Below are 72,089 nucleotides of genomic sequence, written 5' to 3'. Positions count from 1 at the left end.
CTTAAACCAAACTCAATTCGATTATGATCTAATGGAACCAATATCAAATCCTTATGGAACCGGTCTGGAATTACCCTAAACCGGTCTAATTTAGATTTGATTGATCACGATTAGGTCAAATAGGTTTGAACTAGTCAAGTTAGTTTAGAATCACCCTAAATCACCTTTAACTGATCAAACCTGTTTGATTTCATCAATTAATGAGCGCAAACCAATAGAGAAGGAGATTGGACTATGTCGTAGTGCTACGACGGGCTATATAAAAGGAGTGACGATATGTCTAATACCAATCGTGTAGTTGGGCAAGCTTAACTTCATGGACTAGGCTAAGCCTCACTTATAAGTTGGGTTGGGCCTTACCATTGAACTAGGCCATACTTGGCTCACGAATTGATCATAGACACATGAGTTGAGATCGTGTTTGATCACCTAGACTGAGTTGTACCTAGCCGCATAAGTTAGCTCATGCTTAGCCACATGGTTGGGTCGTACCTTACCATATGAGTTGAGTTATACATGGCCACATGGACTGGATTGTACCTAGCCACATAAGCTGGCCCATGCCTAACCACATGATTGGGTCGTACTTTACCGTATGGGCTAGGTCATATATGGTCATATGGATTAGATCGTACCTAGCAACATGGGTTGGGTCATGCTTGACCACATGGGCTAGTTGTACTTAGTTGCATAAGTTAGGCTGTTCATGACCACATGGTTTGAGTTGATTCGATCTGATCGATTAACTTGACTCAAGTTAGACCCCAATTAGACTCCTCTTATCAAATTATATTTCAATATTTAAAATTATTAAAGAATTACTCAAATACATTAATTAAAACATGATTGGGTCATACTTTACCGTATGGGCTAGGTCATACATGGTCATATGGATTAGATCGTACCTAGCAACATGGGTTGGGTCATGCTTGACCACATGGGCTAGGTTGTACTTAGTTGCATAAGCTAGGCTGTTCATGACCACATGGTTTGAGTTGATTCGATCTGATCGATTAACTTGACTCAAGTTAGACCCCAATTAGACTCCTCTTATCAAATTATATTTCAATATTTAAAATTATTAAAGAATTACTCAAATACATTAATTAAAACATGATTGGGTCATACTTTACCGTATGGGCTAGGTCATACATGGTCATATGGATTAGATCGTACCTAGCAACATGGGTTGGGTCATGCTTGACCACATGGGCTAGGTTGTACTTAGTTGCATAAGCTAGGCTGTTCATGACCACATGGTTTGAGTCGATTCGATCTGATCGATTAACTTGACTCAAGTTAGACCCTAATTAGACTCCTCTTATCAAATTATATTTCAATATTTAAAATTATTAAAGAATTACTCAAATACATTAATTAAAACTTTAAATTCATGATCTAAAATTTAAAACTAATTATATTACAAAAATTCACACATAATTCTTGAAACATAGATATAACTAATTAAATAAATTAGAACTATTATACTAAATAAGAATTTTAATAATTAAATCAATATTAAAATTCACTTAAGCTTAAAAGATCAATACAAATCAAATAATCAATCTAACATCACAAATCAATTATTATTATTTATAAATCATAAAATTTTGAAATTAAAACATCATCATTCATTATAAAATTGTAACAATCTCAACGTCAAGATTTCAAAACACAAATCAAAGCTAATTAAAAAGAAAGGATCTTACCTCTCTTCGATTATCCCTTCCTTGATATCATTTCCCTGGAAAGTTATCTCCTCAATCCTCCTATTGTTAGGCTTAGTAGAGAATGAGGGATGAGTAATCCTTTTATATAGGAGAAGATGAGATCTCCCTGAAAGGTAAGTAATAATTTAATTTTTATTTTTAATTTATTTTACATTTGCTTTCACACACAAAAAAGTAATATAATATTCTTTTTTATAGTTCACACACAAAAATGGAATGTAAACTATTTACTTCCTAAATATCAAATCACTTATTAGGAAATAAATCAATTAATAATTTAATTGATTAGTAGAATTCTTAACTTATCCACGTGATTAAGGAAATTAAATTTAATTATTTCCTTAGCTATTATACACAAATATAGAAGTTAATAATAAAGTAATATATTATTTATAGTAATTAATTTATGTTAAGGGAGAAATTATCGGTGATTACATCTGATCTATTAAAGAAATACCCGATCCTTCCAGCATGATGCCTGGACTTATAGTACGAAGTCCAATCTTTGACACATCTACCAATTCTCCAGCTTAATATCCAATTTCCAACATGATACTTTTCCTAACATAACATTCTATTCTTCTACTTTGACAATTTATCCTTTAATGATTCGAGTTCATAATCAAAATATTTTTTATATTATTTATCTTAAAAATATATTAATCTATAAATTTATCAATTAATTTCATGATCAAAATATGAAATTCAACATCATGGTTCTGGCCTTCTAAACCCTCTTCTCGTACTTCGACCAACTATGGAGATGTTTGTAATTTTCTGTGCAATCTCTTACGTGATCTTCTCCCTCACTGATAGCCTCATCGACAGTGATGGAGTCTTCATTATGGGATTGTCACACTCAAGGGATTCTACATCTTCAATATCATAGACAAAGATAGGAGAGAGGCCTTTAGGAACATGAGCAGGCACCGGTTGCATTTGGACATTGGACCATGTGCATGCCTCCATAGCGATACTCACATTCTTGAGCATAGCATTTCGTGATGTAGGGTTATAGAAATGCTTCTTCCCCGATGCAAGGCCTATCACTCGATGTGAGGATAATTATAAATTTTAAAAAATTTAAAACTTACCCTAAAACTTTCTAATAGAATTTAAATTTTTATAAGGATCCTCGCATCGAGTGGTAGATTCAACAGGAGATCTTTCACACTAGGCCTTGCATCAGGGAAGAAGCATTTCTAGAAACGTGTATCACAAAATGCTATGCTAAAAAATGTGTGCATCACGATTGAGGCATGCATGCGATCCGATGTCCACATGCAGCCGATGCCCGGTCATGTTTTTGAAGGCCTCTCTTCTGTCTTCGTCTATGACATTGAAGATGTAAAATCTCTCGAGTGTGGCAATCCCTTACAAACATCGATGAGGCTATCAGTGAGGGAGAAGACCACGTAGGACGTTGCACATAGAATTACAAACATTTGCAATGGTTGGTCAAGGATGAGAAGAGGGTTTAGAAGGCAATATAGTTATTGGCTATTGCACTTGGTTGTTGTTTTTCCGGGAATTGGGATGACGCTAGAGAGTATCTAATCCCCTTGCACGATATTTGAAAAACCACGTAAACAAAAGCCATAAAAATGTTATACTCAACAACAGATTCAATAGTAGCTCCTTTGCATTTGAATTTGTGTTATGATGAAGCATAGAAAGTAAACCATGGATGTCGTCCTACTTTTGTTGCAGATGCCTACTCATATTTTTGAAGTTCTCACCCCTATCCTCATCGGAACCAATGTAGTTGAAGACGCTAAAACTCCTTGAATGTTGAGATCCTGTAATTCAAGTTTCCATCTTCACTGATGATTTTGTTAGCGATAGAGAAGACAACACCAAAGATGCCAAATGCTCAAGGTGTTTGACGTCTTCAACTATGCTAGCTCCACCGAGGAAAGGAGTGAGACAATCAGGGTTATGAGTAGGTATCGATTGCGGAAGTTGGATAGCGTACATGACTTAGGTTTGTTGGTGACAATCATAAGCATTGCATTCCGTGATGCTACTAGACTCTAGAAGTGCTTACACAAATCCGAATGCAAAGGAGCTACTAGAGAATCTGTCATTGGGCATAGCATTTTTGGCAATTATTTGTATGGTTTTTCTAATCTCTTGTAAGGGGATTGGATACTCCTTGGAGTCAATCTCGGTTATCTCTGTTCGCATGCCAGCAAGTGGAGAAGTCAAGAACTCTACCTCTTTGAAGCTACTCCATAACATCATGGTATTAGCCTTCCAAATCCTCCCACTATCCTTCACTAGTAAGTCAAATCAACTACATCTCTAAATATTATAATTAAAGTTTGAAATTTTAATAGATCTAAAATATTAGAATTTTTAATTTTAAAAATTAGAAATATTATAATTTCTTATCATTGTATTGATTTTTTTTTTCCAAAATAGAATCAATAATCAAATTTTCAATAATAGATTTACTTATGTTTGACAGTAAGTTTGCTTTTTTATATTAGATTTTTATACCAAATTTAGTAGTTGGTTTTTTATTATACCTTAATAGAAAAGTCAAAAAAGATTTCAAACTTTCCTTTTTGACTTACACACACTTAATTTGGTTGTTCCTAAAATAGAAATGTAAGATTTTTTTTATTGAAGTAGTTATATGGAAAATTTGTTAAGGAATTAAACTGTAAAATGGTTTTTGTTAACATCTTTGGAATTTGAGGTTTTCTAATAATGAAATATTTCCAAATTGGTAATTAAAAAATCTTCAAATTCTGAAATTTAAAATATAAAATTAATTAATTAACAAAGTTAGTATAAGAAAATTCCAGCCAAAAAACTCATATTGGATCTGATTTTCTAAAAATTTCAATGAAAAAATCCAACCAAAAATAGTAGAATTTTGATTCTTGCCAAAAAATCATACAAACAATTTTTCAGGATTATTTTTATCAGCAAAATTCAATGGATAGATTATTATTTTATCAATATGAATAATTTAATTTGTTTAATAAAATGTTATGTTAGTGTGGTGCATGAACATCATGGCGAAATATAAAAGATTAAGAGTTAGCAGAATATTAACAAATACAGAACTATAAAATATAGCGTGGATTAACATCAAAAATTATAAAATGATGCATGATTTCATCATAAGATAATCCAATTATATATATTATTTATAATCACCATGAATCAATTAATCAGTCAAATATTATGGTGTGATTAATTTTAAAAGTGAGTTACCTCCTTGGGAGTTTCTTAACTAAAATTCGGTATACAATAGTTTGTCCTAGATTGTTGGAATATAAACTAATATTAGATTGCATTTAATAAAAAAATCTAACAAAATTTGATTTTCAAATATAAAAGAAACTACTGGAAATCACTGTCCTAATGCAAAGTGAGAAAGAAAATTTGGATTATTAAGTTACTAAATCAAAAGAGGGATCCGTTAGTTTTCATAAACTTATTTTTGGTCAATTACAAACCCAAAAGATTAAATATCATGAATAATGTTATAAATGTCAAATCATTCAGAAAAAGGTAATAATGACAAGAGTAATTAAAATTTTGATTTTTCCCCCTCAATGTTAAATTATATTTTTGAAACATAAAATAATACTAGACTATATTTAATTAAGAAATCATATAAAATTATATTTTTAAATATAAGATAAAGAAATATAAATGAAATGCAAAATTGTGTTGGATGACCTTAGGTCAAAGTCTTTCTTTTTTTTACAAGTTGACTTCAAAAAAATACCCAAAGATACAAGAAGGAAATCCCTTCCTAGGAAGAATAGCATGGATGGTTGATAAGATATGACATAGAACAAATAATAATGAAATACTTTTTATAAAAAATGAGTTATAAGAGAGAAAGAGAAAGATTATAATAAAAAAGATTATAAGAAAAAGAACGAAATAACTATAGGCTCAAGCAATGAACTCTCGCGATAAAGGCTCTAGACCTCTACACATCTTGCTTGTGAACATGGAATTACACAATCTGAAAAACAAATATAGCCTCACACTATTATGAGAAAAGAAATTAATTTACCAACTTATTCTCTAATGACCGATTATAATGTTTTGACCCCCTTTTATAGGCCCATGTATAAGAAGAAAATGAAATAATTAATAAGAAAAAAAATCCAAGCATATCTAGACTAATCAAATAAATAATGTTTTATATTCTTTGGAGAAGAAAAGTTTCCAAGTTCGTCTGGCCAAATGATCTTCCTTCTCTTGATACTTTATTATTTTCCTTTTTTATAGCTAGATGATTCTTTCCTTTTTTTTTCTTAAATACTTTTTTTTTTCTTCTTCATAGTCAATCTAGGAAACAACATCATGAATTTTATTTTAAAAAAATAATAATATTTGCTTTTCCTACGTAAGAACTTGTCCCAAAAGTTTGTAAGATTGAAATATAAATCAGCTTTGGTGATACAACATCTTAGATGCACCAAAAACTATGATACCAAACCTGAAATATGACAATTAGAAGTTAATTTTTTATAATAATAAAATGGAAAGAGGAGAAGAAAAAGATTGCAATGATAAAATAATAAAATAAAACAACCAGATATGCTCCTTTTTCTTGCAAAAAATAAGTGACAAAAGCAAGTTATGAGATCAAGACTTTATGATATGTTGTGAAAGTATTTACCAACTCAACTAACTAACACCATCATAATTAAGGAGAAAATCTTAGAATTAAGGTCTTGCATTTTCACATACTTGGATTGTGAAATTATATCATTTAAAAAATAGATATGACTTTTTCTCATACAACTCAATTTAGTAACTCATTTTCTAATGATTCTGTTACATTCTTTTGGCCCTTTGTATAAGCCTTAGGTAGATGGAGAAGAAAATAATAATAAGAAAGAAATTGTCATCATATTAAGGCTATTCAAATAAATTATATTTTGAATTCTTTAAAGAAGAGAAGTTTCTAAATTTTCATTCTCAAATGTAAGGAATTAGCTTGTTTTTACATTATTAAACCTCCTTAAAGCAATGGGTTGAAGGAGCATATTTAATTAGTTGGCCAATGAGCACATTTGTGAACTCTTTTAGAGTGCATGATATATGAAGTATAACTCTAAACTCATTTCGATGGGGATTAGTACTTTTATATTAAAATTTTGAAATAGTACTATGTTATATGAGATGTGACTCTATACATATTCTCAGTCCATGTCCTCGTAGATAAATATATATAAACAATCAAAAAGGGATCTAGGAAATCTTTAAAAATTCTCATAAAAAAGGTCAAGATAATTGTGCACGATCATAAACATGAAACATGTAATAAGATAAACAGTATTATGATTTGTAATAATGAATGTTAGGATCAAAAGAACATGGTTTCTTGGCAAATGTTTCAGACTCTTTATAGGATTCAAATTACTTAAGAGGATTAGAATTATGAATTCAACTAGAAAGAAGAATCTTTAGTAAATTATTATTGCCTATACACACTGATGTATCTATCTTTTAGTTCGGGAGCAAGATGCAAGAAAATACTTTGAGCGATCATGGATTTCTCTCTAGTGAATCTAGAAAAGATGAGAGAAAATGTGTAAGAAATTTTTTTAAGTTTATATGAGAGTGTATACAAGTGGGTTTGTGTTTGAGTCAAGATTAACTCAATGGTACTTGTAATTGATATCATATGGTAAATTTTTTCTTCATGGATGTAGCTAAATATTATTGAACCATATAAATCTTCTTTTAGCTTTCTAGTATATTCTCTAATGCTTGATCTTTGAGATTTCTCTTTTGGCTTTCAAATCTTTTCGACCCCTAAGATTCAAAACCTGATAAGAGTGATGTGTTGGGAAGGTTCGAGGTCATTCAATTGACGAAATTCTTGAGTTAAGCATTCCATGACACTGATCATGAAGTACTTCCTTAATGGAGATTTGAATGCATGGTAACTAGTAGTGAGCTGATCATTCATATTTTTTGAGTTCATGATCATTTTGAACTCTTGCAAGAGGACTAGATATATCCCTTCATGCTTAATTTAGAATAATATTTAGCATAATTAGAAAACAATCTAGTCTTGTATTTATTTGGGCCAAATCAAGAATTCTAAAAGATTTTGATCAAATTGTAAGACTGTCTTGGAAACTTTTCAAATGTATGAAATTAATCCAATGCCCTTACAAGAGATTAGAAAAACCAATATAGACAAAAGCCAAAAATATTATACCAAATGATAGATTCTCTACCAGCTCCTTTGCATTCGGATTTGCTTAAGCACTTTTAGATTCCAGCATCACAGAGTGCAATGCTCATGAATGCTACCAAAAAAACTAAATCATATATATCATCTAACTTCTACCATCGATACCTACTCATAACCTTGAACGTTTCACTCTTGTCCTCGTTGGAGCTAGCATAGTTGAAGACGTAAAACCCCTTGAGCATTTGGCATCTTCTGTGTTGCCTTCTCTATCACAAACATAAACATCAGTGAAGATGGAAACTTGTATTACAGGATCCCAACATGCAAGGGGTTTTATGTCTTCAACTGCACTGGTTCCGACGAGGATAGGAGAGAACTTCAAGGATATGAGTAGGTATCAACTACAAATGTTGGACAATTTACTTACTATGCTCCATCTCGACACAAATTCGAATGCAACTGAGTTACTACTGAATCTGTCATTTTTTGGGTTTTGTTTATATGGTTTTCTGATTATAGTAAATATTATTCTTAATTAAAGAGTTCAAAAAGATCATAAACTCAATCCAAATAAATACAATACTCGATTGTATTTATTTATTGAAAATATATGGATGATGTGCTCAATAGTAGATTCACTAGTAGTTACCTTGCGTTCCATTGTGCAGCTTTGCTCAAGAATGCCACCAATGAAATGACCTTGCTAACATGTCACTCTTGTCATCATCGAGTTTTGAATGTTAAGGGTTGAGAAGATTTCAAAGCCAAAAGAGAAATCCCGAAAATTAATTATTGGATTGCCACACTCAAGGGATTCTACATCTTCAATGTCATAGACGAAGGCAAGATAGAGGCCTTTAGGAACATGAGTAGGCACCGATTGCATGTGGACGTCGGATCGCGTGCATGCCTCCATCACGATGCTCACATTCTTGAGCATAACATTTCATGACGGAGGATTCTAGAAATGCTTCTTCACAAATGCAAGGCCTAGCGTGAAAGATCTCCCATTGAATCTATCACTCGAAGTGAGGACAATTATAAAATTTTAAATTTTATTAAAAAAATTAGAAATGTAAGTTTCAAGTTTTCTAAAATTTAAATTTAAAAATAAAATATTTTGTTATATTTATCAATATCTATTCTTGGAGTAAATTTTCTTTTTTTTGGAAATGATTTCGAGTTTCAACTTATATTTTTTGAATTTGAAAAGAAATTTTGGATTTTTTAATTTTAGAATTAAAAATTAGAATTCTTTAAACATGTTATTTGCTGTTTTATTTTTTAATCTATTTACTATTACAGGGTCGTTTCTTAAAGCAACACTATAAACAGTGTTTTGTATGTTACAAATTTATACAATCATTTTTAAATCAACTTTTGTTTTTCTTTAAAGAAACAATCTTGCATATGTCGTTTCCTATTGTTCTAAATTGAACATCTAATACGTTACTATCCGAACTTGTTGTTTATTATTTTAATCTATATATTTGATTTCATGCATTTTAAATGTTTCCAAGACAGTCTTACAATTTGATCAAAATCTTTTAGAATTTTCGATTCGGTCCAAATAAAAATAGTACTAGATTGTTTTCTTATTATACTAAATATTATTCTTAATTAAGGAGTTCAAAATGATCATGAACTCCAAGACTATGAATTATGTGCTCAGCAGTAGATTCTCTTTTAAAGCCAAAAGAGAATTTTCAAAGATAAACAATTAGAGAATATACAAAACAGATTATATAAGATTTATTTGATTTAGTACTACTTAGCTATATTGATGGAGAAATTCATCACTATGTGACATCAGTTACAAGTACTACTAAGTTACTCTTGACACAAACACAAAACCACTTGTATAAACTCTCATATAAACTTATGAAAATTTCTTACATATCAGAGAAACCCATGACAGCATAAAGTATTTTCTCACGTCTTCCTCCCCCCACCCCCTCTCCCCACTAAAACATAGATACATCAATGTATAGGCAATAATAATTCATAAAGATTCTTCTTTTTACTTGAATTCATAATTCTAATCCTCTAAGTAATTTGAATCCTATAAAAACTCTCAAACACTTGCCAACCTGTTGAACTATGTTCTTTTGACCCTAACATTCATTATTACAAATCACAATATTATTTATCTTATTATGTGGTTTTACATTTATAATCATGCGTAATTATCTCGACTTTTTTAATAATTTTTTTTTAAGATTTCCTTGATCCCTTTATGATTGTTTATATAAAAGACTCTACTAGGAATGTCCATAAAGGCATATCTCATACAACATACTATTATTCCAATATTTCAATATAGAAGTACTAATCCCCATAGAAATGAGTACATTTTAAAAGAGTTCACAAAGGTGGTTTTTGACCAACTAATCAAAAGTGCTCCTTTAAGCTTTCATATAATAGTGTGAATGTTGTGAGGCTATATTTTTGTTTTAGATTATATAATTCTATGTCCAAAAGTGTGGAGCCTTTTATCCTTTAAAGTTCATTTCTTGAACCTACAGCAATTCTAATAGCTATCGTGTTCTTTTTCTTATAATCTTCTCATTATGAACTTTCTCTTTCTCACTTATAATTCATCTTTTATAAAAAAAATATTTCACTAATATTTATCTGTGTCATATCTTATCAACCCTCCATACTAATGTGCATAGGAAGGGATTTTCTAGTTGTATCTTACTTATAAGAAGGTAAGATTTTGCCGTAAGGGTCCAACATGATTCCATGTTCCACAATTATTTCTTTATCTTAGATTTAAAAATATAATTTTGTTTGATTTCTGAAGTAAATATAGTTTTTTTCAGTTTATATTTCAAAAATATTTTTTTTAATTGAGAGGGAAAATTTAAAATGTTCATTACTCTAGTCATTATTATATTTTTCTTAATATTTTGACATTCATAAAACTATTCATTGATATACAATCTTTTGACATTCATGGACCTAAAAAAACTTATTTACGTGGGTCTTTTGTATAAACGAATATGATCCCTCTTTTGATTTAGTCACTTAATAATCAAAATTTGCTTCTTGCCTTGCTTTAGGGTAGCATCCATTTCTATTTTTTTCTCTTATATTTAAAAATTAAATTTTCTTAGATTTCTTGATTAAATCCTATCTAATATTAGTTTACTTTATAATAATCCTAGACAAAATATTGTATATAACAAGGAGGCAACCCTATTTTTAAATTAATCACACCATAATATTTGATTGATTAATTGATTGATGATGATTATCATTAAACAAAACATAAATAATTGGATTAGCTTATGATGAAATTGTGCATCAATTTATAGATTTTTTATGTTAATTCATGCAGCTTTTTATAGCTATTTATTTATTAATATTTTCCTACCCGTTAATCTTTTATAATTTGCTATGATGTTCATGCACCACACTTTAGTAATCTTTTGTACATTTTGCTAAATAAATTAAAATTTTCATACTAATAAACTAATATTGTTTCCATTGAACTTCTACTGATAAAAAAAGCCTTAAAATTTTGTTTGTAGGTTTTTTGGTAATAATTAAAATTCTTATATTCTTGGTAATTTAGGTTTAGAATTTTTTCTAAAATAAAATACAATATGTGTTTTTTGGCCGAATTTTTCTATGCTAAATTGGTTATTTAATTAATTTTAGATTTTAAATTTCAAATTTTGAAGATTTCTGAATAGCTTGGAAATATTCCATTTTTCGATAACTTTAAATTCCAGAATTGTTAAAAAAATTTCTACAATTTAATTCCTTAACATATTTGCCATAAAACTACTTCAACAAAAAAATCAGACTTTTCTATTTTAGGAGCAACCAAATCAAGTGTCTAGAAATACATTTTGAGTTTTCTTTTATGGTATATTAAAACAAATTAATGACTGAATTTTTAAAAAATATATTTTATAAAGGGAAACTTATTCCCAAGCTTTGGTAAATCTTTTCTAGAAAATTGGGTTATTGATATCATTTTGAAAAGGCAAACAACATTAAGAAAATATAAAATGTCTAGTTTTTAAATTCAGAAAACGTTGATCTTTATCAATATTATAATAATTCTAAGATTATAAATTCTATTAAAACTGGAAATTTTAAATTTAAATTTAAATTCGAAAATATAATATTTTTATTTATATAACTATTTTTGAAATTATATAATGTTTTGATTTCTATTTTTTGAAATTTAAATTCGAAAATATAATATTTTGATTTATTGTGCAAGTTCTATGCTAGAGATATCTTTTATTTAACTTGAAAATTATCTCAGGTTTAAGTTCATATTTTCTGAAATTTAGAATTGAAAAATTAGTATTCCTTAAAGAACACTATTCCATGTTTTATTTTTGAATATATTTTCTGTTACAGACTTTTTTTCATAAAATAATGTTATAAGCACTATTATTGTATGTAACTATCACAATTTATATAATAGTTTATCAAATCAATTTTTTATTTTTGTTAAACAATATTGCATTTTGTGTTTCCTATTCAAAATCTTACTAATCCAAACTTAGTGTTTTCCCACAAAGAACCTTGGTTTTGTTTATTTGACATCGAGCATCCTTATTTTCTCAATTGAAAAAAATTACCCACAAGCACTTTTTTTCCCTCCCTTTTAAATTCAATCCAAATGAACTAATATTCATTTGACTGATTTAACATAAGCATAAGGTCCAAAGTAAATAAAAATAATTAATTAAATAATATTAATTTATGTGATGAAACTAAAAAAAAATAATTATATCAATTAAATATTAATTATTAAAATATTAGAAATATATTTTGTTTTACTGGAAAATTTTTTCAGTTTAAGTTCATATTTTCTGAATTCAGAAAGATTTTCAAATTTTCCAAAATTTAGAATTGAAAAATAATTATTATTTAAAAACATTATTCTATGTTTTATTTTTTAATCTATTTTATGTTGCAGATATATTTCTTAAAAAAGTGTTATAAACACTATCATTGTCTATAAACTATTACAAATTTATGTAACAGTTTTTCAAATCAATTGTTGATTTTTGTAAAAAAAATATTTCCTATTGTAAATCTTACTATCCAAACTTTATGTTTGTTGTACATCTGATTTCATGCCTTGTAAGAAGGAATTTTACAGTTTGATTTAAATTATTTTATGATTTATGGTTTGGTCCAGAAACATACAATAATACTAAGAAAAAGAGTAAACTTATTTGCTTTCTGGTTACTGTAACTTCTATTCTGAATTAAGTAAGCTATAAATGAAAAAGCTGTTCCCAATAGCAGATTCACCATTAATTTCCTCATATTCGGAATTTGCATCAGGGAAGAAACAGTTTAAGATTCTGACTTCACGGAAGGCCATAATCAGAAACGCCGCCAACGAAATGAAGCCATGCACGCCGTCCAACTTTCGCTGCCACAGCTTATGACCCCAAACACCTCACTTCTATCATGGTTGAGGCTTGAAGACAGAGAAGCACTTGAAAGTAAGGATCCCACAGTAGTGCATTATGTTGGCACCCATGAATCTATTGGTGAGGGAGAAGACGATGTTAGAGATGGAATCGGGTGAAGGTTAAGGTACTTGTTGGAATCATAGCACTTGTCATGGTTGGTGAATGACGGGGAGATGGCTTGTAAAGCCACACTGTGGAGGTCGAGCTTCACGAACCTCGTGAGACTCCCCTCGCCACCTCAACGATGCTGGTCTTCTAAGCTCTATCCCTGTCATGCACCAACCATGACGACTGATACAACTCCAAAAAATGCCTCACGTCAACCCTTGTCGTCTATGTTCCATCAACTGCATCGTCTTCTCCCTTACCAATAGACTCGTTGGTGGTAACGGTAGGCTCTGCTATGGGATCCTACATTCAAGGGCACGTCTTCAGGAACATGAGCAGGTACCGGTGGCGGAGGTTTGACGATGTGCATGCCTTCATTTCATTGGAGGCTTTCTCAAGCATAGTCCTGCTTCTTCCCCGACGAGGATGCTAATCCGAGGAAACTACAGGCGAATCTATTCATAGGCACAACCTCTCACAAAGAGATGATGATATAAATCTGTTCATTTTGGCCGTAGGCTGCTGTATATAATCTTTGGTATTGTTGATTACTCCTCAGATGGTATGATATTGACAAGCTGTTGTTTGTGATGTTATGGTTGATGTTGTCGTACGATGAGTTTTCCTTCTGAAAACTTCCTCGTCTAGAACTCCTATTTGTCTCTTTCCATCCACTATGTATAATCTCATGGCGCAATACTTGGGAGACATGGCAAGTAATCTTACGGTGTGTATGCGGTGTGAGTTGCAAGCATACATGCTGCACCTGTATCTACCAGTGGGCAATCAAATACCAGCAATTGTTTTTAAGGTGTGATATACTTTTGGGAGGCTCATAATTTTCTGAGCGTAAACATTTTTCTGAGGTGATTCAATAGTAATAACAATTCATATAACTTAATTTTCAAAGTAATAGGATTTATTCATAGTGAATATTTTTAAAAAAAATTCGTACGGAGTCATGAAGAGGGAAGAATTTTGTACACACAATTCTTGTTGATTTATAGACAAACTGATCTACCGAAGAAAAAGGAGATCTACAAATGCTTGAACATACACCACGATGTAAGAGGATAAATCTAACAAAAGTACACATCTAGCGTCGACAAATTCCGACCTCTTCTTACCGTCTCGGACATCGAACAAATTGTTCAGTTAAACCCGATGAAATTGATGAAACAGATGGAGATAAAAACACAACCTGGAAGACAAAACTTGGATAAAAATGGCAGAAACAATTAAAGTTGGGAGAGGATCAGATTTAGTGTTTCTTGTGATATGTCATAAAATCAGATTGCTAAAGATGAGGCCGAGCAATTTTCTAAATTCCAAAAGGAGAGGCTGTTTAGAGTGAAGCAAAAGAAGAGGATTAGTATCTAATAAGGCATATTTTAGGCCCCAATCATGTCACAACCAATGCCGCATCATGCCCCTGCCAAGTCAGCATGAGGAGTATTTTTATGCGTTAAGATACGATCCGTACTAAGGTACCTCTCGGTACATCCCGTCCCCGAAAGCTCGGGACGGCGCTGCATAGCATCGTTCTGTGCATTCCAGGATGGTGGCCACACAAAGGTATCACCTCGCTACTCGGGGAACGACCGCCGCGCCAAACCCACGTATAGTTGATCCTCGCATAGTAGTATAAAAGCCCCTGATTGGCATCTGACCAGGGGAGGCAAAAAAGGGGAAACCAATCACTAAATCGTCGAGGGGCCAAAGTCGGGAACCCCCAATGAGGGTCTTCTATGCAGGAGTGCGGCCACCCCCGAAAGTGCGACTGTCTCAACCGAGAGATGCCCTCCTCGAGGACAACACCAGTGTCCCGACAGAGAGGCACTTTCCCTTAGACAGCATTGGCATCCCGACTCGCAAGGGTGATCAACCTCGACACCTACCCCAACCGATCGTGAACTCCCGACATCGACCAGTGGACCAAGCCATGCTGACGCATCGGCCACGGTACACTCGTTCATCAATATTTTGGTGTTAGAAGGAGGGCCGATGTCACAGAAGCACCCCGCAGGAGTTCCCCCCACGGGAGAGCTACCAGTTGACCGCCCCCCATTTCGGACTTGGTGATCAGCCCCTCCCTGTCCTTAGGGACGGAGGGATTCTGGCTCCGACGTCGGATCGCTACTGGCATCTGTTCGAACATCCAGGGCTTTCTCCCCCCGAATATGCTACAGGACCCTCGGTCATTTCGCCCGAGGAGTTCCTCAGCCTGGCCAAGTAGGTACAAACCTTGGCAGGAATGATGCAAACAATTGTGCCGCTCATCCCGCAGACCATGTAGCTAGCAGCTCCCCCGATCGACCCAACACAACAGAGGCTGAATAGGGAACAAGTCAGGATAGGAGAAGTTAGAGAGCAGACAGTTAACCCAAGAAGCCTCCCCGAGCAAAGCATGCCCGCACCTTTCCAAGTCGTTCCACCCCTCCTCGAGCTCGATACCTTATCATCGGACTTAGTGGATGACTCATTTAGGGTCCAGCTATCCATGGTCAACCGACGCCTAGATGAGTTCGAGCGCGAATTCCAGAAGTCACGTGGCAAGTCGGGTGAAGGCAGCTCCGGTGGATCCCCATTTGCTCAAGAAATCCAAGACAAGCTTGTGCGGCTCAACTTTAGGCTCCTGGCATTGGAAACATACGATGGCGACTCCGACCCCACGAAACATGTTGTCGTGTTCTGGGCTCAAATGGCCCTTTACGGCACCTCCGATGCCTTGATGTGTCGGGTGTTCCCGACTACCTTCAAAGGACCGGCACGGGCATGGTTCAGCCGATTACGCCTGTCCTTGGTCTCTTCCTTTGACTAGCTCGTGAGAGAGTTTGAGCAAAACTTCCTAGCTAACGTGCGACCCAGGCCTTCCATGGCCACCTTGCTCGCGTTATCCCAACGCGAAGACGAGCTACTCTCTAGTGCTTTCATTGAGATGTTTTGCTCGAGACAATACATCCCTAAAGGGGTGTACACATTGCGGTCGAGACAATACAACCCAAAATTTGCCCCGACCAGGACAAAGGAAACAATTACATCCCTCAGTTCGGGGGACCCTCCAAGCTATCGTCGAAAGGGACTTCATCTGGCATCCTGAAGCTCCAGTCCTCAAGAAGATCAGTGAAGGGATCCGGCTCCACCTCCAGGTCAGGATACTTCACCCGAACACGCGCAAGGGCGACGCGGTACTCGAACTCATAGGTCACTTGGCCCGACCTTACCAGACCAAGCTGGAACCCCATGGACTTCTTGTACTCAGAGATAGCCTTCTTCACTCTTTCGAGTGCCAGTCAGTGCTCCTCAGCCAAGGCCTCTTCCGTCACCCGGGATGCGGAACGCACAGCTTTGATGTTTCGTGAAAGAGAGAGTAGCTTGTTGTCCAGAGCCCGAACCCGCCCTCGACACTCCTTCGGTTGATGCTAGGAGTCGACCAGTTCGGCCTTCAGTCACTCGACCTCGGCCTTTGATTCCGCAGCACACTGCTTGGCCGCTGCCACAGCCGTTGGGCCAGGCCCACCTTTCAGCTCCTCGATCTCTTGACGAAGGCTCAAGTTCACCTCGCCCATGCGCTCGATCACCCGACTAATGTCGTAATCGCGGTCGATCAACGCCATAGTGTAATGTTGTCCCTACAAGATGATCGACTTCAGTGCTTGTTCACCTAAAAAAATCTCACCCAAAAGAGGGACTTGGCCGCCCGATCCATCAGCACCATGGAGGGTGAACAGTATAGCTGCTTCGTTAGCGTCGGATACATCACCCCCCGCGAGAACTCTTGAGCCGCCGACCCATCAGACTATATCCTACTCTCAGCTTTGAAAGTGGGTCATGGTGCTCTAAGGAGCCTCGGGCTCCTCCTCCATGAGGACAACCATGCTAAGGGCCTGGAAAGGCTCCCCTTTGGAACGAGCACGGATGCGGCACAAGTCCCTCATCGACTTCGGGCGAGTTGTAGACCTCTCCGAAGGGCCTTCACCAGGAGAGCCGACACGCCCCCTCTCCCGCGCCTGCGCCGAGCCCTCACCCTGGAGGCCTCCACCCGACTCACCCATCCCCAGCATCGCCTTTTCGCGATTCGCCACACTTTTCAGAACCTTCTAGGTGCCGACCTTGGCTTTCTTCTTCGGTCGATCCGCCTCCGGATCACCGGGTGACTTCGACCCACGTGCCAGCATCCCCTTTCTTAAAGGAATCCTGGAATCGGATCCTTTGCGCTCTCGCGTTGGTTGCATCACGACCACAGAACGGGGCATCCCCTTCAGAATCTAGAGGTTCACCATCTTTGCAAAATAAAGGCATGATTAGTGAGGCGTCAGGAAAAGAGAAAAGAAAGAAAGCACCCCGGGCATGAATTTGATCGTACCCCTAGTAGTTGGACTTAGCCCCTCATCAACCAACCACTCCTCGGTCATCCCCTTGATGGCTCGAGAAGAGGACAGAATCTCCCTCAGTCGCTCCATGCGCTCGGCCTCTTCATGCGAAAGAAAAGGAGGAATGTTGTTGATCGCTCGGGGGGGTCCACCTAACATAAAATTCCCACCCTCGACTGCAACTCACAAAGAAGTATCGGGCCTTCCACCCCTTGTTGTTGGAGGGAGCCCCACTAATCCTAAACCCACTTTGGACTGTTAGATAATACCCGCCCCGCCCCTTGCACAGGCGAAAGCAGGCCAAGAAGAGAGTTCGGGTCAATTCGATCCCTGCCCCCCGACATTCCCTGAGGAAAACCACCATATAGCACCAAGAGTTTGATGCCATCTGGGATGAGAAAATCCCCCACCAGCGGAGGCATTCTCGGATGACTAGGTGCAGTGGGAAACGCAATCCCACCTCCAAAGCATCCATGGTCAGCCCGAATCTATTGGGAAACAGGTCATAAGGGTGCTGACCCGGACGCGGAGCATGAAGCTCATAATCCTTCAGGATACTGTAACAATCCTGGATCGGACCTAACAAGTTCTCGGGCATCGTCGAGTCCACATCATGCCATGACCTAATCACCTGCAGGGTCACAAAAGCCTTTGAATCCACCGAGGACGAGCCACCCGACGAAGAACTAATCATTTCTACCCTACAACTACCGGAGCCCGAGCTGTTGATCTCGGAAACTGATCGACTAGAAGAGGGGGGAGAAGAAGATGAAGACGTCCCGACCTCAAAACAACGAGTAGCAAGCCGAGTCGTAAGCAGGGAAAGCAGCAGCAGAGCAATGCCACACCCTTCCACAGTCAGGGGTTTATAAAGAAGAAACTTGCCACCCCCAAGCTGACGTTTGGGCTCCCCGAGGAAAGAGATGATCGCAGCACTTAAAACCCACCATAACTCCCAAATTCTCTAGTCTTGAAGCTACCGCCAGAAGCCGCTCGTGACAGAAAATCTCTCACTAGAAGCAGCTCATGACGGGAAGTTTCCCGCCAGGACCTGCATTGCCCCGCTCGACACGAGCACTCGGACACACGTGTACACTACCACACGTGCCCGAGTTGTCAGTCCCAAATTTGAGCCTGAGTTTAGTCGCTCGACCAACAAGTTCAATCTTTGCCCGAGTCGCACAACTCGGTCCCTCGACCAATGACTCGTCAATCTCAAACCCGAGCCCGAGTTTAGCCGCTCGACCAACAAGTTCAATCTTCACCCGAATCGCGCAGTTCGATCCCCCGATCAGCGACTCGTTAGTCCCAAACCTAAGCAAGAGATCAGTCGCTCGGCCAACAGGTCCAATCTTTGCTTGAGTCGCACAGCTCGGTCCCTCGACTAGTGACTCGTCGATCCCAAACTTGAGCCCGAGATCAGTTGCTCGGCCAATGGGTTTAATCTTTGCCCGACTCACGCAGCTCAGTCCCCCGACCAATGACTCGTCGGTCCCGAACCTGAGCTCGAGCTCAGTCGCTTGGCCAACAGGTTCAATCCCTCCCCAAGACACGAAGCACGACCCGCCAAGTAGTCCCGCGATAAACCAACCCGACTACCCCTCACGAGCAACCAATCCACACACGACACTCCTACGAGCTAGACGCACCCCTCGCCCTCTTACAAGGACCCATGGCACGCCTCGAGGGGGGGAGGGAGAAGTGATAAGGCATATTTTGAGCCCCAGCCACGTCACAACCAACGCCACATCATGCCCCCGCCAACTTATCACGAGGAGTATTTCTACGCGCCAAGATAGGATCTGTACCAAGGCACCTCTCGGTACATCTTGTCCTGGAAAGCTCGAGACTGCGTCGCACGACGTCGTTCAGTGCATTCTAGGACAGCGGCCACACGAAGGTACCATCTCGCCACTCGGGGAACGACCACGGGATCAAACCCGCATACAGTTAATCCTCGCATAGTAGTATAAAAGCCTCTGACTGACATCTGGCCAGAGGAGGCGAAAAAGAGGAAACCAATTACTAACTTAATCATCGAGGGGCCAAAGTCGGGAACCCTCGATGAGGGCCTTCTGTGCAGGAGCGCGACCAGCCCCGGAAGTGTGACCGCCCCGACCGAGAGACGCCCTCCCCAAGGATGACGCTAGTGTCTCGACAAAGAGGTGCTTTCCCTCAGACAATGTCCGCATCCCGACTCGCGAGCGTGATCAACCTCAGCACCTCCCCCAACCGATCGTGAACTTCCGACATTGACCCATGAACCATGCCGTGCTGCACTGGTCACGGTACACTCGTTCATCAACAGTATGCAAACATTTGTTAGTCTCAGGCAGAAGTATCGTGCTTTTTTAGGTTAGTTGAAGTATGCAAAATCTTGCAATTACTTGCATGCCAAAGGAAACAAAGTGATTTCAACTTTAGAAACAACGAAAGAAATGTCGATGTGCAGAAAACAAAATTTACTATCAGCATAAAAATAACATTGGTTACCAAAGAAAAAAACAGCTGCATATTTTATTTGCATGCAAAGAGAATTAAAAAAAATAAAAGAGAAGGTAATCAATAATTAGAAAGCTGTAAGAAAATTGTAAGCAAACTAACCACTCATTCTTATGGCTGAAGGTCAGTATAGAAAAAAAAAATTACAAATTCAAGAAAAGAAGTAGGTCAGTATGAAAAATCTTCACTCAATCTCTTTTCCTTTTCTTGCATCAAATTTCTGCCCAATTATGAAAAATTTTCGATCTCAGACTCTATTTGCACCAGATAAATCATCAGAACCATAACATGCTTCACTGTAAAACTTTTCAATACATATCCACCCACCTCAAGAAATAAACTTCTGATGACTAAAAACCAACGCAGATGTTCCATGTAGATTGACCAAAACCCACAATCTTCATGATTCATGTATGAAAAATAAGAAAAGAAACACTATCGTAAGCTACATGTTTAATATAGGACTGTATAAAGCTGATAATTCATTGCAAATGATTTTTCATAGCCAATGTCCTTTGTTTATCATGCCTTATTCATTTCCAAGCCACAAATTATTATTCCGAAACTTTAGCTCAGAAGACATGTTCGAGCTGATAGTCAGTCGAGCAAACAGAGACCCGCCGCTGAATAGGGGTCCTACAAGAAGGACAATCTTTCATACCCTTCTTCTCATGAAGCTCATTGCATTTTGTGCAAACAACTTGGTGAGCACAGGGAAGGAAGACAACCGACATCTCCTCTGATAGGCACATAACACATTCGCGTTCACGCTGTAGGTCTTCAGATGCCAAGTCCTGAGTATCCATGATCTTGGCCAATACATACGAGTCGTTACTTCTCTTTCCATCTGAAAGGCGGGATGCATAACTTTTATCTGTTCCCCACCTCAGTGTAGCAATATTTGACGAGTGTGTGACTAGTCGTAACTGTGCAATCTGCTGTTCAAGTCTACGGATATCATTTTTACATCTTTGCAAAACATTTTCTGCTTCCAATTTTAATGCATTTTCCTGTGATTTTGCAGAAGTCTCAAGCTGTTCCCGTTCTTTTCTTTCAGCATTGGCTTCTGTGAGTGTATCATCCTTCAGCTTCTCTTCTTGTCTCCACCTAGCCTGCAGGTTTTTCACGAGGCAGAACTAAGGAGAAATTCTTTGATCAAGTATTGCATAAAAAATACACAGCTTCTTAGTCAAACCAACACTAATGGTTAGAGCTAGTAAAAAGATACTGATAATTTAAGGAGAAAAATACTGAATTTTCAAAAAAAATCCAGTGAATTATATACAAACCCCATGAAGAATGAAAAAAATGAAGGTTATTAGATTCCTTTTCAAAATCTAAAAGTTTATTCTCAATATCTATAAACGTTTTAATAGCCTGTTCATGAAGCTGCAAATTACTTACTTTTCAGCGGAACTTTCCAAGAAAATTGACAAATTAATGTAGGTTAAGATCAAATCCAAACTGGAAAACAAAAAGATTATTCACCATATATAAGGCCCAAAAGCTAGGAAACAAGATTTAAAAAGCTTCTTAGGGCAAATTGGATGCTAAAGTGAACAGATTGAGAAGGATGATGTCAACTTTCAAACATATGGGGCATTTACATAAATTATCCAAATGATATTTGTATAATGTGGGCCTAGCCACAGTGACTTTAGCTTCCAACCATCTGCGTTCAGTTGCATAGATCTTTTCCCACCATTGAATTCTATTGAGAATGATGCACTATCCAAATTGAGATCCGTCAAATCTCTTTTCAATCTTTTTCTTAAGTTTTCATTTCTTTTTTTCTTCTCCCTCTCTTCACACATTTAATCCTGATTGTAATAATCTGCAATTCCTGTCAAGATGTAAACCTCTGTGCTTGTATTTCAGCATGCAACTCAATGACGAAATGTAGCTTAAGTGACACCAATTACAAGTCCTAATATTCTCTCAGTTATCACACCTTTCTCACTGCTCATTCCGACCATTGCCATTCCTCTAATTATCCACCCAACTACAGCTACCTGACTTCATGGTTTGGCAGTCTTGCCAACCACCAAATACCTGCACCTCTTTCAACCATGATCCCTCCTGCCATCCATCCCCAACAAAATCATTTGTAAGCTCTAATTGCAAGCAAACATATTAAATAGTTGCACTTTACAATTGCAAGTGCAAGAAAACCAGATGTTTCTGTAGCATATCCAAATACACGTTTCTAATTATAATGCACTTGTGATTGCCACTGAAACAAATTCTGGGAAATCAGACAGCCCTTTGGACAATAGCTAATTGTGGAAGTCGTATGACCAATTTGTACGGCAAGAGAACAGCTTAAACCATCATCAATAAGATGAATAAAGATAATTCATAGCCTCACTGTGATCAACAACACTTTATTTGCAAGTTATTAATCTCATAGCATGTGGTTGTTGACATCTTAATTTGATAACTTCTATTTATGTTGCTTGGCCTGGATATCAGTTCATATTTTATCTTATCCTTTGCAGGTGACAGCCTCTTTTGCAAAAAGAGAAACACTTACAAAATCTTTTACATTTGATGATATGGACTAAAACCTTAAACTATGTGTCTTAAGGGAACTGATTATACAGTACAATTACTGTTCAGGCAACTTTCTCTAATGCATTGCATGCACTTCCCCACTTGAAAATTTGAATGATACACTATCGAAAGAGATTTACCTCTGATTGATCTCTAAGCTTCTTGACTTGTTCAAGTTGCTGCTGCAGCTGAGACAGTTGATGCTTTTCAGTTGCAAGCTCCTCCTGAAACAGGACTTGCTGTTTTTCCCATGACTGGAACATTTTAACAGTCTTCATCTCTCTTCTTGAAACTTCTTGACAATTGGCTGCTGATTCTGCAGCACGTAATTTTGCAGCTTCCATTCCCAACCTTAGCTGAGTGTTCTCAAATTCAAGCCTGTGGGCAGCAGCGTTAGCCCTTTCAACCTGGGCACTTGCCTTTGATATTGCAAGTTCCATCTCAGCAAGCTTTTTCCTGGTATTTTCTTCCAAAGTTTGCCTCTCCTTTTCGAGACGAGCCACTTCTTCTTTTTCCTGTCTCAACGTTTGCAGCTCAGCCTTCTCCTTGCTCAGCCTTCGGGCAGCCTGCATCACTTTTTGCTGAGCCCAGTCAGTCCAGTCTTGCAACTGCGCCTGGAGTTCATGCATTAGGGGAACTAATACAAGCAACTTCTCATCCTTCTTGTCCTCTGGGACCCAATCTCTGCACATAATATCAGAATGGATTGGGCTATTATTGCTATAATTTGCAGCATTAACGTTAGGTTCCTGCTTAAGACTAACACCAGCATTGCTCTCAGAAGGTAGTGACAAAGAAAGTTCAGTATTTGTACTAGATGCTGGTAACTGACTGCTAATTTCTTTTGAGATGCATGATGGACTAGATGAGTGTCCATCACTAAAAGAAAGGTTAAGGTTAGCATCTGCTGTTGATTTGTTGATTCCTGCAGCTTTCCCAATCTTTAATGAGGAGCTCTTCAAACTTATGCTCGCAGAATCCGATACTGGATTGCATTTCCTATTTAAAATTAGGCTACTAAGCCCACTCTGTTTACATGCTCTTGAAGCTGCTTTAGAACCCAAGGACCGATAGCTCTTCTCAAAGTGAACTGACTTTTGTCGGAGGACAAATTCTCTTTTAGAACTACCTACATGGACCTTTCTACTGCCAACAGGCTTCTCTTCCTGTGAAGATCGAGAAACAACAATAGAAGATTCCTGAGCATGATTATATGACGAAATCAAGCTTTCCTTCACAGGTTTAGGTTTTGGGCCCATGCCATCCTCATTTGATGCAGAGAACCTTCCACAAGGTAGGCTCGGGATCCCTACCACTTTTGCAGTGTTGGATTTCTGCATGTTCTCAGGACAAGATATGATGCGATTCAACTTCTCAGGCCCTTGAACATTTGTTTCGGTGTTTATTGAAGGGGAGGTGTTATTAGAGACTGACCCTGATTCCAACTGGGAACCAGTAGAAGTGTCCAAGTATTCATCATATATGACTGTGTTTGACAAATTGCTATCCATCGCACAAGCATGGGAGACATTTGCATCGAACATCAGCAAGTGCCACATTGCATCACCTGTACTAAAGAAAGGACTGACATCCCTAAGCACACTTATCATATCGGCCAACACACTTTTCTCCAACTTCTTCAGATCCTCAGCAACATTCTCCCTACGAGAAGAATCCACCTCTTGCCCACTCCTCAGGAAAACCAATGCATTGTCCACAACATTAGAAACTGTATCCTTATAACCATAACAGAGCCCTGAGCTCAACACAGCATTTGTGGCAATTTCCTCGGTGTACCCATGCGAAGTGATCATCTTAATCGCGGTCCTAAAGACCATATCCAAATTACTCAACAAGATCTCCTCGAGCTGGGACTCAGTGAGGCAACTCCAATCGACATCCTGGAATTCATCCAACTCCAGCCCCTCTTTGTGCCCAAACATATGAGTCCTACACACATCACAGATGCCTGCATGGTTGTGTTCGGGGATGGGAATCTCAGTACTTTTCTCCGTTGGGAACAACTCGTAGTCCGGCAACTCCATATGCAATGCATCAGCGACCGTATTCGGGTCTGCCAGAGGCGGATCAGCTCGGAACTTCCTCTTGTTCCTGCTACTTGCTTCCTGGATCGGAATAGATGAGTTCAGAGGGCTACTGGCACTAGTAAGTACTGTGGCCATCTCGACTATGAATTCCTCCTCGATGAATCCTTGCTTATCACTAATGAATGCAGAGACAAATTACGGAATGAGAAGAGGGGAATCATGTAATTAAAATTATAAGTGGAATAAATGGAGAAATATGGTTCGTGGGGATCAAACCTTATCGATTTGGGGGAAAATGAATACAATCTTATTTTTCCTGCATCAAAGAGATTCAATTTAGTCATAAGGTCAAGAAGGAAAACCTAAAAAAGATAAAACTCTCATCAATTGAACAAAACGGTACCAGACAAAGAAGAAACGAATTAAAGACACCAAATTCCCTAAAAGAGAACAAACGAAGATGAGATCCATAGCATGCATGCAAGAAATTGAAGAGCACTGCAATGGATCAAAGGGTTGCCGTGATTGATCATAGAGGGTAGATCGAAAGGGGTGAAAGTTATTAGGGAGGAGAGCTAATGGGGATCCTGGCTAGAGAATGGGGTTCAGAGAGATCGATCGGCACCCACCCGATTGGAGCTGACGGCGAGTGGATCAATCGCAGGGTTGATCAGAGATCACGCGATGGATTTGGCGGCGGGGAAGGGCGAGTAGGAGCTCTCTCTTTCTGCTGCTGCTGCTGCTGCTTTGTGGTAGAAAGGAGTAACACCTTCCTTTTTTTTATTAATCTTTTTATTATATTATACGCATACATCACGACGAATTTTCCTCTAAATATTAAAATTCTCCACACATTTATTATTGTTAACCTGCATTTATGTAAATCATATTTAATATTAATTTATTTTATCAAATAATTTTTAAAATATAAAATACTTGATTTTTCTATTTTTAATATCATAATGTTTTTTAAGAGATATTGACAAAAAAAAATTAACTTTCTTTTCTCAAGGGTAAGCGATGAAAGTTTTAAAAATTATTAGACAGAATTTTAAGACCTGTCTTTAGTTTATGGGTTTGGTAAATCCAAGCAGGCTTTAAATTTCAAAACCATAATCTAATTTTGTAGCATTACTATACCAATGTTGTAGTAAATTCATCAGAGTACATTCAAATCCCAAACTCTACGGGGTGGATTGTTAGCATAAAATATGTAATATATTATATTAAATACGAAAATAATTTTTTATATCAGGGTTAAAATTAAATAAAATTAGATCTGATTTTACGATGCGTAGTCATCTGAAAAAGAGATCTCTATTTGTTCTACAAAAGTAGCATCTTTAGATTCAATATTATGTCAATTTGTAAAGAGAACCGGATCATTCTCCTCTTTTTCTATCCTTTCATAGGACTGTAGGGAAATCTGGGACCGATATCACATGTGCAACGGAAAAACATAAAAATAAAATCCTCAAATTTCTCATTAATGTGTTCGGCGTCGTGCGAAGAATGGTGCGCAAAATTCACAAAACTTAAAACTGCATATATTAAAGATTGTGTTACCTAGGGAGATTGTATATCCCTAAATCTTTACAAATCTCTAAGAGAATGTGAAGAAGGTCAAGCGTCCTCTTCTTTAGTGGTGATCCACATAGTAAAGTTACGACGATACTTCTCAAGTCTCTTGCCCTGCTATCTAAAGAGAAGAAGAGCAGAAGAACAGGAGAAGGCAACCCAAAGAAGCTTTAGCCTATGAACCATTTGTTCTCTCCTATTTATAGAAGTCTCTTGTCAGCTTAACCCTAATGGATCATGCCCTATTGGGTATTGGATCTCCATCCAACTATCTAAGCCTCTTATATTAGTGGATCTCTATTCAATAATCTATCAGCTTTTATTGGATTTCATCAATAAGATCTAATAATTCAGGGGCTTATTGGATATCCAATAAGATAGTGGCTCCGATAGATATCTCATATCCGAATGTCTACTCATCACAATGCCTACTATATGTGTGTGACCCTCTAGGCCCAATATCAAGTTGGCCATGAGTCATACCTGTCAAAACTCCTTCTGGCTTAGTGAATTATTATCTCCATAATAATTCACTTGACTTATCGTCTGTGGATGTACTAGGCTATTATGTCGTAGTCCCTAGAAGATACATGAGAATTTAATTCATTTGATATGTCTGTCTTTAGTTAATGTATACCTATAGTCTCTAATCCATCTAATATCCTAGAGACTATATATCGGGCATGGTATTGTCAGACCCATACGATTTATGCTTGAGTCTTGCTCTAATCGGATTCTCCCGGAGAACTTTTTCTCTCTCAATCTGAATGACCATAGCTAGGGATTTGTTTGAGCAAGAACACATGAGATATTCCTCTCATAACACCGAGAGTGGATGATGTTGAATCTCAAATTTTGATGATGAAATTAATCGGTGTGTTTGTCATCTAATATGCATTTAAGTGACGTAGGACTAGCTTCGATCAGAAAAGGTAAATTGATTAAAGCAAGAGGAATCAGATGTTGGGCCGGAGCAAACATGTCAAAAGATTAGACGTCAGGCCGGAGGATCAGTTAATGTGTCGCCAGAAGGCTTCGTGCCATGAATTCGAGCATCATATCAAAGGATCAGATATTGTACCAAGGAGATCAAAAGTTACAGGAGTCAACATGCCGATTAGGCATTCAACTAAAGGATCGAACAAAGTGCCGAATGAACTAATGATATGTGGGACAACATAGAATTCGCTTATAATTGATTATGTCTAGATCGAGTTAGTTTAGAATCTAATTGAGTCGGTCTAGAATGTAATTAGGTCAACTCAATTAGGGGCCAATTAGGCCCAAAGTGAGGTTGTTTTGGGCCAAGAAAAAGGCGCATTCAATGACCCAAAAGTTGGGTCAAGCGATGGCACCGCCAGTCCAGGTGGTGTCACCGCTAGTGGCTCAATCTATAAGACACAATCTCCAAGATTATGTCAAACGGTAGTATCGTATATTGGGTGGTGGTACCGCCTAGTGTCAAGCGGTGCTACCGTCAGTTTAGGCGGTGCTACCACCCAAACACAGTCTCTCAAATTGTGTTAGGCAGTGGTACTACTAGACTGGGTGGTGGTACCGCCCAATGTCAGTGCTGCAAGCGATGGTACCGCCCAACACCCTAAAAACCAGGGATGAGACACTTTTTGGCTCCAAGTTTGAATCAACTTAGGGCCTATAAATATCTCTCTCATCCCTGCATAGAAGACACAAGAATTGAGAGCAAAAAAGGAAGAAAAATGCTATTGTAATCTTGTGAGAACTCCTCTCAAGCTCTAAGTGTTGGTAAAGTTTAAGAGAGGAGGTAGTGGGTGTGTAAAGGTTCTCTCCTAAACCTGTCAAAAGGAGAATCGAGTTGTAAGGGTAGTTGATCTTGCCTATTGAAGGAAGATCGTTAGTGGATACCGGTGATTACGATGGAAGTGGAATCGGGAGTGGATATAGGTCATGACGATCGAACAACTATAAAACTCGGTTTGTAATTTTGTTTTAATTTTCATTCCTTGCAAATTGCTTTACTTCCTCATTACTTTAGCTGCACACTCTTACAAATATTTTCAAAGTTAAGTATTTTCGATATCGATTTTTATCAAAATAAAAAAATTTTGAACCGATGTCATTTTTATTGTAAGCACTAATTCACCCCCCTAGTGTCGACTTGATTCTAACATATGATCCTTTATCAACACTCAATAATCCTCATAAGGTTGGATACCACTCTTGATGACCAACTATACTAGATCTAGAATATTTAGACCTATAAGTCCGGTATCAAAGAATGGAGTACTCATACAGGACATCCTTGGTGTATTAAGTCTAAGGACTAGATACATATCACTAGGACTACGAAATTGCTATCTGACAATAAGATATTATCAACCATCCAACATTTCGTAAGCAGCTTAATTAGTGAACTCATTCTCAAATGAGCACCTATATTGTATCCTTAGTGTCCCCACACGAGTAGCTATAAGACTAGCTGCATCCATCATATAGACGGGTATACAACACACTAGTCTATATAGTTATCTCGATGTTCCTCTCGAGTAACCTATGACCGGGATTATTTAGGGTTTGTGTTTAAAGGTGAATCAGTCTCATTATCGTGATCTCATCACGATCCGATTCTCATTGCATAGATCCAAAGACATCACAATATATACATGTGTATATGCAACAATCAATATAAAGTGATAAAATATCAAAATATAATAAGTAAAAAGATTATGTTTCAAGTTACATATGCCATCACTCACGTGATTGGCTTGCAAGACACCTATGACTAGCAAGGACCACTTAGATTGATGATTAGGGAGAAGAGTTGAGAGAGAGACTGTAATCCCTCAATTGAATGCTCTATGAGATGCATAACCTCTCTTCAATCTAGTCCCTAGATGTCCTATCTATTTATAGGCGAGAGCATAGGGTCTAGGATAATTTATTAGGAGAGTTCCTCCCATTAAGGGCATCCCCTAAGGAATCCTATTTTAAATGGACTTCTTTTCTATTTGCCAATATCTGTCATCAGAATTTAATTAATTATATTATATAAATCTTATCCAATTATAAAAGGCCATAAAATCTACCATTCTCCCACTTGGCCTATTAATCGATAAGATATAAAAAGATATTTAAAATCAAAATAAATAAAATAAAATTTATTTAAAAATAATTTTATCTAATTAGATTCCAAAGAATTTTAAAAAAGCATTTTATACATGGTCATGAATTTTAAAATAAGTCAATAAGTCCAATAAACATAATAATACTATATTAAGTCTAACTATCAATGCGAGTCATAGCGATTGTATATCATCAATGTCATACTCCCTTCTATGTACTACAACATTGTTAGTCTTTCCTACTATAGTCCATAATAACCTCTGTAATTTATCTTGTCAAGACAATCTTGTTATTACATTCAACTATAATATGCATAAATGTAAATATAAATAAGATAACAGAAACAAATAACTTTAATTAAGTAAAAAAAATCAATAATAGCATCCATCTAAATATGCATCACCATATCTTTTATGACTTGCTCATAAGTCTCATTCTAAGAATATGTTCTTCAAATATTTTGCACTGCAAAGCTTTTATTAATGGATCAGCAATCATCATAGTGGTGTTTAGGTTATCAATTGACACTTGCTGTTTTTTTACTCTTTCTCTAATCACCAAGTACTTTATTTCGATGTTCTTGGAACCATTAGAGTACTTGTCATTCTTAAAGAATAAAATTGTTGTGGTATTATCATAAAATATCTTCAGCAGCTTGACAATTGAGTAGACCACACCAAGTCCTGAGATAAAATTTTGCAACCATCAAGCTTGATTTGTAGCTTCAAAGCATGTCACAAATTCAACTTCCATTGTTATGATGCAATAAGCGATTACTTTACACTTTTTCAAGAAATTGTCCCACTAGCTAACATGAATACAAATCCTAAAGTGGACTTCCTACTATCGAGATAATTTACAAAATCAGTATCTGAATATCCTGTCACTTCAAGCTGATCTGATCTCTTGTATATGAATATATAATCTTTTGTCCCTTATAGATATCTCATTACTTTCTTTACAGCTTTTCAATGTTTCATTCTTGGGTTGCTTTGGTATCTTCCTAACATTACAACTGTAAAACTAATATGTGGTCTTGTACAGGTTTGAGCATATAATAGATTTCCGACTACACACCCATAAGGAATATTCTTCGTTCGATTCTTTTTTAGGTTATTTTTGGGGCACTAGTTTTGGTTGAATTTTTCACCTTTTGTAATAGGTATATCATTGGCTGAGCAAAACCGCATATTAAATCTCTCCAAGATATGATTAATATATCCTTTATGAGATAATCCTAATAATCCTTGAGATCTATCCCTAAATATCTCAATGCCAATAACATATGTTACCTCATTTATATCAATCATCATAAAGTTCTTGTTGAGAAATATCTTGGTTTCATGCAATAAACCAAGATCACTACTGGTAAGTAAAATATCACCCACAAATAAGACCAATATAATAAACATACTCCCACTTACCTTTAGATATATACACTGATCAATAATATTTTTCTTAAATCCGAAGGAAGTAATGATATTATGAAACTTTGTATACAATTGTCTAAAAGTTTGTTTAAGATAATAAATGAATTTCTTAAGTTTACAATCCTAACTTTCTTTTCACTTTTCTATGAATCCTTCAGGTTGTTCAATATAGATTTCCTCATCTAAATCCATGTTCAGAAATATTATTTTCACATCCATCTAATATAACTCAAGATCATAATGAGCTACTAATGCCATGACGATCCTCAACAAGTTACTTCTAGAAACTGGAGAAAAAGTCTCATTATCGTTGATGCCTTCTTTTTGAGAAAAACCTTTGACCATAAGTCTGGCTTTATATCATACGATATTGCCCGTTGAGTCATATTTTATCTTAAAGATCTATCTACAACTAACTCTTTTATAGTTCTTGAGCAATTCAATAAGTTCCCAAACACCATTCTGGACCATTGATTTGAACTATTCTTTCATTGCATCATACCATTTTCTAGGATTGTTATTTTCTATGGCTTGTGAAAACGATAAGGGGTCTCTTTTTATTCCTATATCATAATCTGATTCTTGTATATATACACCACATAATCATTAGAAATGGCATGTTTCTTTTTCCTTTGAGATATTCTCAAAGTTGCAAATTGTGATTGCTCTACAAGTTCATCAACGATGACATCAACATCATATGAGAGTTCTTCAATGTTATTTTGATATTCACCCTCATTAATACTCGTTGATTTGAGAAACAACAATTTCTCAAATACGAGATGATATAAGAGAATTAACCTGAATCTCCTTAATATCAAAATTGACCCTTTGAGATTTTTCACTCCCACTTATTTCGTCATATTTTACGAATCTTACATTACCAGATTCTGCTATCCCTGTACTATGATTAGGGCAATAAAATCAATATCCCTTAGACTTTTCTGGATAATCAATAAAATATCCAAAAATAATGCTTGGATCCAATTTCTTTTCATATGGATTGAATACTCTTATCTTTGTAGGACACCTCTAAATATGTAAATATCTCAAATTGGGCTTCCTACCAGTCTACAACTCAAATTGAGTTGATGGAACTGACTTTTTAGAAACTCTGTTTAAGATATACATAGTTGTTCTAGGAGCTTCACCCCACATTGACTCAAGTATAGAGAAAAAACTCATAATGCTCCTAACCATATCCATAATAGTATGATTTCACCTTTCAGCAATACTGTTCTACTATAATACACATGGTAATATATATTAAGCATAAATACCCTATTGTTCTAAGAATCTAGCAAAAGGACCAATATTCTACCCAGATTCGTCATATCTGCCATAAAATTTTCTATCCCTATTGACAATTTTAACTTTTCTATCTAATTGTTACTTGACCTCATTTATGTACACTTCAAGAGGGTCGATGACCAGAGACTTTTTATGTATTAAATAAACATAGTCATATCTGGATAGGTTATCTATAAATATGATGAAATACCTTTCTTCACTAAAACAAGGAATATGGAGTGGTCCATATATATCAGTATGAAAAATCTCAAGGAGTTCTTTACTTCTTGTGACATTTTTCTTTATATGTTTAGTTTGTTTTCCCTTAATATAATCTATACAAATATTAAAATCAATGAAGTTTAAATGTTTCAAAATATCATCCTTCACTAATCTTTCAATTCTTTCCTTGGAGATATGCCACAATCGTCTATGCCACAATATAAAAGATCTTTCATTATTGAAACTACGTTTCAATCCAACACTTGCCACAATATAGAAGATATTTCATTATTGAAACTATGTTTCAATCCAACACACTTGCCACAATATAGAATATCTTTCATTATTGAAACTATGTTTCAATCCAACACTTGATTGCATGGTCAATAATGTCTTTGCAAACTCAAGATTCAAATTAATTCTATACAAACCATCACACAGAATTTTAAAACTAACTTTTATTGAATAATAAAATATATTGAGTTTACTATTATCAAAAGAAAGATAATATCCTAACTAATCAATTCTAGATATAAAAACTAAATTTTTAGAAATAGTAGGAATATAACATGTGTCAACAAGATCAATCAGATGACCCATCTCTAAGTGTAGATGATAAGCCTACACTGATATAACTTTTGTTTTGAGACAGTTTCCCATAATGATGAATCTTTCATATTCTTTTAGTTTCCGAATTGAAAATTTTTTATATATATTATTGGTAACATGAGTTGAAGCACCAGAATCAATCCTCCAAGTATTAAAAGGAACTTCTGTAATGTTTGATTCAAAACATACAAAGGTTAAGTTAATACATTTCTTTTCGAACCAAGTCTTGCGTTTAATGTCGTCCTTTTTTATATGTATTTTATTGCTATAAAAGAACCACTTTACTATAAAAGCTTTCTTTTCATTAGTCTGTTTAACATTTTCAGACCCGACAAATTTTTTGATGGATGATACTTCAATTTTCTTTTCTTGTTACCAACTCCTTGAGTAGTAGTCATAACATTATATAAACTTTTCTGCTCTTTCTGAACACACATATTAGTTAACTTATTCAAGTCCCACTTATTATTATTTGTATTATAATATATCTTGAATGGGCCAAACTGAGAAGGAAGGGAATTGAGAATGAACTGCACGAGGAAAGACTCATCAATATTCATTCCTAATGCTTTAAGTTCTATAACTTTATCAACATATTAAGGGTGTGATCTTGAATTCCTCGAGTGCCATCATATTGAGCTATAGTCAGTTCTTTCATTAGTGTGCCAACCAATAACTTATTAGCATATTTAAATCTATCTCCAATAACCTTTAAATATTCCTGTACGCTAATTACAATCGATAATGAAGTCTTTATTTTATTTGCAATCGTTATTCTTATGAACATTAAATTGAGCCTATCAGCTCTTTCTCAAGCCTTCATTCCATTAACTGGTTACATAGTACTTTCATCAATCAAGTCTATAGGCTTTTCAACAAGCAATGCTAAGTCAATATTTAATACACCCAGTGTAAATTATACGTGTTCTAACCATTCTGAATAATTTAATCCGGAGAGTACAGGGACACTAGAAGTATAAGAATATATGGACGAAAATACCACTATAAAATATAAAATAATATTAATGCTTTGAGTTTTTTTAAAAAATTTGATGAACTATTAATATCATCTATATTACACCATTGGATGAAATATTAACATATCTAGTGTTCACTCAAGATCATCTGTAAAGGACTGATATTATCCTTATGGAATAGTATTGTTACCTTTAGGTATACAACCCTAAACTACAAGGATATCCAAAACAGTATCATCCTACCCCATCACATAATTATTTGAAGTAGATTCTCTTTTGGGATTATATAAATATCCTAATTATGTGTGCCATCGTGAATATTACTTCCTTGGTGGCTACAAGACCAATACAATAATATAAAATATAATTTAAAATATCCTATAAATGATAAAACTTTTATTGTAATTCACATCCCAAAAGCATATCATCCTAGGCCACTTTGAAAGCTACAAATCAAATAAAACTTAGGGTATACTAAGCATTTCAATAATAGAATAACAATCATAATAATTATTAAACATTAATCAGCAAACAAAAAAACTCATATGATAATCATGTGTGTGTGTGAATATCCAAGAATAATGATTGGATTTTATTTACCAAAATTATAAAAGGGCAAAACTATAATTTAACAAAACCATAGCCTCGAGGGCAAAATTATAAATATGTAAAAAATCCTAGCCTCCATCGTCGTCGCTTGCGCATGTGCAGTTACCACGCTACGGCGTTGCCTCTGCCCGTGCATAGTCTTTGCCATCGCGGGGTTGCCTCTTCCCATGTGTGGTCGCCGCCTTGGCACGGCCTACCTACGCACAACCGCTGCTAGTGTGCAGCTCCTGCTTGCACGCGGTTGCCGCCTGAGTGCGGCCTATCGCTTGGGCGATTGTTTGCCCTCATGCAACCGTCGCATGGACGCGAGTTCTACCTGTGTGCGGCCGCCGCATGGGCGTCGTGATGCTTGCATACATGTGTCGCCTACTGCATTGCGATGTGTACGCTACCCAATGCAACCTCTATCGCTAGCAAATTCACTAGTTGTACACAGCAAGGTCGATGGTGACCATTGCTGCTTCGCGATCATTAGAGAATATTGATAATTCATGCATCGTAAATAAAAATAATAGATATAATATATTTAATCTTAAGAACCTAAGTTCTAATACCAATTGTTAGCATAAAATATGTAATATGCTAAATGCAGAAACAATCTTTTATACCAGGATTAAAATCAAATAAAATTAGATATGGTTTTACGATACTTACCTTTTGATGTCATCTGAAAAAGAGATCTCTTTTTTATCTGTAAAGGCATCGTCTTTAGATCCAAGATCGCTGTCAATCTACAAAGAGGACTAGATCATTCTCCTCTTTTCTTATCCTTTTACAGGATCACTTAGATTGATGGTCAGGGAGAAGAGTTGAGAGAGAAACTGTAATCCCTTAATTGAATCCTCTATAAGATGTGTAACCTCTCTTCAGTCCAATCCCTAGAGGTCATGTTTATTTATAGGCGAGAGCAAAGGATCTAAGATAAGTTATTAGGAGATTTCCTTCTATCAAGAATATCATCTAAGGAATCATACTTTAAATAGACTTCTTTTCTATTGACCAATATATGTCATCAGAATTCAATTAGTTATATTATATATATCTTATCAAATTATAAAGGGCCACAAAATCTAACATAGATTTGATAAATCACTTTTTATCATTATAAAACTAATAATTAGTTGATAATTAACTTATAATAGTTATAAATGATTAATTGAAATGATATATAAATAAAAATTTTGGGTTTTAAAAGGATATATATATATATATATATTATATGCAATTTTGTAAAACTATTTCATTGTCTTCTTTTATTTCTTTCTTTGACTTGCATAAAAGAAGATAGTTGGTGAGGTTAGTATATAAAGATGGTGCGAGGATAGGGCAGCATTTAGTGTTAGGTTTTCTTTGGAAATTCCAAAAAATAGTTGGTGATTAGACTGATCGGTTCAATCTAAATAAAAAATATATACAATTGACTCTAATTTGGTTTGATTAATTTTTTTTAAATAGCAAATGAGATTTCTATCTCGATGCTCGGTTGAGGAAAATCTCTTTCAACATATATAAATAGACACAGTATCAAACAAATTGATGTGTGTTTTTACTTTTACACTTCATTCTATCATGGTATCAGAGCATTTGCCTTAAAGCAACACTTATCTCTTCGCTATGTTCTTTGTTGCTAGGACTGTACTCTGCCACCACTCGCAACACCGGAGTAGCGATGCCATCACTCCGGTTGGAGCTTCGAAGGCTTCTAACCGGCCTCCTCTACAGCTCCAACAACCAGCACTGCACTCCCTATGAGAGTTCCCTATGAGAGTCCGAGTACGAGTGCTGCAGATGACGCTCTCTTCTCGTCATCATCTAATCCACCCAAGAGGCTGCCCTTCTTCTTCATTAGCAAAAAGTTGCTCTATAGCAGATTTGCAGCTTCTCCTCCGGCGGTTACAATCCATTACACCTTCTCTCCAACAATGCTGCAGCTCACTCCAGCAAACAGCATCGCACTGTTGAAGTTCTCTCTAGAGCAGTCTCCATACCACATCATTGCTAGGCCCAGTACTAGCAGCGTGGTCTCCAAAACCTTCAATTGATAGATCACCAGGTAAAGGTGCTGCAGCACCCTCCCACAGTGCTCAATTGATAGATCACCAGGTAAAGGTGCTGTATCACCCTCCCACGGCCAGCACTGCTCCCCCTTCTCCCTCACCTAATTTGCAACAAGCGGCTGACCGCCACCCCTCCTTCCCCTCCTCTGGACCAACTGCCATATTGTTCCGCTACCGCATCTTTGTCGAAGTTGCGATCTGCACTGATTGCAACAATTGTCGCCTGCTCTGCACCACGCAGCCGAACCTCCCTCTTCTGTGATTGTTCCCTAGAATTGTACTGTAGTTGAGCAGTAGTGTTTTCCTACCCAGCACAGCGGCAACATATCCCATCCCCATCATTGTCACAAGCACCGCTCACAACAGATCGGCTCCTCCAGGATGCACATTCAGCTGAACAAATCTACTCGTCCAACCGACTTCCAACGATCGCCACCTCTATGGTGGCTTCAACAATAGCATCATCAAAAATGTGGAGCAGCTCATCCGAGAACTCTTCGCCCTGGAAATCAACTACACCATTATCAGCGTGAGAAGATGGGCAATAGCTACTTCGCGTGTCACGCCAACCTCCTCGTCAACTGCTTCCTCAAGATCGATAGCCTGCCCACCACTAAGGACACCCAGGCCATCACGGACGATGTGTTCTCCCTCCTCGCTGTTCAGCCTCTCAAACATCATATCGACCCATCTTGAGTGTTATGAACTCTTCATTCCCTTTCTGTCCATCACTGCATCACTGCTGAGCAAAGTACAACAGTGATCTTCACCGACGAAGCACCTGTGCTGTTGGAGTTCCACGCAGCAATACTCTTCATGTTCTTCACCGCCTAGATCCCCAACCGCAATAACTACTACACAAAGATTTGCAGCTTTACTTAATATTGCACAACCAAACGAGCCTGCACAGAGCTAAACACTTCCTTCAACAAAGAACTTGTTTGCTAGCAACCCACCTCTGGCGATGATGGTCTCCGAAACGAAAAGAGATGTTGTTCCAACGGGACAGTTATCTAGGAGAGATAAGTCCCGGCTCTCGAGAGGGAGAATCATGTGGGACGGACCTCACATGTTGAGGAGGAGTACCTCAACAAACAACAACTCCACGAAGCTTAATGGATTGAGCAAGCGGCGATGAGTGGTTGCATGATCTCGCTCGAGAGAATGCATTGGTAGATGCATTACGAGATCAAGTGGGAGAGTGACCCAAAGCAACACAGATGAAGGCACACTTGGAGTCGATATGAAGATTAGACTCAAGGGAGGGCTGACCCGTGGAATGGTGGGCGCGAGGGCCACCATCAACTCAATGCAAAAACGAGGAGTGGAGCAACTTACGTGTAACTTGGTGAAGTACCCAAGCCGCATAAAGGGAGCCAGCATAGAAGATGAAACATGAAGCGGAGGCACAGTGCTTTCCTTGGACAAAGATCAAGGACATAAACTCTTGTAGAGGCAAGAGCAGGATCATGTTGTTCCATGGGTCATTCATTCTGACAGAGCGGACTCATCTTGCATGGTGCCAAAGATAAATGGAGCTTCTGGGCATATGTACCTTATCTCGGAGGAGCATTTGATGGAGGAACTAAGACAACTCAATTTATGGAGGCGAAGTTGGGTTCACAAGGCATTAGCACGGGGCAAGAGGATGCAGAGGCGGGTACTCTTGAAGAATATGCCACAGTGTTGCCATTTAGGTTGCCATGAAGGAAGCGGTGCGCAGCGAAGATTATGCTGGTAGGGGCAGAGGCCTAGGATCCAGACAATGGTGCACTAATTGCAGCGAAGTCGGGGGACTTCGGGAGCTACTAGGTGACGGACTGTCCTAGAGCGGTGCTTCATCTAGGTGTGACCCAAGAGTGGGTGGATGAAGGTCGATTGCTAAAGGAGCAAACAAAATCGAAGGTGGAAGAGACCTTGTGATGTATTGGCAAAGGCCACATATGGAGAGACCACAATTCGAGTTCATCCCACAAGGATCAGAATGCAATAGAGATGTCACCAGGAGGCGACATAGTGCAGCGGATCGTGGTGGAACAGTTTGTGGCAATACGATACACATGAATGAGTCCCGTGAGGGACTAGATTATACGGAGGTATGATTGGGAGTTACTAGAAGCTCCACTTCGGTGAACAATACGACGTTAAGAAGGGCTATGGATTTAAGGAGTGAAGGCCATGGTACCGCAGTGGTGGGTCTTCCGTACGTGCATCGAATTTTGCATCGGATGAAAGCCTTGGTCATCAGCATATGGGGGCTGTGTTCCACCAAGGAAAAAGTTCGAATGCAAGTACCAGTAAGTCCCATGGGAGGGACTTGATCATATAGAGGTATGATCTAAGCAGTTGGAGAGTTAGACTGCTCCAGAGCCCATATTCGCTTAAGGGAGCCCGACAAGTCAGAGGACAAGGTCGAGTAAGCGAACATTGCTACCAAGGAAGCTAGGAGAACAGAATCAGTGCAAACCCTACAACGTGATAGCAGAGGCCTGTTAGGATCCTTTTATTTTTTGTGCTTTCCTTTTATTTTCTACGTATTTATTAAGTCTGTTTAGTTTAGCTAAAGTCGGAACTCTATAAATAGGGATGTAACTGCTTCTTTTCGATCATCTATGAAAAATATTATTTTGTCTTTTGACAAACCCTAGGAGGTCGATCCTCTCGAAGCGATCAAGGAGGGCCGATCCCCTCGAAACGATCAAGGAGGCCGATCCCCTCGAAGTGATCATTATCATCCCCATTTCTCCCCTTTCTTCGACGATAAGACTTTACGATCTTATCATTTGGTACCAGAGCCTATGATAAGATTTTAGGGTCTTATCATTTGGTATCAGAGTGACGATAAGACTTTAGAGTCTTATCATTTGGTATCAGAGCGACGATCCTTGGCGTTCTCACTGCAACAAAGCTATAAAAAAAAAAAAAAAAAACAAAACGAAAGAAAGAAAGAGAGAAGAAGCAGCAACCGCACCACGCACCCCTACTTCCCCTGCTTCCGGCCAGCCCACCTGCCGCCCGTCGCTGCTCTCCGGCCAGCAACCGGCTCTGCCCCACTTCCGGCCAGAGTCGACCGCCGCCTCCCACCCGAGCCACCACCGCTGCCAGGAGACGACGCTGCCAGCGTCCCACTCCGCCGCAGCCCTGCTCGTCTTCTCTACCGCCGCTGCAGGGCAACTCCTTCTCCACCGCCGCCGCTGCTTCCCGGCCGATCGATCACCGCCGCCCGCCTACCAGCTGCAATACTAGCCGTGCCCCGCCCCTTGGGTCGCAGCTGCAGCCACCGGTTGCCCCCCTCCTCACGGCGACCGAAACAGGGCAACTCACTGCTGCTGCCCTTGTTTCCAGCCGCGCCTCCACCAGCCGCCCCTCCTCCAGCACTCCTCTTCCCATCGAGCGCCGTCGCCGCCCAACCGACCCATCACCGCTGTGGGCCACCGTGCGACGACCGCCGCTCGCCTCCCAGCCGCCGCCGCTCCACCTAGCTCTGCATCTAACCGAAACAGAGCACACTTGCTCTGCCCTAGTTTTCAGCCGCGCCACAACCGTGTGGGGTCGCTTGCTGCTGCCGACTGTCACCACCGTCGCTGCTACTGCCAGCTACTGTACAGATGTCCTTGACTAGACATCAGAAACAAGAACTCGGGATTACCGACTTGCAATCGTACGCAATGACTACCGATAACTCAGTGAAAGCACAAATGGAAGCGTTGGAAACCAGAATTGAAAGTCGGCTACAAGAAACTCTTCATAATTTCAAAAAGAGCTTGTTGGAGCACTTTAGCGGGTTTCAACAAGATGGGAGCTCAAGTTCTACGCTGAACAGATTGGGAGATACAGAAAAAGGGCCCCAGGATGGTGACACACACTACTCACGTATCAGGGTAGAATTTCCATGATGGGAAGATGGGAATCCGACCAGTTTGATCTCTAGGGCGGAAAATTTTTTTCGTTTTCACAGAACCCCAGAAGAATCCAAGGTAGAAGTGGCCTCAATCCAGCTCGATGGAGATGCAATTCAGTGGTATGATTGGTACGAAACTTACCATGGAATTCCGTCGTGAGAGCAGTTTAAAAGAGGACTTCTTGTTCGCTTTGGCCCATCCGAATATGAGAATGTTGATGGCCAACTCGCCAAAATTCGTCAGACTTCTATAATGTTGGAGTATCAGAGTAGATTTGAAAGATTGTCCAACCAAGCTAGAGATTGGTCAGAACGATAACTTCTGGGTACATTTATTGAAGGGCTTATTCCCGAGATCCGGTGCGAGGTTAAGGCTCGTCAACCCCGCACTATGATGGTTGTGATTTTATTTGCACACCTACATGAAGAAAAAATTAGTGTGGAATATCGTCGAAACAGAGGTGCCAATAAACAGGTGATTAGCAGGCAACCTACTTCATCTACTCCTAGTCGAAACCACAACACTAGCAGATTGACCCGAGAGGAACTCAAAGAAAGGTTAGCGAAGGGTTTGTGCTGGCATTGCGATGAAAAGTGGAGTAAGGAGCATCAATGCAAACAAGGAAGACTTTTAATGATTGAACCAATCGAGGATGAACCGGAAGTAGAAGTATCGGATTCCGATCATGAAGAAGTGGAAACTAATGACGATGTTGAAGCCGTCACACATATAGTGCATGTATTGGCTAGCTACTCTAATCCGCAAACTATGAAAATTGGGGGAACTCTAAAACACCAGTCTGTCACTGTTTTGATTGATACGGGTAGCACTAATAATTTTATGGATAGAAAAGTTGCAGCCCGATTAGCTTACCACATCGAATGTTGTGACAAATTTGAAGTCAAGGTCGCCGATGGACGGATTTTAAACTATGACAGCAAGTGCTCAAAGATAAAACTAATTTTGCAAGGTCAAGAATTATTTGTGGATTTCTTTTTATTACCCTTGGAAGACTATAAAGTGGTGCTCGAAATTGAATGACTATCAACCCTAGGTGATGTCTCCTGAAATTTTTCTAAACTGATTATGAAGTTCTTTATTAATGGAAGACAAGTGACTCTCAAAAGAAGACGTGGAGGTAAGGTTACAACTATCACTAGCCATCGGATGGAGCGGGTCCTTCGGAAGACACACACCAGATTTTTGGTGCAATTGCATAACATTGAAAAGGAAATGACAGTGAACATTCCCGCTGGAAATATTGAATCATTGCTAACAGAGTTTGCGGATATATTTGCAGAGCCACACGGACTTCCACCTCTTAGATGTCATGATCATCGGATCCCACTATTACCTGAGAAGGCACCAACCAATGTCCGACCCTATAGATATCCATATTTCTAAAGGCAGAGATAGAGAGGATTGTCACAGAGATGCTCAAAACAGGAGTTATATAAGCTAGTGTTAGCCCATATTCTTCCCCAGTCCTACTAGTCAGAAAGAAGGATGGCTCATGGCGGATGTGTGTCGACTATCGAGCACTTAACAACATTACAGTAAAAGATAAATATCCTATTCCAGTAGTGGATGAACTGTTGGACGAATTGGGAGGAGCTCAGGTCTTCACTAAATTGGACCTACGATCGAGCTATCATCAAATCAGAGTACATGAAAGGGATGTTCAGAAAACTACCTTCAGGACACATAATGACCATTATGAGTTTCTAGTAATGTCTTTCGGGTTAACCAATGCGCCCTCTACCTTCCAGAGTTTAATGAATGATATATTTCGGGCTCATCCCCTTTCTCTTCTTCTTTTTTACGATAAGACTTTAGGGTCTTATCATTTGGTATTAGAGCAATAGAAATGGGTCACAAAGCTACTGGGATTCGATTATGAGATCATTTATAAAAAGGGGAGTGATAATTTAATAGCAGATGCCCTCTCACGCCTTCCAGAACAAGCTGAACTAGTAGCTATTTCTATTCCTATTTGCGAGACTTTGAAAGTTATCAGAAGGGAATGGATAAATAATCCTGAGATCCAAAACATCATTAACATCATTAAGAGATTAGAAGAAACCCTAGGTTCTATCTCAAATTATAGTTGGGATTCGGTGCACTTACGCTATAAAGGCTGAATAGTGGTTGCCCCACATTCTTCTTGCCAGGCAATAATTCTGAAGGAGTTCCATTCATCACCAATTGTTGGTCACTCGGGATTTCTCCGCACTTATAAGCGAGTTCGACAACTTTTTTACTAGAAAGGTATGAAAAATTTTATCAAGAAATTTGTTACTGAATGTGATGTTTGCCAACGTCACAAAAGTGAGACAGTAGCCACCCCAGGCTTACTACAGCCCCTCCCTATTCCTGATGCTACTTGGACCGACATATCTATGGATTTCATTGACAGTCTCCCATCATCTCAAGGAAAGAGTACTATACTTGTAGTCGTGGATAGACTTACAAAATATGCTCATTTCTGTACTTTACGACATCCTTATACTACTGCAAGTGTTGCTCGTATTTTTGTGGAAAACATAGCTAAATTGCATGGGAGCCCCCGTTCCATTGTTAGTGACAGAGACAAGATATTTACTAGCTCCTTCTGGACAGAACTTTTTCGTTTACAAGGTACTCAGCTGAATATGAGCACTACTTATCATCCGCAAACAGATGGGCAAACTGAAGTAGTAAACAGGTGCCTAGAAAATTACCTCCGATGCTTTACTAGCGACAAGCCGAAGGAATGGGTCAAATGGCTTCCCTGGGTAGAGTGGTGGTATAATACCTCTTACCATTCTTCTATTAAAATGACTCCATTTGAAGCAGCTTATGGCCAACCCCCACCTACAATTACAAAGTATATACCCGATTCTTCTAAAGTTGATCAAGTGGACAAAGAATTGATGGATAGAAATAAGATTATTCAGCTTTTAAAGGATAACCTCATAGCTACACAAGCAAGAATGAAACAACAAGCTGATAAACACCGAAGTGAACGAGAATTTACTATGGGTGATTGGGTTTTCCTTTGTCTTCAACCCTACAAGCAAACTTCCATAAAGGTCCGATCTTCCACGAAGCTATCTCCTCACTTTTTTGGGCCTTATAAGGTATTAGAACGCATTGGACCAGTGGCCTACCGCTTGGATTTGCTTGCTAGCTCTAAAATACATCCACTCTTTCATGTTGCATGCCTTAAAAGGAAATTGGGTGAAGATGCAATAGTGCAATGCCATTTGCCGGACACTTCTACTATTGGGGAAGTTCAAGCTCAACCATAAGTCATACTTGATCGACGAGTTGCAATGTACCGCAGAAATCCTGTAACTGAAGTGCTGGTGCAATGGGCCAACTTACCAAAGGAAGATGCCACTTGGGAGTCCTATAGCATGCTAAAGGAGAAGTTTCCAGAATTTGATGCTGCTCAGACTTGAGGACAAGGCTGAATTAAAAGAGGCGGGATTGTTAGGATCCTTTTATTTTTCCTTTTATTTTCTGCATATTTATTAAGTCTGTTTAGTTTAGCTAAAGTCGGAACTCTATAAATAGGGATGTAACTGCTTCTTTTCGATCATCTATGAAAAATACTATTATGTCTTTTGACAAACCCTAGGAGGTCGATCCCCTCGAAGTGATCAAGGAGGGCCGATCCCCTCGAAGCGATCAAGGAGGGTCGATCCCCTCGAAGCGATTAAGGAGGTCGATCCCCTCGAAGTAATCATTATCATCCCCATTTCTCCCCTTTCTTCGACGATAAGACTTTAGGGTCTTATCATTTGATATCAGAGCCTACGATAAGACTTTAGGGTCTTATCATTTGGTATCAGAGCGACGATAAGACTTTAGAGTCTTATCAAGGCCATGTACAGGAGTTGCAGTCTGTCTTTCCATCCATCAAAGGGAGCTGCTTGGAGAACACAGAGGTGTTGAAGCAAGGGGTCAAAAGGGGCGAGGAAGCGACGACGAGTCCATAGGGACTTAGCTACCCAAAATCAAGCATCAATTAGAATGGAGGTGGACTTGGAGGAGTGCCACAGAGGCATATCTATTGATTGTGAAGAAAAGGGATGTAGATGCGAGGCGAAGGATAGTAGTATCATGGGCATGGCAGCAACATGGTACCACATGTTAGGATCGGAGCGGTACTAAGAGGGGGGGGGGGGGGGGGGGGGGGGTGAATTAGTGCAGCGGATTAAAACGTCGGTTTTGACAAAATCTTTCGTACGATAAAAGATCGAAATTGAAAAGCTTAATAACTTAGAAGCGTATGGAAGCGTAGTGACTAAGTAAAGTAGTTTGCAGTATGTAAATGGCAAGAATAAAATGCAAACCAGAGAAGACGGTAGTTTATAGTGGTTCGGTCAATCGTGACCTACATCCACTCCTCCGATTCCTCTTCCGTCGAGGCCACCGGCATCCACTAATGACCTTCCTTTACTAGGCGAAGATCAAACTCCTTCTTACACCCCTCTTACAACCTCTTACAAGTGGTTCACCCTTTTATAAAGATTTCAATGAAACGAAAGGAGGTGAATACTCAAGCTATTGAAAACAAGACTTTTCCTAAAGCTTTTCTCAACTTCTAGCTTCTCAAAATGTTATTATCTCAGCTGAGATTTGAGGGGTATTTATAGGCCTCAAGAGGATTCAAATTTGGGCTACAAAATTTGAATTCTCTTTGGTTCCCGATGCTGGCGGTGCCACCGCCTGTTAGTGTCAGACACTGACAGTGGACTGGCGGTGCCACCGCCCAGCTCTCGGGTGCTGGGCGATGCCACCGCCCAGTCTAGGCGGTGCCACTGCCTAGGCCAATTCAGCTCACTGGTTGGGCTCCAAACTTGGCCCAAACCAGTCCGAACTCGGGCCCAATTGGCCCCTACTTGGGTTATAGGATTAACACCTAATCCTAACCCTAATTAACTTACTAACTATGAATTTAAAGATATTTTCTAAGCTATTACAAAGTCCGTAAGTCAAGACTTCTTCCGACGAGCTTCCGGCGAACTTCCGACGGTTTTCCGATAAACTCAGAAACCATTCTGCGGACTCCCGGCAAGCTCCTAGACTTCACGATTTGATCTTGGCGAGTTCCAACGAGCTTCTTCGGCAAGCTCCGATCTTTCTCGGAGAGCTCCGCGAACTTCCAACGAACCTTCCGGCGAGCTTCCGAAAAACCCTTCGGCAAGCTCCCTACTCATTCTCGGCTAGTTCCGGCAGCATTCCTGACGAACCTTCGGACTTCCGTCGAACTCTCGAACTCCCAACGAATCCTTCGCGCTTGACTCCGATACTTTCTTTCACTTTATGTCTTCATCGTTATCGTAGTTAATCCTGCACACACAAGCCAAAACTCTACTCCTATCTAGACAATTATTACAAAGCAAATTGACATTCTGTTGCCTGGCTCGTCATTGGTTGGCGCTTCGTCCAATTCTTCGGCGCATCATCCTCTCTTGCGGCTTGTTGTCCAATCGGCGGTTGACCTCCGCAACCCCGATATCCTTGGTGCAATTCCGCTCTTTGCCTGATGCCCGACGTCCGAAGCCTTCTACCATCCAATATCCTAACGTGATCTCCTCCGGCGCAACGTCAATTCTTCCTGCGTCAACTGTCTAATCCTGATCGAGTAGACCTGCATCACTCAAAATGCAGTTAAACATCTAAACACAATCAATTAGTTTCATCATCAAAATCTGAGATTCAACAATCTCCCCCTTTTTGATGATGACAACTAATTGATGACTAACGGAGTTAATCTTAACTCCCCGGAGTTTAACCAAACTCCACCTATCAATATGCCATTGATAGAATACTTGGATTATCCTAAATCCAAGTAACATTCATTACATGTTATGAAAAACATTTAAACCATCATGCAAATATATAAAATATTCAATTCAATACATAAAGTCATCAATATACTTCTCCCCCTATGTCATCAACAAAAAGGAGAAGTAGCTCTAGCTATTTTAAAAGATATGCAAGTTTTTGCAACATAAAGCTAGATTCTCATCACAACATATAAGCACAAAAGTATAGCAAGATTCTTAAGTTCAATCATGGCAATTCAGCACTTGCTTCTTGTGCAAGATTGCACTTTGCTTTTCTTTGCATGTTCTAACTAGCAAAAGCTTTCTCCCCTTTGTTTTTGTCGAAAGAAGAGTACAAGCTAGCTAACATTTGCCTTGAGCTAGCAATCTTTCTCCCCTTATGTCATTGCCTTAAAGAAGGAGAGGAACCAATGATTTAAACTTTTACATAAATTATGAATTTGCATCAATCAATATTTCAATCATCACATGATACATACAAGACAAAAATGCAAAGAAATCATGTCCTGAAGGACATCAATTTTTAAACATGATATGATAATAGTCTCAAAAATTTTAATTTGCAATACATGTGATACATTGCAATACTAAAAAATTTAATGCGATGCTTTTAAGGATATCAACCTATTTTTGATACAAAGCATGGCAAGAGCAATTATATTGCAAGTTTTCTAAGTTTTGCATTTTTTTGCTTCTTTCGAGATAGCAATTCTTTGCTTCTCTATAAGCTAGCAACTTTTACGTTATGCAAGTTTTACTACATACAAGCTAGCAAATTTAAAGATGTGCAAGTTGGCATATTTGCTTTTCTTTGCAATGTGCATGATAATATTTCTTTGTAATGTTCAAGATAGCAAATTGTATATCATGCTAGCTAGCATATTAAAGATGTTCAAGAAAGTAAGCTCTTTCTTCTCTTTTGAGAAGTGTCATTTTTGCTTCCTTAGCAAAATACCAAACTAGCAAGGGACCATGTTTTACATGAGGCAAGCAAACAATTGGGCAAGTGTTACATTTGTATCTTTTCTTTAGATGTGCAAGAAAGTAAGCAAATTTTTGCATTTTCTTGACTTGTGCAAGGTAGCAAATTTATCTTTGAGATTACCCTTTACATCAATTCAAGATAGCACATTAACAACTTTTTCTCTCCCTTTGTCATTGGCAAAAAGAAAGGAAGATTCAAGTCATGAATATCAAAATAATAATTTTATCATGAATATTTCATCATTGTGTGCATCATTATTGCATGCATAATACCAAATCATCATATATATTTTCAAAACATATAAACTCATCATTATATACATATTCCAAATCATCATTCATATCATTTCAATCATTGTTTCAATCATCACTATAACTCATCATGCACAAAATGTAAAATCATCTAACATGATACAAACATTTATTTTCAAAATATTTATCACTATTTTCATGTATGATAATAAAGTATTCATGATACACATTATATGCATATATCATCACAATATAAAGCAATTGCATGCATAATTTCAAATTATAAATGTTTCAAATCATGATGGCATTAACTTGTCAAATTTCATCCGACCATTCATGATCATAACTTTTCATTTGTATGCATCAAAATAATATCAAGAGTATTTCATGCATAATTTTATATCACCACATAAGGAATATCAAGAAGAAAGTAATTGGGTGATGCGATAAACATTTCATGAATACAAGGAATTGCATAAAAATCATATCATAAAATATTAGAACATGTGAATACCAAAAGGCATGATTTCTTTTTGAAAAACCTACTCATAAATAATCAAAAGAAAATCTAAAGAGATCGATTAATGAAAAAATTTTGATTCATAATAAATCTTAATTTGTAAATATCACGGAATCAAGATCATGAATTTGGATAAAACTCATTTAAATTCAAATCGTCTAAATCATCAAAATCTCAATGTTTCTATCAAGAGATTCAAAATGGCATAAATAAGTTTATTGGCCTCTTAGGTAGAAATCAATAAGATAGAGAAAAAGAAAATTTTTAATAAAAAATTCTTTCCTCCTTTTGTTTCAACTTATTGATTGATTCCATACATGCATGCCCCTTTTTTTTTTTTTTAATCCATGCATCATCGTTTAAAACGGAAAGATCAAAAATCATAAAAAAAAGTGCAACACATAATTCAAAAAAAAATTATTTCAACTCATTACTTCAAGTCAAACATGATTTCAAAATTGAATAACTTCAAGACCAATAAATCATGTATAACAATCATCAAGTATGATACAAACTTTTCAAAACATTTATCATGATAAGGCATATAAGCCAAATAAACTAATAAATATAAAGCATATTCATCAATGATGGTTTCATTGGGCATAAGGCATTTTCAAACAAAATCATTTTGTTATTTGTTGTAGTCATACATTTTTCTTTTTAGGTAAATCTATCTTTTCATGCTTAAAATTTTTTAATTTTTCAAAGATGCTAAAAAGAAAAACATGATATAATTTTTGAAAAATAATTTTTATTTCCTATTCCTACTATCTAAATTAAGCACTCATGAAAAACTTCAAGTAATTTTAAAATAATTCAAAAGAGTTGAGTTACTTACCTTATAGTCGAAGTTCGTCAAAGCTCAATTCGTCGTTTCACCTTTGGAAGTTCTTGATTCATCCTTGGGTGCCTTCCTTTTCTTTGGCCTCTTCCTCCATTCAAGTTCATTGTTTATTTTAGATTTTTGTTTAATGAACTTATTAAGAGTTAGTGTTCGAAGTTCAAGTTCATCATTGTCCTCATCACTTGAGTCATCGCTCAAGTGGTATTCATTTGTCCGGGGTTTCAAATCCTTCCTGTTCTTTGGAAGGTGGTTCAAGTGTTCATTATGTTCATCATATGCATTGCACACCATTTCATATGTCATCAATGAGCCGATAAGTTCTTCAAGTGGAAAAATATTTAAATCTTTTGTTTCTTGTATTGCCATTACTTTTAATTCCCAAGCTTTAGAAAGTGATCGTAAAACTTTACTAACAAGTTCAAAATTCGAGAAACATTTGCCAAGAGCTTGTAAACCATTGACGACATCCATAAAACGGGTGTACATGTCAACAATGGTTTCGCTCTGCTTCATTTGAAAAAGCTCGAAATCATGCATTAAAATGTTAACTTTCGAGTCTTTGACTCTACTAGTTCCCTCGTGCATGATTTCAAGTGTTCGCCAAATATCAAAAGCCGTTTCGCACTTAGAAATCCGATTGAACTCATTTTTGTCCAAAGCGCAAAATAAGGCATTCATAGCCTTTGCATTTAAAGAAAAATACTTCTTCTCCAAATCCGATCATTCATTCATCGGTTTAGAGGGAAGTTGAAAACCATTTTCAACAATATTCCATATATCCAAATTCATAGAAATCAAGAAAACTCTCATTCGAGTTTTCCAATAAGTGTAGTCCAATCCGTTAAACAACGGTGGACGAAAAACCGATAAGCCCTCTTGAAAGCTATGAAGAGCCATTTCTCTCGGGTGTAAATCCGAAATGAGAAATACCGGGCTCTGATACCAATTGTTAGGATCGGAGCGGCACTAAGAGGGGGGGGGGTTAATTAGTGCAGTAGATTAAAACGTCGGTTTTAACAAAATCTTTCCTACGATAAAAGATCGAACTTGAAAAGCTTAATAACTTAGAAGCGTATGGAAGTGTAGTGACTAAGTAAAGTAGTTTGCAGTATGTAAATGACAAGAATAAAATGCAAACCAGAGAAGACGGTAGTTTATAGTGGTTCGGTCAATCGTGACCTACATCCACTCCTCTGATTCCTCTTCCGTCGAGGCCACCGGCATCCACTAATGATCTTCCTTTACTAGGCGAAGATCAACCTCCTTCTTACACCCCTCTTACAACCTCTTACAAGTGGTTCACCCTTTTATAAAGATTTCAATGAAAAGAAAGGAGGTGAACTGAAAACAAGACTTTTCCTAAAGCTTTTCTCAACTTCTAGCTTCTCAAAAAGTTATTATCTCAACTGAGATTTGAGGGGTATTTATAGGCCTAAAGAGGATTCAAATTTGGGCTCCAAAATTTGAATTCTCTTTGGTTCCCGATGCTGGCAGTGCCACCGCCTGTTAGTGGCAGTGCCACCGCCTGTCAATGTCAGACACTGACAGTGGACTGGCGGTGCCACCACCCAGCCAAGCGGTGCCACCGCCCAGTCTAGGCGGTGCCACAGCCTAGGCCAATTCAGCTCACTGGTTGGGCTCCAAACTTGGCCCAAACCAGTCCGAACTCGGGCCCAATTGGCCCCTACTTGGGTTATAGGATTAACACCTAATCCTAACCCTAATTAACATGCTAACTACGAATTTAAAGACATTTTCTAAGCTATTACTAAGTCCGTAAGTCAAGACCTCTTCCGACGAGCTTCCGGCGAACTTCCGACGGTTTTCCGATAAACTCTCAGAAACCATTCTGCGGACTCCCGGCAAGCTCCTAGACTTCACGATTTGATCTTGGCGAGTTCCAACGAGCTTCTTCGGCAAGCTCCGATCTTTCTCGGAGAGCTCGGCGAACTTTCAACGAACCTTCCGGCAAGCTTCCGAAAAACCCTTCGGTAAGCTCCCTACTCATTCTCGGCTAGTTCCGGTAGCATTCCCGACGAACCTTCGGACTTCCGTCGAACTCTCGAACTCCCAACGAATCCTTCGTGCTTGATTCCGATACTTTCTTTCGCTTTATGTCTTCATCGTTATCGTAGTTAATCCTGCACACACAAGCCAAAACTCTACTCCGATCTAGACAATTATTACAAAGCGAATTGATATTCTGTTGCCCGGCACGTCATTGGTTGGCGCTTCGTCCGATTCTTTGGCGCATCATCCTCTCTTGCTGCTTGTTGCCCAATCGGTGGTTGACCTCCGCAACCCCGATATCCTTGGTGCAATTCCGCTCTTGGCCCGATGCCCGACGTCCGAAGCCTTTTGCCATCCAATATCCTAACATGATCTCCTCCGGCGCAACGTCAATTGTTCCTGCGTCAACTGTCTAATCCTGATCGAGTAGACCTGCATCACTCAAAATGCAGTTAAACATCTAAACACAATCAATTAGTTTCATCATCAAAATCTGAGATTCAACACCACAGAGGTGGGACTTCCGTGAAATTCATTGATCCCTTGCTCTCATGGAGGGAGAGCGCTTAGTCATGAAAGGGGCCGAGGAGGTGGAGCATGCAAAGACAAACTCCAAGTACCGAGACAAGGCTGAAGGGCAGAGGCCAAGGAACTTCGTAAGACCGGTGTCAACGAGCTTCTCATCAAAGATAGTCGAAAGTGAAGGACTTCGGGTCAAGTAAGAGTGCATGACTAAGGAACGAAGCAGGCAGTACGCGATGTTGTATCTTTGCCACTCAGTGGAGTAGGCGGTAGGGTTGATGGAGAAGACGGTACAATCCCAAAGGCGACCAAACCTATGAGAGAATCACTCCAAGTTGGGGTGAAAACTTCTTGCATTCCAGAAGTTCGATGGCATTGAGAAGGTGAATCACAGTAGCTAACTCAACGCAAGGAGTGCAAACACTTCAAGTGCTTCAGAAGTGTGAGCAAAAAGCAGGCGAAGACTAGTAACCAGTTCGATGCATGGAGTACAACGTCGAGGAGGCAGGTGAAGTCAAGTAATCTTTGCCTTCTCAATCCTTAAGAGAATGGGCGAAACCGAATACCCTAATTCTCTTATCTATCCAGCAAAGGAGCTCTGCACAAGTTCAAAGACTCTTCGAAAATATTGGAAGACAATAGTTATCAAATCCTCACCAACGGTGATCAATGCTACTGAGAGTAGATTGTCCGCTTCATTTCCCAACGAAATGCCAATCGAAAGCGGAAGTGATGCGAACCTACTTGGAAGTGACAACTAAGTGAAATAAGAGTCAATGGGTAAATTTTATGGAGGAATGACCCAAAACTTCAAAAGTTTGTGAGACGATGCTCGTTAAAAGCTCCAACAAGCATCCACCCAATTTAAGCAGCATGAGGCATTCGAGAGACTGGCACAGTAAGAATGGTCTTTTCCTTCATTTGGAGGATCCGTAGGAATCAATAAAGATCAACACAACTCAGCCAACCCCACACCAGAGTCAGAGTCATTGGTGAGTTGAAGCAGCATGGCGGATCAAAGGTTCGACTACTCCAAAACAGCAATGAAGAGCAGCTGGGAGCCAAGAGACGCATTGTAATTGAAGCAGAAGATTGAAGACTCAGCAAAGGCGAGGAGTTGCAGTGTCGGCAAAGGCTTCAACGAGGATGTCGAAGGAATAAGTGGGGGAGAATATCATGGACAAACTTCGAAACAAGATGTTTGATGTAATGCTTATGTATGTCCGTGTCTTTTGGTATGTTCATGCTTTGTATAGTATGTAGAGGGACGATCGAAGGCTTAATAGTCCCATTTTAGTTGGATTGGTGGTCGCTTTAGGCTTATAAATAAAGGTTGTGTCATGTAGACACGTGTGAGAGATTTTTGGTCTGTAGTGGATCATTTTACCCTTTGTTGTGCAACTGTTCAGAGCTTGTAAAGTTTGTTTGTAATTTGCATTGTCTATGAAGTGTTTTCGGAAATGTTTGCTTGTGGATCCCGAAGGAGGCGTTTTCTCTAACCCGTTCTCTCTTTTGTGGGTCCTAAGGGACATGGGAGGCTTCGGGGAGGCTGACCCTTGTGGATGGACACGCAAGGGTGTCGCACGACTTAGGCAAAACCAGCTAAGTCCGTGACAAAGTGGAGAAGGAAGATATTGCCATTATTATAATGATCCTATTGCATTATGAAGTATATAGCATGTTCTAGGTATAAAGAAAAATCTCTTCTTTGTTGTAAATACTTAATGTTAGAAATTATGTTCTTTTTTATCCTAATGAAGTTATTTTTTTTCACAACATAAAAGAATTAAATGCAGATATAACACATATAGGTAGAAGGGTCCAAGATTTATATGTTTTACTAGTATCAACCTCTTATATTGATAGGATGAATAAAAATGATTGCATCAATCTAGCATGCTAGACTTGGTTATATAAATTTTCTCAAATTAAAAATTATGATGCAAAAAAATCTAGTTAATAGTCTTCAGAATTTTACCACTTTTAGTAATAATGAAGCTGGTAAAGATTATCAATATAGTAAAGCGCATAGGGAATCTTTTGATAGATCACTTTCAAGGTGAAAATTTCTCTTAGAGCTTATTCATAGCGATCTTATTCAGGTTCTTGTTATATGTTTTTCTTTGTTGATGATTTTAAAAGGCTCACTTGGGTCAAATTTTAAAATTTGGGGTTTACTTTTGATAAAAGAGAACTTATATATATGCAAACATACCACAAGAAAATGGTGCGATAGAATGAAAGATCAAAATCTCATGAAGACTTGTAAATGTTGGCTTTATACAAAGAATTTACTCAAAATTTTATACAACTTATATGATTAATTGAACTCCCCTTAGTCCAATCAATCTGAAGCCTCCAAATAATCTCATATTTGATGAAAAATCAAATATTAAATATTTTAGAGTATTTGGTTTTCCATGTTATGTTCATATACCAAACTCAAAGAGAACTAAGCTTGATGCTAAGGCCAAGAAATACATCTTTATTACTATGATGAAAAAAAAAAGAGTTGTAAATGCATAGATCCACAAACTGGTATCTTGAGAAGTGGTGTTTGATGAAGTTTCTTTTAAAAATATCAATCACAATAATGAAAGTGATATATGTTCAAAAACTATGATTGAGTCTCTTTTATCATCTAATGCTTGTATGTATTTTGACTCATCTTCTTTCTCATTTATATTTGCTTCTATTATTTCTTCATCATCAATGGTGGAGCAAAGCGATAAGAGGAGTAATGATGTTTATGAAGAGAAAATTTTAATATTGAGAACATCAAAAAGAAAAATCAAACTAGCACCCTACATATAAGCATATGTTAATTTTTTTTTTAATCATCTTGAGCCTACTTATTTTGATGAAGTCAAATGTGTTAAGAAGCAGGAGGATGCCATGAATGAAGAAATGATAGATTTTCATAAAATTAAAACTTGGGATCTTATGTCAAAGCCTGCTAATATAGATGTAATTACTTACAAATATATCTATAAGGTGAAAAATAAATCAAATGAAATGAAAGTATAGATTACTATGAAGTAAGATATGTCAAAGGGAGTTTTCAAAACTATATGGAGAAGATTATAAGAAAATCTTTAGTCATATGGTCAAGATGACACCTGTTAGGATGGTGATTGCTCTAGCGGTGAATCTTACGTTAAAGCTTTAGCAACTTGATGTGAAGAATGAATTCCTATATCGTGAAAATGATAAGACTTTCTCATTTGCTGCTTAAAAATATATATGATTAAGGTATTTAATCGGGGTTGTTATCAAATTAACAAATTAATATGCCAATTAAAGTACCTTAAAATTAGTTATAAATCCAATTTGTACTAGGACAAGGTGCTTCAAGGGGTCATTGGGGTTCGTGGAGGTCAGAAGCAAATATAATATTATAAATATTTTTATCAGATCTCTTTCTAAAAGATCATTTAAAGATTTTTGAAACAAGTTAGGATTTATCTCTAAAAATATACTTTTAAGGGGGAGCGTTAAAAGTTAAAGTATATCTTTTGGATTTCATATCTATAAATATATAATATCTATATACGTGTAGATCCATCAAGTCTTAAATATCCAAATCTATAGGATTGAGGTCTAAGAATATTTGAAGATCTATGTAAGTTCTTTTTTTTAAATTCAATATAGTTTTTCATTTTCGTCATGATTTCTTGTTTTCTATTTGCGCAAGGAATCCAACCGCACCTGCCAGGTCGAGCTGCAGCGCCGCACCGACGACAGCCCCTCGCTGATCGCCGTCACCTACGTCAGTGGCGTCGAGGAGATCATAGATGCCACCGGTATCCTCGCGCAGGCCATCCGCCAACGCCTCCTCAACTGTGGCTAGCTCCTCGAGACCGAACAGATGTTCTGCGAGGTTGGCGAGCCGTGGCCCGTACTCATCCCCGATGAGGAAATCCACCTCTCGTTCCCCGGTACTAAGTTGCGTGTTTCCTTCTCATTCTTTTTCTACTTTCTCAGCAAGGCATTTCTTCATACAGGTCCTGTGCGACTTGTTGACCTTTCTGTTGTTTCCCTTGTTGGATGTCGATCTCAGCTTTAGTTTCCTTTATCTTTCAACTGATTAGGCGCCTGTATTATGCATTTAGTTCTGATAATTCCATGAGTAACAAAAGTTGGACAATCCTTTCAGATTTGAAGTCCAGTGCACATACATCGTGCCCTTTATTAGTTTGGCTTGTAACAGAGCCAGTGCACATACATCGTGCCCTTTACATATCCAACTTTATTTGAGTTATTTATACCAAATGCTCTGTCTATTTAGCTGAAATAGCTTCAGTTAATATTTAGATTCTTACAATTAAATTGCTGATAGATCTATATGGATGGCCATTCACATCATGTAAGTCCTTGTAGAATTGATAATTGCTTGTCAAAATCCCATGGTCTATCATTCTGAATGAATTATCAGTCGCTTTATCAAGGAATTGGAAGACAATCATATTTTTGGGTGCCTCCCTTATCTCTAACCATTTAGAAGGTTGTCAATCCTTCTCATGTCGTTGGCTGTTGTTGTCATGTTGTGTACCTTCTTCTTCTTCATCTGCAACTTACTAATCAAATAAAGTACAATCCTATTGAAATTTCAATACCTCCTCATCTTCGCCTGAGAGATTTACCACTTCGATTACTTGAGAGATGCTGGAAATCACCAAGTTCCGTGTCGTTATACAAATTTATAACGACACGGAACGTCAACACGTGCCGCACACTTCTTTAATATTTGAAAAGACACAGTGTTAGGATGCATGTACTACAATCCGTCCTGCTGACCCAACAAAGCCATCGGACCGGTATTATAAACAACATACAAGAACGTATTATAAACAACACTAGAGATGTTTGGGAAAAGACGACACTAGAGATTCCGTGTATGATGATCATAAGAGTTGAGGTGAGACCCTTGTTGGAGTTGACACATTAGCAGTGGTTTATGAACGAAGATGCGAGAATCTAAAAAATCAGCACAGTCTGCTTTTGACATATTTGAAAAATCATTCATATAAAAATTAAAAACGATATGCCTAAAGAAATATTCAACACCAGCTCCTTGCGGTTCTGATCTGCATCCGGGATGACACAAGCGCAATGGCGAGGAACCCCACACAAGAGTGAGGATAGCTCCTGGAACACCAGGACTGTTAATGTCGGTAGGAGCCTGATGGCGACGCTTGAAGGAGTGTCTTCGTTCATGGCTTCTGCGCCTTGGCTCACGGAAGGACCGCGAGGGATGCCATGAGTAGGAGGAAAGGACGCAAGAGTGGTGCTGCTGACGAGGAGAAATTACAGTGGGAGGAATGGTTCTATTGAATTCGACGAGGATTACCTATGCAGATGGTGAGCGATTCCAACGAGGACGAGTAGCGTAACGTTACAAATTTGGTGTAAAAAATGGTAAGGAAATTGTTAGACCCACCTAGCGATGTCATCGCAACCGTGGAGGGGCTGCCTGGCCGTCGTCCGCAATGGGCCGTCGCAGTTGTGGAGGGGCTGTGCAGCTTCCTCGCGCTCCCTCCTCGCCGTCTACGCTCCTCGTCCTCGTTGGAATCGCTCACCGTCTACTCCTCGTCGACTTCAACAGAACCATTCCTCCCACTGCAGTTTCTCCTCGTCAGCAGCACCACTCTCGCATCCTTTCCTCGTCCTCATGGCATCCCTCGCGTTCCTTCCCGTGAGCCAAGGCGCAGAAGCCATGAACGAAACGCTCCTTCAAACACCACCACCATCAGGCTCCTACCGACATTAATAGTCCTAGTGTTCCAGGTGCTGTCCTCACTCTTTACTCGCGAACGAAATTGTTAAACTCCAACAGAATCATGACCTTGGTACTTATCGACTAAGAAAGTTGGATGGAATACATTCCGTAGCATCATGGGTGGGCGTTCCTCGTCATTGCGTGTCGTGATGCCGGAATCTACAAGTGTTTCATCCCCGATGCAGATCAGAATCGCAAGGAGCTGGCGTTGAATATTTCATTAGGCATATCGTTTTTAATATATATATATATATATATATATATATATATATATATATATATATATATATATATATATATATATATATATATATATATATATATATCTCAAAAGCAGACTAAACACTCCCTGCCATCAATGTACATCACAAGGTTATTCCCAAACATCAGTGTGCTGACCCTTCAAATTCTCTCACCTTCGCTGTGCTCACATTCGTGAGCATAGCCTTCCGCGATACCGGACTTGAAAATTGCTTCTTGGCCAACATAAAGCGAAGTGTGAAGGATTTTCTTTTAAACGTGCCACTGGGCACAGGGATGTTATTAGCTTTACTCTCTATTATCTTTCCCTCCTCTCGCAATGGGGTATGATAGTAGTAGACGTATGATTGTAGTATGTTATTTATAATATGCTCTTGTAATCGAGCTGTATGAACTTGCTTCCTATTTGTAAGCTATGACTTGATGATGACCAGTCTTCTTGTACTTAATCCCTTTTTCTTATTCATCAGGATCTATAATCACAGACAGGCCTTTGAATAGTTTGAAACATATTAGGATGCTTGGAATGACTTTTACTCGTTACTCGTTATGTATATGTAGGGCACTTATTTCATTTATGCACATCTGCTAAACATATTGAATAATGTGCAATATGTCTGTATTTTGTGCTTCTCACTTACTGTGATATGAATAATCTCTTTGATGTTTTGCATGTATTTGAAGTATTTCTGTGAATGCTATTTAAAGTGACATATCAATGATTATGGGTTATGTAAATCTTAGGTGTTTTTTTAAGATACAAAGTTATATCAATATATAGAACATGTATACTTAATGATTTCAGTGTTATTGCCATGTTGTCCTACTCCACAAAAAATTATTGTCACTATGTTGTTGTAGTCCGTGCCAATACAAAGATTACAATTTTGATTCTAGCTTATTAGAATGTATTGCAAATGTAGATCAATAATCCATATTTGTTAGTGATGGCACATGGATAGAGATTATGTGATACAAACTAAAGGCGGATGAACTAGAAAAAGTAAAGCAAACTAAAGATGAACACGATAGAAAGAGGATCTTGGACCTATATGAGGTCTGGGTTTAGCAAAAGGCCTCGGAATGGGGATTTATTGATTTCTAAATATTATAAATTAGGTTCACTGCTTTGAGTTAATTTTTAAGTTATATAGGTCCAGCTTGCATCAGTTTGCGAGTCAATTTTAGTCGATTATAGTTCAGAGTTAATCCAGTTGTGGAAGACATCATACATTAATAGTCTAGATTAATGTAGCTAATGTATAGGAATGGCAGGGTACAACTTTACTATATATGTACATATATACATATATATATATATATATATATATATATATACATATATATATGTATATATATATACATGTATATGTATATATATATACATGTATATATATATACATGTATATGTATGTATGTATGTATGTATGTATGTATGTATGTATGTATGTATGTAGGTATGTATGTATATAATTAACTGTAATTTGGTTCAATTATTTTTTAATATAATTACAAATTAACTGAATTAAGAAAATTCATTTAATTATTGTGGACGAGTAGAAATTTACTGATTAAATGCAAATTGAGAACAATTAAAAATTTTCAGAAAAAAATTGGTCACGTCCTATTTTGAGTACTGTGTTATGTTTTTTTTGGTTTAGAGCATTAAAAGGAAAAAAATTAAATCTACAAGAATTTGAAGATCTTAGAACTAATTTTAAGTTGATAATTTACTTTGATAACATCATAACTCTTACTATTTAATTTCATAATTTTTACATATACATAAATTTTGATATCTTTTTTTAAACAATGATCCAATGATCTGAGACTTGATCGGACAGAATAATGATCCAAATTTAATTTGTGAGAGTTTTCATTTGTTTGCTAAACTGAAGAAGACAAATCGTTTAGGAAAGGTGATGATCAGGATGAAGAACAAGTCAAAGAAAGAGTATAACAAAATAAATACAATTAATTGAGGAAATAATGTCATCCTCGAATCACTTCAGTGTACTGTGAAAAGAAGACGGAGTAAATTCTTCTTCTCTCTTTCTATTTTCTGATATTTTTCTTAAAATTACTATAATGATGGTATTAGATACCGATAATATTTCTATTTTTATTAAGACCATTATAATGATGGTATTGAAGATGGATAACCCTTTTATCTTTCACAAAATTACTATAATAATAATATTATAGATCGTTGATTAGAATTCAAAAGTCTTATCATTATATAAGCAAAAGTTTATGAAAATATAGTACGAGAGAATCTTTCCCATTAAGATTATCTCCTAATATTAAAACTTTCTTCTATTGGTCAATAATCTTAATCAAAATTTAATTAAATCTCTAATATGCCTTAAACTAAATTATTAGACACATAATCTTACAAACTTTTTCTTTATCTTCTTAATTATGTAGCCTAAGCCCTCAACAAAAAAACAAGAATCAAAACAGAGCTTGAAGTTGATTATGAAGATATTGATCATTATGTCCCTATATAATTTGTTAATTTGTTCAAATTTGCATTACGATTCTTATTGATCACCAGAATAGCTTTATGAACGCTGATGCATGCTTCTCTCTCTGAGACCTGAAACTACACTCTCTACACTTCTCTCACATAATTCAAAGACAGTTGTGTCAGACATGAATCCATTAGCTTTTATCTTCAAGGGGCAAATCTTCCAAAAACATGTATATTTAGGCCAAAGCTCCAACTACAATATGGATTCTTCCTTGTTCCTCTTTCATCACTATCAACTTTGTATGGAACTATGGATTTATTTCGTCCATTCTGCTCTAGCTTATGCCTTTGTTGTGTTAATTGAGTGATATTTGAATCAGAGCAACAAACATTCATGATTAGGAACCATGTTGTGACCTGCACTAATGAGCAGATCATTTGTTCTCCGAGTTCAGCTTCATGCACCTAACACATTGTCGGAGGCAGCTTGGCTCATTGTGTTGTTCATCCCCTGAATCATCTCAGAGTTGATGTGTAAGTCTATTCCATAAGGTGCACCGAACAACGTGAGATTGGTCCATATAGCATCATACACTCAGATCACCAGTTGTTAAGATCAAACTCTCAAAGAACCCCTCAGTTTTGTAGAAGTTACATATATGACGTTCGAAATGGGTAGAGGAGTAACTGCTTGATGAAGTATTGCAGACGCGTTTTTGCTGAATCTTTCTTTACAAGATGTCGGCACTAACGATAATCTATCTGCATCAAAGAAGATTGCATGATGCCTTTGGTCATGGGGAGATACGCCATTGACAGGTTGGCGCCGTGTAATGCCTGCATGATCCCTGTCGATCCCTCATCCTATGAGGGTCCACTGAGGCCACAAGTCTTTGTCAAGAACAATACTGATTTCACTAGGTCAACCCAATCTATGGAGTACCTCAAACTATGTATCTTCCTCACAACTGCGACCACAAAACCTCCAATGTCAAATTGTGGATGCCCATTGTTCTGTACAATTCCGCTGAAGATGTTGTTATCATATCGTAGTCCATTGTTTCATGTCTTCCAAGCATGAATTATTCTCGAGATCCATGAGCTAGTAAAGTTCCTAAACTTGGTAGTAACACTTGGGATTTAATCTCACAATCACCTTGTTCTTGCTATCTTTGGTTTGAATCTTGAGCTAGTGGTTGAGCTGAAGCTGCAGAAGAATAATCCTAGGGGACCATCTTGATCTTTGTATTCTTTTCGAGTATTCATTTCTTTGTGGACAGTGAAACGTATTAAATGGCTTTGTCATCATCCAAGGTGGTTGAAAAGAACAGGGCCTCACCTTTGTAAGAAGCTGAGCAAAACCTTGTCCCTTGAATTCCAATTTAGGGTTCGCCAAAGTCTTTGCGTACACATATATGGAGAATCACAAACAGGGATTGTGGCATGCATTCTTCTATATAAGCAACCCAGTTGTCTGTGTGCTCTCTGCACCTTCATCACACACCAAGGTAGGAAGAATGGAGATGTACCATGTGGCTGTCCTCCTCCTACTTGCACACTTCGCCTCCTTCCCTCATTCCCTGGCTTGCCCCTACTGCTCCACCCCAACCACTCCCCCCAAGCAGTCCCCGCCGCCGCCGCCTCCGCCGTCACCGTGCCCTCCTCCACCGCGCAGTGTGGGGCCGGTGCCCCCGTCGCCCAAGACGCCGTCGCCACCGTCGTCCGGGACGTGCCCCATCGACACCCTCAAGCTGGACGCATGCGTCGACCTGCTCGGCGGGCTGGTGCATGCGGTCATCGGCCAGGACACGCAGGACAAGTGCTGCCCGGTGATCCAAGGCCTCGCGGATTTGGACGCCGCGCTGTGTCTCTGTACGACTATTAAGGCCAAGGCGTTGGACATCAACGTCCTTCTTCCTATTGCGCTTGAGCTGCTCGTTGACTGTGGCAAGCATGTGCCATCGGACTACCAGTGCCCAGCTTAATTACTAGAAGAAGCCTGTACCAAGTGTGTTACGATCATAAATATATATATGCATGCATTATATGACTATGGAATGCTTGTAAGTGGTAATTATTGGCTTTAATGTGTCTAATAAAAGCTTTTATATGGTCTACTAAATATAACTCAATAGCCTTCTCGATGTTTCTGTGTCCAATTCTTCGTCGTCTTCTTTTTCTTCTTCTTCTACTTAAACTTCTTCCTCTCCTTCTTAAACTTCTTAACATCGCCCATGCATTGGGCAATGTTATACGTAAATGCCATGCAAAGGAAGAAATAACAGAGAAATCATATTCTGGACTTGGCATAGCCACAGGTCTCTATCAGATCATGTGAGATTCCTGACACATAAAAAGACTTGATTGCTGCAGGTGGAATGTTATACATTATCGCTTGGTTTATATCCGGTGGAATTTGATAAGGAATAATAATATACCTATATATTTTATCAGAACTCCTGATACTGTAAAATCAAGCAAAGAAGCTCAAAATATATTACATGAAGGAATTTCTTTTGGTTTCTAAATTTATTTGTTCCATCCAAAGATTGCATAACATAAAACTTGAACTCCTGATATTTTGATTGAGTGCATGCAGGGCATCTGAACCACTAGAATATTTTACAATTTGATTTTATGCACAATGACAAAAAGAACTGTGCATTATTTTATTTGATTAGAGATAGAACACATATCACTTCTAATCTAAAGTTTTCCAGGCTTTGGATCAGAGAACTTTCCTACAAGCTCAATGGAGAGTCAAAAGTGCATATCTGAAATGATAATTTAACATGAATTGGTTGTGGCAAATGACAATTAGTTTCCATTTCCTATTTACATAAACTTTATAAAAAAAATCATTTAAGCTAGTTTTGCCAAGAGTTAGCTGCATTTGATATAATTATGTTAGATAATGTGTATGCAAATTGTAATACTTGGATTAGTGGATTAACATCAAATTGTAGCTGAATTTGTAAGTTATAATTCCAAAAACCACATATGATATTCATTTGATGTCACGGATACCTAATCGCATCATTTTTGGTCTCAAGTCTCTGTTGAATTACAGGAATTTCTTGTTGCCACTTGCATATATAGTCAAAACAAAATAATGTGGTAGTATGTAAGTCGTACCCAATTATCACATCAACAAAAAGACAATGAATAAGCCAACATTTGCACAAGTGTGAATCTTCTTTAGCTTCAGACTACGGGCACAGCTTCAGACAAAACGAAAAAAGCCAATTAAAATCCAATGCAATCATCTAAAACATTAGTGTAATGATCGAGGAGATATAACATAATTTGAATTAAGTATGCTCTCTATTTAGGATCCACAAGGCCAACCGATTAGGTACAATCACCTCATTAACAAAATAAACTGGATTTGGTTATTAAGAGAATTGTTAATCAAAACATCAAATTAAAATAGGTGTTGAACACCTTATTACAAAATGCACACACATATACTGTCGTCCTCAACACATATACTTTCTTCATTATCAATATTTGGTTTTCTTTTGATCGTGAAAGTAATTAGGGTTTACTATTTAAATACTAATTAGGATGTCCTAAAACATTGATCATTGACATATATTGGCTAAAGATTGATTTAGAGCATTATTTAGATATATCAATAAGGGAGTTTAATTTAGCGCATTCAACTAATAATCATCAATCAAAGAGTATGATTAATCTAGAAATTAATGAGGTATTAAGGCACTCTAATTTATATTTTTCTCATTAATTCTATTCTTCTCATTCACTTATGACACTTAACACTTAACTATTTCTTTCTATCATCTAAATAACATTTCAATTTAAAGGATACTGATTTAACTATAAAAACTTTGATAGATTATTGTAAGATCTTGGGTTTGAATAAAATAATATATTTTAGTTTTCACTTTTCTCATTTATAAAAAAAATAATTTTTATCGATTAAAATAATCAAGCTAAATTATCCTAGTTTAGCTAATTAATTAAATTAACCCAATATTATAGTTGGATTAGCAAATACGATATAAAATTCTTAAGCCATCCATCTCGATTAAACTATTTAAACTAGATTATGTTATTTCTTTTATTAGAAAAAAATATTATTAACGTCTTCATTAGTCGATTTAGTCTAGACCTATATGCATAGGAATATCCGAAATGTCTCCGAGGTGAAAATACCATGCTCTCAAGAGCCCACCTACATTATGACCGAGGTCAAAAGGGTTTCTCAAACCAATTTTTTTAATGCTCAGATTAATTATCCAAGATCTCTAAATAAGGGTTTAAGTAGTATTTGAAAAAAACAATTATCTCTTTTTTCTCAATTTGCGAAAAGAATGAAAATAAAGTTTAGGATTACCTTTATTGTCATAAAGGAGAAAAGAGTTTGATGTCTTGTTAGATTATGTGGCCCTATTTAATTAGGTAATATATATTATAGATATGATTAGATTTTGATTATAGTTATTGGCCAATATAAAAGAAGTTCGATTCCTTAGGGAATGCCTTTGATGGGAGAAACTCTCCTAATAACTTATCCTAGACCATCTGCTCTCGCCTATAAATAGATAGGACTTCTAGGAGCTAAATATACGCATCTCAATACAGTTAAGAGACTAAGGATTTTTTCTTAATCTCCATAATCCATCAATCTAGGTGGTCACGTGAAAAAATAAGAAGAGAGGAGAAGGAATGTCTAGTTCTCCTTGCAGAATGATATCTCAGATCCGACGATGGTGCACATGTAGATCAGATAAAGATCAGATAAGGTTTATTCTTTTGAACAACAATAAAAGGTATGTATCATAATATTCTTTAGATCTACTATTATTTGATTTTAGATTTTGGCATAAAAGTTTTTTCGCATTACCGATAGCATGAGTATAGATTTTACACTAACATATCTTCTTGGTCATAAAGGAAGAAAAGGAGGTTTCTGATTGCTTTTAATTCCATAATGAATGAGAATAAAGTTTATATTTCCCTGCTTTAAATATTTATCCATATAAGTGGATGGGTAAAGGGTTTCTTGGATCCCACGCGATAATCGCATGTCAACTGACAATAGATTCCTTATCATTTGTCTCTTCTTGAAGACATATTTCAGAGTCCTTGTGGGAGGGGTTTAAAGTGCATTGTTTAGCTTGTCTAGCACGGGAGCGTTCAAGGTCTTATTGCTAATCATAGGTACCCAGCAAGCCAATCACATGAGTGATGGCATATGTGACTTGACATGAAATCTTTTTTAGCTTATTATATTTTAGCATTTATCACTTTATATTAACTATTGCATATATGCATGTATATATTATGATGTCCTTGGATCTATGTAATGGGAATCAGATCGTGATGAGATCATGATAATGAAATTGATTCACCTTTAAACACATATCATAAATAATCCCGATCATAGGTTACTCGAGAGCGACATCGTGATAATTGGACAGACTAGTGTGTTATATACCCGTCCATATGATGGATGCAACTGGTCTCATAGTTGTTCATGTGGGGATACTAGGGATACAATATAGGTGCTAATTGGAAAATGAGTTCACTGATTGATCCGCTTACGAAATGCTAGATGGTTGATGATGCCTTATTGTTAGACAGCAATTCCGTAGTCCTAGTGGTGTATCTGATCCTTAGACTTAAGACACCAAGGATATCTTGTATAAGTGCTTTACTCTTTGATATCAGACTTATAGGTTTAGCTGTCCCAGATCTAGTATAGTTGGTCATTGGGAGTGGCAATCGACCTTATGAGGGCTATTGAGTGTCGATAAAGGATCATCCATTCTCGGCGTCATGAGAGGAATATCCCATGTATTCTTGCTCAGACAAATCCCTAGCTAGGGTCATTCAGGTTGAGAGAGAAAGAGTCCTCCGGGAGAATCCGATTAGAGCGAGACTCGAGAAGAAACCGTATGGGTCTAACAACACCATGCCCGATATACGGTCTCTGGGATATTAGATGGATGAGGGACTATAGGTACACGGTAACTGAGGACAGACAGGTCCAAATGATTGGATTCTCTTGTATCGTCTTGGGACTACGATGTAGTGGCCTAGTACGTCCATAGTCGATGAGTCGAGTAAATTATTACACAGATAATAATTCACTAAGTTAGAAGGAGTTCTAATAGGTATGACTCATGGCCAGTTCAATATTGGGCCTAAAGGGTCACACACATATGGTAAGCATTGCGATAAGTAGAGGTTCGAATATGAGATATCCACCGGAGCCCCTGTCTTATTGGATATCCAATAATCCCTTGAATTATTGGATCCCATGGATGAGATCCAATAAGAGCCCATGAGAGATTATTTGATAGAGATCCATTAATCTAAAAGGCTTCGGTAATTGGATGCAGATCCAATACCTACTAGGGGAGGATCCATTAGGTTTTTTGATAGGGGACCTCTATAAATATGAGGGATTCAAAGTCTTATAGGCTAGAGCCTTTGCTTGCCTCTCCTATTCTCCTCCCCTCTCCACCTTAGAGCAGGCTTGGAGTTTTAAGGAACGTCATCGCATCTCTGCTGTGTGGATCACCACTAGAGAGGAGGATACTTGACCTCCTTCACCCTCTCCTAAAGATCTGCAAGGAAACAGGGATATACGATCTTCCTAAGTAACACAATCTACTCTATACGTAGTTTTAAGTTTTGCAGATTTTTATGCACCAATCTTTGTACGACGATAAACATCTCTTTGGGAATAGGAGATTTTGTTTTCTTGTTATTCCATTGTACATGTGATATCGCCCCCCCAAGATTTCCCAACAGTGGTATCAGAGCTAGGTTGTTCGTGCGATAGATTGGTTTTGAACTACGTGTGTTATGTTTTGGAGAAGCTTTTGATGTCAAAATCATTGATGCAAAAGCGAGAAAGGGTAGAAATTGTTGCTGCCCTTGCTGTCGTTGCAGATGGCAGCACTACCATCTACGTGCAAGCAGGCCGCGTGCGGCCAGGCCCTTGTGCACGGGCATGGCGGTCACCTGCGCGTGGGCACTGCGCCCGCACGTAAGGGCGGCGCCTCCATGTGCTGAACCCACGGGCAGAGGTGCCAGCGGCCATTGCATCCGCAAGCTAAGGCACAACAGGGCAGTGGTGCCTGCGATCGCTGCTCGCGCGTGCAAAACCCCCTTGCAGGGGCGACGCCACCCGCGGGCGAGTCACCCGCAGGCAGGGGCAGTGCCCCCGTCGCCGGCAAGGTGGCAGCGGCGGCGGCAGCAGGAGGGGAGAGGAAAAGGGGCTTAGGGTTTTTGGAAAAAAGATAATTTTGCCCTTGTGAATTTGAGAAATTCCAATATCTATCTTTTGTCCAAATTATAAAAATACCCCTAGAAATTCAGAAATTCCCTACATATCCTTGATTTCAGAAAATATTAATTAATTAAAAAGTTTAGTTGATTATTATTTTTATCATTATCTAGTAGTCCTACATGATGATGATTATTTATACATGTGTGATGTATGATGTGTGGACAAATGATCATGGATCGTGTAATGTGTGTACTTGTAATTATTATTATTATTGGGGTCTGCGAGCCTCTATTATATTTCTCATTTATTATCGAGTCTGCATGCCTATAATTAAGTTGTAATCATATGAGAAGGCGTAGCGGGAGCATGGATGCGATAGCGAGACCCACGAGACGGATGATTGCGATGCATGGAGATGCATCGAGATGTTGACGAAACCAATGAAGATGAGATAGACAATCACAGGGCATGAAGATGCATCGTTGCGCACATAGATCTTGATGTGAGTGATCATGCCTACTGGCTCGGGTCTGATCATATTAGGTTATGGTCCATGATCATCTGGTGTAATTACTTATACATATACTAGATATGTATATATATTTGTATGCGATATAGATATATATTAAATATGTATATGTGTGACATGTCATATTAGGAGACCAAACCATAGAAACATTTCTCTCTATAATATTAAGTTGGTAAACGTGAGGCAATTAGATTGACCCACGTGGCCTTCCATCGTTATAGGTAGGAATCGAATCCCGGTGTAGGTTGAGTTGGTCAAGTCCCTCAAGGCTCACCTATATCGCGATTCACTATCTTGCTTATGACATAGAGATGCCATCGGTGACTTGAGGACATGGTATGCTTGGTCGAGTCCCTCGATGGTATATCATCAAATCAGACTCATCTTGTAACGAAGGTACTAACTTAACCGAGCATCATGGTTGGTCGATTCCCTTGAGACCATGGTGATTCGGAGGCTGAACAGGATGGGAATCACAAGAAGTTATAATCGGTAAGAGTTGCCTACCTTTTGGGCTTAGTGTGATTGGTCGAGTCCCTTGAGGTTACACTAAGACGCTGATTGGATCCTGATCCCCACTAGAAGTCTGTCGGAGACTTTCATTTCACGTGTTGAGAGTGTTGCGTGACTCGCTAGTAAAATAGTGGGAGCATATTAAGATAGAAGTCCATATCTTAATTGTTTATTTCTTATAAAATCTGCATGTTATTTATTTTTGCTACATATTTATTTTTAGAAAATATCGTTTTCAAATCCCTTACGTGGCATACTTGATGTCAACCACCTCACTAGTCCAAATTATACGGATTGGCTCTGCAACTTGAGAATTATTCTCATGGCGGAGAAAATCGTGTACGTCCTTGATACAGTAATGCCTACGCCCGAGGAAGGGGCAAGCGAGGATGAGATCGCTCGCTACGTGAAGTACATTGATGACTCTACTCTTGCTCAGTGCTATATGTTGGGCTCTATGACTCCTGAGTTACAGAGACAACATGAAATTATGGATGTCAGATCCATTCTCCTACATGTCCGTAAATTGTTTGAGGAACAGGGAATGACTCAGCGATATAAGATATTCAAGAGTCTCTTCTGCGCTAGGATAACTGAGGGGACATCGGTTCAGAACCATGTCCTAAAGATGATTGAGTGGATAGAGAAACTCACTAGACTAGGAATGATCCTAGAGGATAACTTGTGTGTGGACATTGTGCTTTAGTCCCTACTAGATTCCTTTTCATAGTTCATAATAAATTTTAATATGAATAAGCTTGAGGTGACTCTCCCAGAGCTCCTCAATATGTTGAGGCAGAGAGTACTATCAAGAAAGAGAAGCCAGTTCTCTACACGGGTGAGACCAGAAAGAAAAGGAAAGCAGAAAAGTCCCTTAAGAAGGGAAAGGGGACCAGGTAAAACAAAGGTTGCTAAGAAAGACCCAGCAAAGAATAAAGGCCAGTGCTTTCACTATGGCAAAGAGAGGCACTGGAAGAGGAACTACAAAGAGTACCTTGCAGAAAGGGCGAAACAAAAGCTTGGTGAAGCTTCAGGTACATTCATGATCAATCTCCATTTGTCAGACTTTTAAGATAACACATGGGTATTGGATACCGGTAGTGCTTATCATATATGCCATTTGTTGTTGGTTCTGACAAAACCTAGGAGACTAGAGAGAGACGAGATGGACCTCAAGATGGGCAATGGAGCAAAAGTTACTGTAGTAGCTGTTGGTGAGGTCGCCCTACATCTGCCTGATGGAGCTATTATTGCATTAGATGTATGTTATTTTGTTCTTTCTATTATCAAAAACATTATCTCCATTTCATGTTTGACAATTAGTGGATATAAATTAGTTTTTGAGAATAATGGTTGTTTAATATTATTAGATGATGAGATCATCATGAAAGGAACATTACATAATGGTTTATTTATACTAGACATTACTCCGCATATCATGAATGTAAGTGTGTCCAAGAGGAAACGAGATGAGATGAATAATGTATACCTGTGGCATTGTAGGCTAGGTCACATCCATGAAGAAAGGATTCGAAAGTTGCTAAATGATGGATATCTAGATCCATTCGACTATGAGTCATATGCAACTTGCGAGCCTTGCCTTTGTGGAAAACTGATCAACTCTCCATTTAGTGGAACTAGAGAGAGAGCCACTGAGCTGTTGGAACTCATACATAGTGATGTATGTGGACCCATGTCAACTCATGCTATTGGTGGTTACTCCTACTTCATTATCTTTACTGATGATTTCTTAAGGTATGGATATGTGTACTTAATGAAGTATAAGTCTGAGCCCTTTGAGAAATTCAAAGAGTATAAGAATGAGGTGGAGAATCATACTGGAAAGAGTATCAAGACTCTTCGATCAGATCGAGGAGGTGAGTACTTAAGTATAGAATTTACTCAGTTCCTCAAGGACCATAGGATATTATTCCAATGGACACCTCTTTATGCACCTTAGCTCAATGGTGTCTCTAAAAGGAGAAATCATACACTATTAGACATGGTACGGTCCATGATGAGTTTCGTTGACCTACCCATCTCATTCTGGGGATATACCCTAGAGACCACAGCTTACCTTCTGAACAGAGTTTCAACTAAGTCGGTAGTGTCTATACCATATGAGATATGGAAAGAGAAGAAGCCCGATCTTAAGGTTGTTAAGATTTGAGGCCGCCCTGCCCATGTTAAAAGACACAACCTCGATAAGTTAGAATCGAGGATAGAGCGATGCAAATTTGTGGGATACCCCAAGGAAACTTGTGGGTATTATTTCTATCATCTTGATGATCAAAAGATCTTTGTAGCCAAGAAAACAGTGTTCCTTGAGAAGGAACACATTCTTGACAGAGATAGTGGGAGCATGATAGAGTTGAACGAGGTTGGAGAACCAAGCTCAAGCACCACTCTACAGCCCGAGTCTATTCAGGTACCTAATACACAAGTTTCAACTTTACGTAGTTCTGGCAAAGTATCCCATCCTCCTGAGAGATATGTGGGACATATTAGAGGAGAGGATGTTGAGGATATTGATCCTCAGACCTACGAGGAGGCTATTATGAGTATAGACTCCGGGAAGTGGCAAGAAGCCATGAATTCTAAGATGGATTTTATGTACTCCAACAATGTTTGGAACCTAGTTGATGTGCTCGAAGGTATTGTACCCATCGGTTGCAAGTGGATCTTTAAGAAAAAGATCAGAGTAGATGGAAAGATAGAGACCTATAAAGCAAGGCTAGTGGCTAAGGGGTATCGTCAAAGACAAGGTGTTGACTATGATAAAACCTTCTCACCCGTAGTAATGCTAAAATCCATTCGAATTCTATTGGCTATTGCAGCACACTATGATTATGAGATCTGGCAGATAGATGTGAAAACTGCATTCGTCAATGGGAACCTCGAGGAGGAGGTGTATATGATACAACCTAAGGGATTCGTGTTCAAGAACTACCCAGATAAGGTGTGCAGGTTGCTTAGATCCATTTATGGACTAAAGCAAGCTTCCCGAAGTTGGAACATAAGATTTGATGAGGCAATCAGATCTTATAACTTCGTTAAGAATGAAGATGAACCTTGTGTGTACAGGAAGGTAAGTGGGAGCGCTATCACCTTTTCGGTGTTATATGTGGATGACATTCTGATCATTGGGAATGACGTAGGAATTCTATCCATAGTAAAGGCTTGATTATCTAGAAACTTTTCCATGAAGGACTTAGGAGAAGCATCATATATCTTGGGGATTCGGATCTATAGAGACAGATCCAAGAGGATGCTTGGCTTGTCCCAGTCTAGGTACATAGAAACTATTGTCAAAAGGTTTGGCATGAAAAATTCCAAGAGAGGTCTCATACCGATGAGACATGGGATATTGCTTTCTAGAAGTATGTCCCCAAAGACTCCAGAAGAAAGGGCGAACATAGATATGATACTTTATGCCTCAGCGATAGGGTCTATCATGTATGCCATGCTATGTACTAGGCCTGATATAGCGCATGTTCTGAGTGTCACGAGCAGGTATTAGGCGGATCTAGTCTTGGAGCATTGGAAAGCAGTAAAGTGTATC

At 38.0% G+C, this 72,089-nt stretch overlaps 2 protein-coding genes and 1 long non-coding RNA gene across 4 annotated transcripts; 2 read left to right on the top strand and 1 right to left on the bottom strand.

The window, feature by feature from the left end:
* Positions 1 to 20,815: 20,815 nt before the first annotated feature.
* LOC135605257 (putative E3 ubiquitin-protein ligase RF298) lies at positions 20,816 to 55,652 on the bottom strand. 2 transcript variants are annotated; one of them, XM_065095134.1, is made up of 4 exons: positions 55,414 to 55,652; positions 25,234 to 25,273; positions 23,050 to 25,132; positions 20,816 to 21,468 (listed from the first exon to the last, which is right to left on the bottom strand). In XM_065095134.1, exons 3-4 carry the CDS (start codon positions 25,090 to 25,092, stop codon positions 20,929 to 20,931), a joined length of 2,583 nt encoding a protein of 860 aa, XP_064951206.1. In that variant the 5' UTR covers positions 25,093 to 25,132; positions 25,234 to 25,273; positions 55,414 to 55,652; the 3' UTR covers positions 20,816 to 20,928. The 2 variants fall into 2 exon arrangements, with proteins under 2 accessions (XP_064951206.1, XP_064951205.1); XM_065095133.1 differs by lacking the exon at positions 55,414 to 55,652 and adding an exon at positions 25,587 to 25,737.
* LOC135605258 (uncharacterized) lies at positions 55,205 to 55,882 on the top strand. Its single transcript, XR_010484405.1, has 2 exons — positions 55,205 to 55,327; positions 55,400 to 55,882. It is a non-coding gene; the product is annotated as an uncharacterized LOC135605258 (long non-coding RNA).
* A 5,786-nt stretch (positions 55,883 to 61,668) lies between these two features.
* On the top strand, positions 61,669 to 62,362 carry LOC103969199 (36.4 kDa proline-rich protein). The gene has a single exon (XM_009382672.3). It carries the CDS (start codon positions 61,736 to 61,738, stop codon positions 62,201 to 62,203), a length of 468 nt encoding a protein of 155 aa, XP_009380947.1. The 5' UTR covers positions 61,669 to 61,735; the 3' UTR covers positions 62,204 to 62,362.
* Positions 62,363 to 72,089: the final 9,727 nt, after the last annotated feature.

This window comes from Musa acuminata, chromosome BXJ2-2 (assembly GCF_036884655.1).
Source record: "Musa acuminata AAA Group cultivar baxijiao chromosome BXJ2-2, Cavendish_Baxijiao_AAA, whole genome shotgun sequence".
NCBI lineage: Eukaryota > Viridiplantae > Streptophyta > Magnoliopsida > Zingiberales > Musaceae > Musa > Musa acuminata.
This window is presented reverse-complemented; position numbering and strand designations above follow the sequence as displayed.

Excerpts from the sequence above, each read along its gene's own strand:
- LOC103969199 (XM_009382672.3), top strand. The coding sequence starts at position 61,736 with ATGGAGATGTACCATGTGGCTGTCCTCCTCCTACTTGCACACTTCGCC.
- LOC135605257 (XM_065095134.1), bottom strand. The coding sequence starts at position 25,092 with ATGGCCACAGTACTTACTAGTGCCAGTAGCCCTCTGAACTCATCTATT. Across the intron at positions 21,469-23,049 it reads AGCTTAGAGATCAATCAGAG|GCTAGGTGGAGACAAGAAGA; the intron begins GTAAATCTCTTT and ends AAAAACCTGCAG.